Source organism: Oncorhynchus kisutch, linkage group LG25, assembly GCF_002021735.2.
Source record: "Oncorhynchus kisutch isolate 150728-3 linkage group LG25, Okis_V2, whole genome shotgun sequence".
Lineage (NCBI taxonomy): Eukaryota > Metazoa > Chordata > Actinopteri > Salmoniformes > Salmonidae > Oncorhynchus > Oncorhynchus kisutch.
The window spans coordinates 15,779,776-15,849,643 of NC_034198.2; the positions used below are offsets into that span (position 1 = coordinate 15,779,776).

General features: G+C 42.4%; 2 protein-coding genes, 1 long non-coding RNA gene and 1 pseudogene across 7 annotated transcripts in view; 2 read left to right on the top strand and 2 right to left on the bottom strand.

Moving 5' to 3' along the window:
* Window positions 1-13,313, top strand: part of LOC109869993 (BRD4-interacting chromatin-remodeling complex-associated protein-like) — a 20,243-nt gene extending 6,930 nt beyond the window's left edge. For all 4 annotated transcript variants that reach the window (XM_020460310.2, XM_031804936.1, XM_031804935.1 and 1 more), the window contains 5 exons: window positions 220-269; window positions 1,020-1,165; window positions 9,569-9,663; window positions 9,742-9,844; window positions 9,933-13,313. In XM_020460310.2, coding sequence (XP_020315899.1) covers window positions 220-269; window positions 1,020-1,165; window positions 9,569-9,663; window positions 9,742-9,844; window positions 9,933-10,396 — 858 coding nt within the window. In that variant the 3' untranslated portion in view covers window positions 10,397-13,313. The remainder of the gene's footprint in view (window positions 1-219; window positions 270-1,019; window positions 1,166-9,568; window positions 9,664-9,741; window positions 9,845-9,932) is intronic.
* Window positions 13,314-16,494: 3,181 nt separating this feature from the next.
* Window positions 16,495-17,307, bottom strand: LOC116357497 (uncharacterized). The gene is made up of 3 exons (XR_004205522.1): window positions 17,092-17,307; window positions 16,867-16,988; window positions 16,495-16,799 (listed from the first exon to the last, which is right to left on the bottom strand). It is a non-coding gene; the product is annotated as an uncharacterized LOC116357497 (long non-coding RNA).
* Window positions 17,308-27,891: 10,584 nt separating this feature from the next.
* LOC109870070 (guanine nucleotide-binding protein subunit alpha-13) lies at window positions 27,892-41,698 on the bottom strand. Of its 2 annotated transcripts, none has more exons than XM_020460391.2 (6): window positions 41,470-41,698; window positions 38,634-38,860; window positions 30,626-30,676; window positions 30,321-30,521; window positions 30,064-30,198; window positions 27,892-29,841 (listed from the first exon to the last, which is right to left on the bottom strand). In XM_020460391.2, the coding sequence occupies exons 1-6, from the start codon at window positions 41,513-41,515 to the stop codon at window positions 29,605-29,607; spliced, it is 897 nt and encodes a 298-aa protein (XP_020315980.1). In that variant the 5' UTR covers window positions 41,516-41,698; the 3' UTR covers window positions 27,892-29,604. The 2 variants fall into 2 exon arrangements, with proteins under 2 accessions (XP_020315980.1, XP_020315979.1); XM_020460390.2 differs by lacking the exon at window positions 41,470-41,698 and adding an exon at window positions 39,432-39,864.
* LOC109870069 (regulator of G-protein signaling 9-like) lies at window positions 40,576-55,163 on the top strand (annotated as a pseudogene).
* The last annotated feature ends 14,705 nt before the right edge of the window (window positions 55,164-69,868 follow it).

The window sequence follows — 69,868 nt, forward strand, 5'->3', positions numbered from 1 at the left end:
CATGCTAGTCGGGTAGGCACGCCCCCCGATTTATAATGTGAAGCGATGTGCTTGATATTAGGAAAGCTGAGAAATAAATATAGTAGGCCTAGCATATAGAAAGCGGATGGGATCCTCTTCTTTTTAATAGTGGCCTATAGAAATATTGCGAAACATGGGTTTACAGACCTGTGTGGTGGTGGTGGTGATGATGATGATATTGAAATATGTCTCTTGTAGGTCAGTGCTCAGAAGAGGCCGGCCCCTCAGCAGCTCACCAGAGGAGGAATGTAAGTAGTGTATGTGTATAGATGCCGTGTGTTTGTGCATGCAGTGCTCTTGTGAAAGTCTACACACTCCTTGCACAGTTTTCACATTTTGCTGCCTTAAAGGTCCAATGCATCCGTTTTTATCTCAATATCAAATCATTTCTGGGTAACAATTAAGTGCCTTACTGTGATTGTTTTCAATTAAAATGGTCAAAAAGAAACAAAATAGCAAGAATGGCTCTCTTGAGTGTTGAGTGTTCCTGAATTGTCCAGTCTCCACCCTGACTTAAATCTTCTTAAAATGAACTGAGGCAAGGTTTGAATATTGCTGTCCATCAATGATTCTCTACCAAATGTACTGAGCTTGAGCAATTTTGACAAAAACAATGGATGTACGTTGCCTTAAGAGTTGAGCAAGGTTGGTAGAATCTTATTCAAAATGATTCACAGCTGTAATGGCTGCCAAAGATGCTTCCACTAAGCATTAACTCTGGGGTATGAAGACATGCAATCAATACATCCTCATTTTCCATTTCATAGTCATTTGTAGAATTTTCTGTGATTTTTCTTTCACTTTGGATTGGTTTTCATTTAATTGTTTTTAGATAGAATTTTAAGGCAGCAAAATGTGAAGACTGCAAGGGGTGTGTAGACTTTAACTAGGGACTGGATATGTGCGTGTCAGTGGCGTACAGCAGTTTTGCTGGGCACCCCCTTGGGGGGCTGCTGGAGTATGTGTGTGTGATAAGTGTACTATGTGTGTCTCTCCAGGATGCTACAGCAGTTGAGGATGGATCATTCGGGGGTTCTGTCACCTGACATCGCCCGCTTCACCTCATTGGATGACGCACTGCACAGACTCCTCCCCTACCACGTGTTCCATGGAGCTCCGCCCAACAGGGAAGAGTTTTCCCAAGGTCAGCTGTTTGTTCACCCGCCCGGAGGTGCATATGCGACAGCCCTAAGTCAGACACTAACACAGAGCCCAAACCGGCTGCGCACGCACCATCGTGCATACATTTATTTTGTCCCCCCACATCAAAGTGATCACTACACCCAGGTTAAAATATCAAAACAAACTCTGAACTAATTACATTAATTTGGGTATAGGTCAAAAGGAGTAAACATTTATGGCAATTTAGCTATCTTTCTTGCACTTGGCTTGCTGTTGCTAGCTAATTTGTCCTGGGATATGAACATTGAGTTGTTATTTTACCTGAAATGCACAAGGTCCTCTACTCCGACAATTAATCCACAAATAAAACGGTCAACCGAATCGTTTCTAGTCATCTCTCCTCCTTCCAGGTTTTTTATTCTTTTAACTTATATGGTGATTGGCATCTAAACTTTCATAGTATTACCATGACGACCGACAACACAGTTCGTCTTTCAATCACCTATGTGGGTATAACCAATGAGATGGTACGTGGGTATCTGCTTCTATAAACTAATGAGGAGATGGGAGAGGCAGGACTTCTATTTTAGCCCTTGGCAACGCAGACCACGAGCAGTGTGGGTGCAATAATGGAATAATATAGATTTCTAAATTTATTTTACAACGCTCGCGCATGCGATGTGAGCGGTGTAGTCAGGGTATAATGTGGTTTTCCAACAGCAAGGCTCAAATCAACATGGCAGTGTTGCCATTGTTTATGAAATGTTTTCGTTAGAATGTCAAAATAATTATCTAACCCCCATATCACACAAACTGAAATCATAATATAATATTGTTTCCACATTGTATAATCGATTAGTGAGAGAGAGCCTCAAATATCACATTTATTTGAAATATCCGCTGTACACATAAATTCCGGCAAATTTGTTCCTGTTTCAGTCATGTATTTGTGTGGGTAAAACGTAAACACCCTAATGATTGGTTGACAATAGAGCCGCCCACAATGCATGCGATGGCTGCATGGCGCAGTTGGGGAAAAGCAACTGAAGAAACGTCATTTACTTTGATCACATGATTTTTGTAAAGTTCATGGAGTTGACATGTTGGTGTGACGCTGCCAGCCTACGGTTTGCAACTGCACATGGGAACAAAGATCGTACTTTTTGGAGAAATGTTCTCTGGTCTGATGAAACAAAAATAGAACTGTTTGGCCATAACGACCATCGTTATGTTTGTAGGAAAAAGGGGGAGGCTTGCAAGCCGAAGAACACCATCCCAACCTTGAAGCACGGGGGTGGCAGCATCATTTGTGGGGGTGCTTTGCTGCATCAGGGACTGGTGCACTTCAGAAAATAGATGGCATCATGAGCAAGGAAAATTATGTGGATATATTGAAGCAACATCTCAAGACATCTCAATGACAAGTTAAAGCTTGGTTGCAAATGGAGAATGACCCCAAGCATTCTTGCAAAGTTGTGGCAAAATTGCTTAAGGACAACAAAGTCAAGGTATTGGAGTGGCCATCACAAATCCCTGACCTCAATCCTATAGAACATTTGTGGGTAGAACTGAAAAAGTGTGTGCGAGCAAGGAGGCCTACAATCCTGACTCAGTTACTCCAGCTCTGTCTGGAGGAATGGGCCACAATTCACCCAACTTATTTTGGAAGCTTGTGGAAGGCTACACGAAACGTTTGATCAATTTAAAGGCAATGCTACCAAATACTAATTGAGTGTATGTAAACTTCTGACTCACTGGGAATGTGATGAAAGAAATAAAAGCTGAAATAAATCATTCTCTCTACTATTATTCTGACATTTCACATTCTTAAAATAAAGTGGTGATCCTAACGGACCTAAGACAGAATTTTTACGAGGATTAAATGTCAGGAATTGTGAAAAACTGAGTTTAAATGTATTTGGCTATGTAAACTTACGACTTCAACCGTGCGTGGCTCCTAGCCTCCCCTGCATACAGTAGATAGGCAACTTTCTTTACTAACACTAAAACAAAAACTGAAAATACAAAAAATGGAACTGTTTTTATAGAACTTAAGCAAAATAAAAACTAGTGTTTTTTATTTTTTATTACCTTTTATTTAACTAGGTTAAGAACAAATTCTTATTTTCAATGACGGCCTAGGAACAGTGGGTTAACTGCCTGTTCAGGGGCAGAACGACAGATTTGTACCTTGTCAGCTCGGGGGTTTGAACTTGCAACCTTCCGGTTACTAGTCCAACGCTCCAACCACTAGGATACCCTGCCGCCCCACAAGTGGATCTGCAAACTAACTGAAACTAAACTGAATTTCAAATAAATGGCAAACTAAAAGAAAAGAAAAACGCAAAACTATAATAACCTTGATTCCTAATGTGATGTGTGGACTTGATAATCATAATTTAGGCTAATAATATAACTCAATCACTGTTTGTAAAATGCATGAGCACGTAGTGATGTAGAGTAGGCCATGACAAAAAATAACATGTCATTAAAAATACAGGGAGTACCAGTACTGAGTCGATGTACAGGAGTACGAGGTAATTGAGGTCCAGTGCCTTGCGAAAGTATTCGGCCCCCTTGAACTTTGCGACCTTTTGCCACATTTCAGGCTTCAAACATAAAGATATAACTGTATTTTTTTGTGAAGAATCAACAACAAGTGGGACACAATCATGAAGTGGAACGACATTTATTGGATATTTCAAACTTTTTTTAACAAATCAAAAACTGAAAAATTGGGCGTGCAAAATTATTCAGCCCCTTTACTTTTAGTGCAGCAAACTCTCTCCAGAAGTTCAGTGAGGATCTCTGAATGATCCAATGTTGACCTAAATGACTACTGATGATAAATACAATCCACCTGTGTGTAATCAAGTCTCCGTATAAATGCACCTGCACTGTGATAGTCTCAGAGGTCCGTTAAAAGCGCAGAGAGCATCATGAAGAACAAGGAACACACCAGGCAGGTCCGAGATACTGTTGTGAAGAAGTTTAAAGCCGGATTTGGATACAAAAAGATTTCCCAAGCTTTAAACATCCCAAGGAGCACTGTGTAAGCGATAATATTGAAATGGAAGGAGTATCAGACCACTGCAAATCTACCAAGACCTGGCCGTCCCTCAACTTTCAGCTCATACAAGGAGAAGACTGATCAGAGATGCAGCCAAGAGGCCCATGATCACTCTGGATGAACTGCAGAGATCTACAGCTGAGGTGGGAGACTCTGTCCATAGGACAACAATCAGTCGTATATTGCACAAATCTGGCCTTTATGGAAGAGTGGCAAGAAGAAAGCCATTTCTTAAAGATATCCATAAAAAGTGTCATTTAAAGTTTGCCACAAGCCACCTGGGAGACACACCAAACATGTGGAAGAAGGTGCTCTGGTCAGATGAAACCAAAATTGAACTTTTTGGCAACAATGCAAAACGTTATGTTTGGCGTAAAAGCAACACAGCTCATCACCCTGAACACATCATCCCCACTGTCAAACATGGTGGTGGCAGCATCATGGTTTGGGCCTGCTTTTCTTCAGCAGGGACAGGGAAGATGGATAAAATTGATGGGAAGATGGATGGAGCCAAATACAGGACAATTCTGGAAGAAAACCTGATGGAGTCTGCAAAAGACCTGAGACTGGGACGGAGATTTGTCTTCCAACAAGACAATGATCCAAAACATAAAGCAAAATCTACAATGGAATGGTTCAAAAATAAACATATCCAGGTGTTAGAATGGCCAAGTCAAAGTCCAGACCTGAATCCATTCGAGAATCTGGGGAAAGAACTGAAAACTGCTGTTCACAAATGCTCTCCATCCAACCTCACTGAGCTCGAGCTGTTTTGCAAGTAGGAATGGGAAAACATTTCAGTCTCTCGATGTGCAAAACTGATAGACATACCCCAAGCGACTTACAGCTGTAATCGCAGCAAAAGGTGGCGCTACAAAGTATTAACTTAAAGGGGCTGAATAATTTTGCACGCCCAATTTTTCAGTTTTTGATTTGTTAAAAAAGTTTGAAATATCCAATAAATGTCGTTCCACTTCATGATTGTGTCCCACTTGTTGTTGATTCTTCACAAAAAAATACAGTTTTATATCTTTATGTTTGAAGCCTGAAATGTGGCAAAAGGTCGCAAAGTTCAAGGGGGCCGAATACTTTCGCAAGGGTAGTGGTAGTGGTAAAATGACTAGGCAAGTAGTAGCAGCATATGTGGTGAGTGAGTGTGTGGCATCAGTATGCATGTGTGCGCAGACGTATGTATGTGTTGTGGTGTCAGTGTAAGTACAGTCCAGTGTGTGTGCATAGAGACAGTGTAAGAGAGTTAGTGCAAAAAAAAGGTAAATGCAGGTTGTCTGGGTAGCCATTTGATGAGCTATTTACCAGTCTTGTTTAGCTGTCTTATGGCTTGGGGGTGGAAGCTGTTCAGGGTCCTGTTGGTTCCAGATTTTGTGCACTGTAACCGCTTGCCAACAATTTATGGCTTGAGGGGGTAACGTTGATCAATCTAATGTTCTAATACACTCGTTGATATTGAATAATAGAATATTAGTTTCTATGTTAAAAATGAGACATCTTTGGGTCCATTTGTTGAAATTGAATAATAGAAAATTGGTTGAAATTGTTTACATTTCTTATTTTTCTACCATGTAAAATGTTCTGATTGACCTTTTTTTTGACCTGAAAGTTGAAATATTATTGTGGCTTGAAAATTGGGGTTCATCACTGTGGTTCAAGTGGATGCTACCATTTCAGTGCAGGGGAGATTAGCCTCGTCTACACTGTAAAGTGGTAAATTAATGTGGTCCTTGGAGTCTCACACACACAGTGATTATTTATTTATTTATATATAGCTTATGCTCATTGATCATCGTTGATCTAATAAGCCTATTTAGATAAATTATTATTTCAATATATTCAAACAGCGCTTAAAATGAGCTCCTTTGCCTCTCCTCCCACAGACACGTTTGAGTAAAATCCCTGCTTCACTCCTCCCACATCTGTTGGATATAATGCAGATGGGCTATAGTCTAATTAACATTCACTTTCCCACTATAATATACTATTAGCCTACAGGTTAGGATAATGGGGTGCAAAATAGCGGTGTTGTAGTGAATTTGGAGGGCAGCTCAATATGGGACACATACACACGATCCCAATATACAGTAATTTGTTTCATTAGATGTGCTCATGTAGCCTACTAGCCTCCAGTCACTAGAAGGATAGTTGCCATAAAGGGGTAATACTACTGTTAAAGCTGTAATATGTAACTTTTTGGGCAACCTGACCAAATTGACATAGAAATGTGAGTTATAGATCTGTCATTTTCAATGAAAGCAAGTTTAAGAAGCAGCAGATTGGTTCTATGTGCACTATTTCTATGCTTCCAGTTATGTTTAGCTTTTGTGCATTTGACTTTTGGTTTTGAAGACCAGCTTAAAAGATCTGAAAATACAATATTTTTGGATATTTGGAAAGTTCACAGCGATTTAGATTGTGCAATGATTCTTTACACTATACATTGCTTAGTTTGCCTAAATTCAGTTTGTGACAAAACATCTTCACAGTCAGTTTTTTTGGTTGTCCGAGAATGTCATGGGTGTGCAAAGCTGTCATCAAGGCAAAGGGTGGCTATTTGAATATTTTGATTTAACACTTTTTTTTGTTACTACATGATTCCATATGTGTTATTTCATAGTTTTGATGTCTTCATTATTATTCTACAATGTAGAAAATAGTAAAAATAAAGAAACCCTTGAATGAGTAGGTGTTCTTAAACTTTTGACCTGTAGTATATATATTTGTATTGACTGTAAAAACACAAGCAAATTAGCTTCAAGTGATTTTAATCTCAGAAATCTGTTCCAAAGTATTGCCACACTTAGCAGAGAGAGAGAGAGAGAGACACAATGGACAGTTTTTTAAAAATTACACAACCCTGTTCACGAAAATGTTTAACTCCTACAGAGTGAGTCACGTGGGCGTGGCTTGCTATATAGAGCATTCAGTTATTATTCGATTGAACGTTTGAATGGGCAAAACGAGTGACTTAAGTGTGGTATGATCATTGGTGCCAGGCATGCCGGTTCCAGTATTTCTGAAACAGCCGGCCTCCTGGGCTTTTCACGTACGATAGTGTCTAGGGTCTACCGAGAATGGAGCGACAAAACACATCCAGTCAGCGGCAGTCCTGTGGGCAAGAACAGCTCGTTGATGAGAGGTCGAAAGACAAGGGCAAGAATTGTGCAAGCTAACAGGCGGGCCACGAACGCAGCACAACCGTGGTGTTCAGAACAGCATCTCAGAACGCACAACTTGTCGGTCCTTGTCACGGATGGGCTATTACAGCAGACGACCACACTGAGTTCCACTTCTATTAACTAAAAATAAGAAGAAGCACGTGATCACCAAAACTGGATAATTGTGGAGTGGAAAAATATCTCCTGGTCCGACAAATCCAGGTTCATGTTGCGTAATGCGGTCGACAGAGTCAGGATTTGGCGTAAGCAGCTGAGGCCATGGCCCCATCCTGCCTGGTGTCAACGGTACAGGCTGGTGGCGGTGGTGTAATGGTATGGGGAATGTTTTCCTGGCACACGTTAGGTCCCTTGATACTCGTTGAGCAATGGTTCCATTCCCTGAAGAATTTGGGCTGTTCTGGAAACAAAGGGGGTTCCGACTCGGTACTAGATGGGTTTACCTAATAAACTGGCCACTGAGTGTATGTGATCGTATTCAAATATGTAAGCAAGGTTTTAAATTATTATGTTTTAGTCAAATATTTGATCAGTTTTGGCCTCTTGTGGTCAATTTGCAGTCTACAAGAGAAAATCTTCCTGCGGCTGAATCTAGTTGATGATCCCTGAGAAAGGCTATATTGTTCATTAAATTAAGTTGCGATTTTAGCTAACTAAAAGACAGATCTTTTCACTGTCTTCTCTTTACAGCAGCATTTCCCAAACTTGGTCCTGGGAACCCCAAGGGGTGCACGTTTTGTTTTTTGCCCTAACACTACACAGCTGATTCAAATAATCAAAGCTTGATGTTTAGTTGATACTTTGAATCAGCTGTGTAGTGTTAGGGCAAAAAAACTAAACGTGCACCCATTGGGGTCCCGAGGACTGAGTTTGGGAAACTGCTTTACAGCAATAGTTTGGAAAGAAAATAGCTATGTTTTCCCGTAATTGTATTTTGAAATATTGCAATATGCCTGGCTGGGCCTCTCTACTTTTCACTGACAGTCGCAACTCAACAATCATCTATTTGGTATTTGCCGCGTGCGCTGCCCAAATTGCGGGCCCCTCCGCTGGAGGCAATGTGATTTTAAAAACAATCCACAGCTTGTTTTTTTCAAAGAAGCTCATAATCCTTTGTGGCCAAATTATGCATTCTGGTGCCGTAGCCTGTTTTTGATGTTTTAATTTATTTATGTAATATACTATTTAGGCTTTATAATTATGGCAATTGAATTCAATATACTTTAGGGAAAGCTTAGCCATATGCCTTTTGTTGCCCGAGAATACCAGAGGTGTCTTTAATGATTTGAAGCATTCATTCTATCTAGTTTACATTGTTAAAGTTTTTAATCTCTCATTCTCTTAAGCAGTTAAGATGTTTAAGGACCGGGGACAAAATGCAATTAAAAAAATAATAATTAACTAATTACATCAGTTTAACCGGTTTTAAGGAAATTAAAAGCTGTGAAAACAACCAAACATGTTTCTGATAAGATTTCAGTTCGTCTTGGATGCATATTTTATGTGGTTGAAATACTATCGGCTTTTATGACGCTGATAAAGATAGGGACCGTCTGTAAAGGTGCTATCTCTCATTCACATTCTCTCAAGAGGCTGAATGAAATAAATCATATTTCTCCACTCCTGTTCATGAGTCAAAATGTAGGTTTTGTATATGAATTGGTATAGTGTCTCACAATCATTACACAGAACGTAGCTGCCACTGCAATCATCCTCTTTTACCTCTTCACCAAATCTTCCCCATACATTAGGCTACCTACTGTTCTGACCCTCCTATTTATTTTCAACTCTCCATTTCGCAGCTTTTCTCTTATTGAATTCAACTCAGACTTTTTGTCTCAGTGGATCGACGCTAACTTTTTCTGCCCAAGTTCCCAAAACATTTGGCAATTGGTGTGTATTTGGTAATCTTACAGTTAGTCCCTAAATAAAAACCTCAATGTAGCCTATAGATATGAACTGCGCAATAATTATACATTTATGGATTTTTAATGCATTGTTTTCTCTTTATTCTTTATTTATTTCTCTTGACCCTAAACCCGTCCGCCCTGCGGACATAACCGCTGGGTCTGCAGGTTGTGTGTCAACCCATGCACCACTAGTGTGTGTGTGTGTGTGTGTGTGTGTGTGTGTGTCTGTGTAACCACTGTATTCTGTCTCTTAACAGTGGATGATGAGTTTGAGTCGATGGCGACTCAGGTATTGAAGAGGACCCAGGTCATGATCAACAAATACAGACGACTGCTGATGGTGGAGGCTGAGGTGAGTACGCACACACACAATTATTTAGAATCTTTGAAAAGTGTTGTGCTAACAGAAAGTCCCTTCCCCTCCCTGCAGCGCTCCAGTCCCTCCTCAGAGATGGTGATGATTGACAGGACCTTCAACCAAGAGGAGCGCCAGAACCTGACACAAGACAAACGTATGATACTGGTGGACCCAGGTGAGGAGGCGGGACTTGGCAGGGGTGTGGACCATTGAGGAAGTGTGGACCATTGTTTTTTCTCATCAGTGTCTCTCTCCCTCCATAGATGGCTTCTTGGAAGATTTCTGCTGTGGGGTGAAGACATCTCCCCTCTCTCTACCCTGCCTCCCCTTGGACCCTCTCTCCACCCCCTCGTCCAGCCACGCCGGTAGACAGACGGGGAGGGGGGCGACCACAGACCCCCCTTACAGGACAGACCCCCAGTCGGGCTATGGAGACCCGGGGGGAGGAGGGAGAGGAGGAATAGACTCTTTTAAGAGTATCATGGACCTGAGGAGGACTCAACATAGCAACTATGGAAACAAAGCTGCCTCTAGCAACCACAGCAACTATCACCATGGCAATGTGGCTGCTACTGCCACAGCGGCGATGTCGACAGAGCCGGTACAGACTCAGTTCCTGTCTCACCTGTCCTCCTCTCACCCCCAGGCCCCCCTGCCCCTCCCTCCCACCCTGCCTGACACAGACTCGGTTCTAGAGGCAGCTGTGAACAGCATTCTAGAATGTTAGACAGATAGATTTGACAGAAGGACGTGCCACCATTCCATCTCTCTCACCCCCCCCCCCCCCCATCCTTTGCCCCGCCGGATCATTCTTGGGGCTACATGTTTGTTATTGTTTATTTTCTTATTTTGCTCTCCCATTGTCAGTCCTTTTCAACCAGCTCTGAATTAGTTAGTCATAGAAATATAATCTATATTATTTTTCTATGGTTACAGTACCATGGTTACTGTAGGACAACCAGGGGTCATGACCTGTGTTACATCATGTCCTGTTGGGTGTGAGCCGGAAGAAGATATCAACCCCCTGAACCCCAACTTTAGCCACGTGCAATTATGCTGAAGTTTAGGGAGGAAGAATATGATGATGATGATGATGATTCTGTGCCTGAGAAATTCTATGTTGTACTTCAAATGTTTACATGAAGAAGCCTTGTAAGAAATGTCCTTTAATTTTTGCACCTGACATTACACACCTTCACACACTGAGTATACCAAACATTAGGAACACCCCCCCCCCCCCCCCCCATGATAACAGCCTCAATTCGTTGGGGAATGACTCTATAAGGTGTCGAAAGCGTTCCACAGGGATGCTGTCCCATGTTGACTCTAATGCTTCCCACAGTTGTGTCAAGTTGACTGGGATGACCTTTGGGTGGTGGAACATTCTTGATACACACAGGAAACTGTTGAGCGTGAAAAATCCAGCAGCGTTGCAGTTTTTGACAGAGACCGGTGTGCCTGGCACAATACAACCATACCTCGTTCAAAGGCACTTACATTTTTGGTCTTCTGAATGGCAAACATACACAGTCCATGTCTCAAGGCTTAAAAATACTTCTCCCCTTCATCTACACTGATTGAAGTGGATTTAACAAGTGACATAGTTAAGGGATCATAGCTTTCACCTGGATTCACCTGGTCAGTCTTATGGAATGGAAAGAGCAGGTGTTCATAATGTATTGTATACTCAGTGTATAATACCATAGTCATTTGATGGATTTGACAACTACCAGAAATATATTGTTATTTTCTGTTCTATGCTTCAGTTTTCATAGTCAAGCCAGAGAGACTCACTCACTCTGAGTGTCTAACTACTAAAGCAGCTTTTGGTTTTCTGTCAGTTTTTTAAAAATGTATCTTTGACATTTTTCTTATGTACCTTAAAGGTATGTGATGCCCCTCCGCGCGCGCACACACACACACACATTTTGTTCTTCTATCCTCGTGGGGACCTAAAATTAATTTCCATTCAAAATCCTATTTTACCTAACCTTAACCCCTAAACATTTGTTGTTCGGGTTCTGCGCATGTGACAAAGTTTGATTTGAACTCCTAACTCCTAAACCTAATTCTAACCATAACCCTAAACCTAACCCCTAAGCTTAAAATAGCCTTTGTCCTCATGTACCCACTATCCTTGTGGGGACTTTTGGGGGTTTTAGGTCCCCACAAGGATAGAAATTCCAACCCACACATCAAACACACACATTTTGTTCTATCTTCATGGGGACCTAAAATTAATTTCCATTCAAAATCCTATTTTACCTGACCTTAACCTGGAACCCAAACCCTAAACCTAATCCCTTACCCAAACCCTAATTGTAAGCATAACCCTAAACCTAACCTCTAAGCTTAAAATAGAATTTGTCCTCATGGGGATGTGGGAAATGTCCCCACGAGGGGAGAATTTTTCTTGTTTTACTATCCTTGTCCCCACAAGTATAGAAGAACCAAGACACACACACACACACACACGTGTATTGGTGTTGGGGGGAGCTAACTCCTCAGATTGAGGGAAAAATGTTACGACATGTTTATCTTTTTTTATTTAGATTAGATTTAGTTAATTTTTAAAAATGAAACATCACTATTATTTGTGTTAGTGATGTGTGTCCCAGCGACGTCAACACGCAACCATGGCAATGTCTTACTGTCATGTGATACAATGACCCTGGAAGGTCATGGATTGTATATGTATGTCCACTCTCTGTGAACGTGTGCTGGTGTGTTTGTATGTTGTGTGTTCACTCACCCCGGATGAATGTTACTCCTTCCCTAGCACACTTAGTTTCCCCTCCTCCACTCTATCCTTCTCTCCCTCCCCACAGTTAAGAGATGAGAGACAAGTGTATGGTAAACTCTGCTTTTAAACTGACTGAAGGAACAGACTGAAGGCCTTAGATAGAAAGTGTCTTCTGTCTGAGTGAGTAAGGGCTTGAATGGTCGTGTTCTCCTGCTCAAACGTCGCATACATCAACCAATGGTTGCGTGCCACGTCCTTGACTGTGCCGTGGCGTCGGGCACCAGATTGCTAGAACATATGTGGCACGCCTATCCTGTCCAGGTGTTGTAAGGTCTTCATGTGCCAGCAGTGTCTGAGCAGAGGAACACAACCACTGGGTGTGGCCTTCTCAGCCCTGGTCCTGAGAACCCCTGTGTCTGCTGGTCGACACTCAAATGACACACTATTCCCCATATATTTTTACCCAGAGCCTATGTAACTCACCCTATGTGACTCAAAAGTAGTGGACTATATGGGAAGTAATTTCACACAGGAGTGTCTTGAGGGGTTGAGGTACTAGGCTATGCCCTTTCTGCCAAGGAGAGCAATACATTTCTACTTTCTTGACCCGTCTTCACTGTTGACTTTCTTTTGGTCTGTCTCACTATCTACATGATTTGTATAGGGGCTTTTTTTGGTATAAAAAATAAAAACATGAAACACAAAATATTTATAATTTTTTGTAAGGAAAACCCCAGAGGAAAAACACGAGAAAAATGAAGTTCTTTTTTATTCTGTTGGCTTTGAAGTGTTCCAAGAGAAATTGTTACAAAATACTGTCAGTTGTTCATTTCTAGTTTGTGTGTTTACTACAACAGCAAAAATAGGTCAATAATAAATTCATTTTGAATACAATCATAAACTGGCTCAGCCTGATTGATTTAATACATTCGCCAACACATGTATTATTGGTAGTAGTTAGATATTCAGTTTGTTGTGGGGTCCAGTATGAAACTCATACTGCTGGTCATTATTTCACATTCAATTCATTCAAGGCTCCACAGACTTACAACATAGCATGTTGCTGGTAGAGCAAAATCATGAGCCATATACAAAAACAGTCCAAGAGTGACAGACAACAGGTGGACAGTCTTGGGAGCCCTTCACAGGTTCTGGTTTCACTTCGTTGCTGTTCACACTACAAGTAATATTAACTAGTCCTAGTAATACAAGTGCTGTTGAAGTATCCTTCCCTTTCATCACAACAGAAAAAATATTTAAAAATGCCACACATACAGTGGGGGAAAAAATTATTTAGTCAGACACCAATTGTGCAAGTTCTCCCACTTAAAAAGATGAGAGGGGCCTTCCTCATAGGTACACTTACACTATGACACAAAATGAGAAGAAAAAAAATCCAGAAAATCACATTGTAGGATTTTTTATGATTTTATTTGCAAATTTTGGTGGAAAATAAGTATTTGGTCACCTACAAACAAGCAAGACTTCTGGCTCTCACAGACCTGTAACTTCTTCTTTAAGAGGCTCTTCTGTCCTCCACTCGTTACCTGTATTAATGGCACCTGTTTGAACTTGTTATCAGTATAAAAGACACCTGTCCACAACCTTAAACAGTCACACCCCAAACTCCACTATGGCCAAGACCAAAGAGCTGTCAAAGGACACCAGAAACAAAATTGTAGACCTGCACCAGGCTGGGAAGACTGAATCTGCAATAGGTAAGCAGCTTGGTTTGAAGAAATCAACTGTTGGAGCAATTATTAGGAAATGGAAGACATACAAGACCACTGATAATCTCCCTCGATCTGGGGCTCTACGCAAGATCTCACCCCGTGGGGTCAAAATTATCACAAGAACGGTGAAATCCCAGAACCACACGGGGAGACCTAGTGAATGAAAGTAACAAAGCCTACCATCCGCAAGGGCATTGAAGATGAAACGTGGCTGGGTCTTTCAGCATGACAATGATCCCAAACACACCGCCCGGGCAACGAAGGAGTGGCTTCGTAAGAAGCATTTCAAGGTCCTGGAGTGGCCTAGCCAGTCTCAAGATCTCAACCCCATAGAAAATCTTTGGAGGGAGTCCATGTTGCCCAGCAACAGCCCCAAAACATCACTGCTCTAGAGGAGATCTGCATGGAGGAATGGGCCAAAATACCAGCAACAGTGTGTGAAAACCTTGTGAAGACTTACAGAAAACATTTGACCTCTGTCATTGCTAACAAAGGGTATATAACAGTATTGAGATAAACTTTTGTTATTGACCAAATACTTATTTTCCACCATAATTTGCAAATAAATTCATAAAAAATCCTACAATGTGATTTTCTGGATTTTTTTATAGTTGAAGTGTACCTATGATGAAAATTACAGGCCTCATCTTTTTAAGTGGGAGAACTTGCACAATTGGTGGCTGACAATACTTTTTTGCCCCACTGTAAATACTTCAGATATATACTGATACACTACGTGACCAAAAGAATGTGGACACCTGCTAGTCGAATATCTCATTCCAAAATCAGTGCCGTTATTATGAAGTTAGTCCCCCCCCCCTTTGCTGCTATTACAGTCTCCAGTCTTCTGGGAAGGCTTTCCACTAGACGTTGGAACATTGCTACGGGGACTAGCTTCCATTCAGCCACAACAGCATTAGTGAGGTTGGGCACTGATGTTGAGCGATTACGCCTGGCTCGCAGTCGTCGTTCCAATTCATCCCAAAGGTGTTCGATGGGGTTCCACACCGATCTCGAAAAACACTTTCTGTATGGACCTCGCTTTTGACACGGGCATAGTCATGCTGAACCAGGAAAGGGCCTTCCCCAAACTGTTGCCACAAAGTTGTAAGCACAGAATTGTCTAGAATGTGATTGTATGCCGTAGCATTAAGATTTTCCTTCACTGGAACTAAGGGGCCTAGCCGAACCATGAAAAACAGCCCCAGACCATTATTTCCCCTCCACCAAACTTTACAGTTTGCACTATGGTAGCACATTGAGGTAGTCACCTCATACAAGTACCTGGGAGTATGGCTAGACAGTACACTGTCCTCTCAATACATATCAAAGCTGCAGACTAAGGTTAAGTCTAGGCCTGGTTTCCTCTATCGTAATCGCTCCTCTTTCACTCTAGCTGCCAAACTAACCCTGATTCAGATGACCATCCTACCCATGCTAGATTACGGAGATGTAATTTATAGATCGGCAGGTAAGGGTGCTCCACCAATGCTCCTTATAGGACACATCACTGCACTCTGTACTCCTCTGTAAACTGGTCATCTCTGTATACCTGTTGCAAGACCCACTGGTTGATGCTTATTTATAAAACCCTCTTAGGCCTCACTCCACACTATCTGAGATATCTACTGGAGCCCTCATCCTCCACATACAACATCCGTTCTGCCAGTCACATTCTGTTAAAGGTCCCTGAAGCACACACATCCCTGGGTCGCTTGTATTTTCAGTTCGCTGCAGCGAGCGACTGGAACGAGCTGCAGCAAACACTCAAACTGGACAGTTATATCTCAATCTCTTCATTCAAAGACTCAATCATGGACACTTACTGACAGTTGTGGCTGCTTTGCGTGATGTATTCTTGTCTCTACTTTATTGTTCTTTGTGCTGTTGTCTGTACCCAATCATGTTTGTACCATGTTTTGTGCTGCTGCCATGTTGTGTTGCTACCATGCTGTGTTGTCATGTGTTGCTGCCTTGCTATGCTGTTGTCTTTAGGTCCCTCTTTATGTAGTGTTGTGTTGTCTCTCTTGTCGTGATGTGTGTTTTGTCCTATATTTTTTATTTTTTTCATCCCAACCCGTCCCGGCAGACGTTTGTTACACGCTCTGCACTTCAGCACTCGGAGGTCCCGTTCTGTGAGCTTGTGTGGCCTACCAGTTCGCGGCAGAGCCATTGTTGCTCCTAGACGTTTCCACTTCACAATAACAGCACTTACAGGGCAGAAATTTGACAAACAGACAAACTGGGAGCATCCTATGATGGTGCCAGGTTGACAGTCACTGAGCTCTTCAGTAAGGCCATTCTACTACCAATGTTTGTCTATGGAGATTGCATGGCTGTGTGCTCAGTTTTATAGACCTGTCAGCAACGGGTGTGGCTGAAATAGCCGAATCCACAAATTTGAATGGGTGTCCACATACCTTTGTATATATAGGCCTGGTATAGACTAGAAGACATGAAACTGAAATATGATTCTATGTAGAGAACTCGCCATAGCTTCAGATCTTCTAGCCTTTATTTCCAGGTAACACGAGACTACAGCTCTGCACATCTGGTCTCCACCACTAGGGGCTCCGTCCCTGAGTGACAGATGTTTCCCCTTAGTCTGACCCTTACCGCCAGGGCTCAGTGGTACTTCCTCCAGCGATCATGCTCTATAGAGGGAAAACGCAGTCATTAAAGAAAGATTTTCTGAGTTGACAAGCACATGGACACACTTACTGATGTGTGGGTAGCTGCAGGTGTAGCTGTGGATGCAGTATCCAGCGAGCAGCATGGCCACTCCTCCCAATCCACCTTTCCTCACGTCTATATACAGTACCTCCCGTAGTACCACTGCTATCCTAGAGAGAGATAGAAAATGACAGTTGGAAGAGAGAGATATCTTGGGATAATCGAAAAAGATACCGTGTGAGTGAGTGTTTGTGTGTGTGCGGGGTGTCCTACCTCTGTGCAGGGCCAGTATTCCCTGTATGGGGTTGACGGGAGCTCGGTTAGCGATCAAGCCAGGCAGTTCCTTCAGCCTCACCTCCCCTAGAGACAGTGCACCTGCAACTCATCATCTCTTCTACAGGGAGTAGGTGTGTCAAAGGTTAACGGTGTTAGCCAGTCTAAATAAAGTAGGACTAGACAAACACTACTGACCCATTATCCTCTGCTCAGTGCCGTACTTCCTGGTGTTGAGTGGCGCTCTCTCCCTCGTCACGCTCTGATTGGCTGTTGCTGCCTTCGCAACGATGAGAGGGAGAGAGGTGAAGGAAAGAAAAGAGGAGGGGCAGAAAGAGTAGGAGGGTGAGAGGGAGGGGGAGGGGAGAATGGGAGACAGGGAGTGAACCAAGTAGATGCATGAAGCATCAGCCCTTCCAGTCTTGGGCCAGTAAGAGAGCAGGGTGATGACGTTATCTTGAGTCCTATCCTCTGATAGGGCAGGAGCATCTCAAGCGTTGCGTCCATACCTACTACACCCCACTGGGGGGTTCCAAGGGGTATGAGTGAGGAGGGAGGAGGGGAGAGAGGGGCAGGATCAGAGTACAGGGATGGAGAGACAGAGGGAGGGAGAGAAATTAAAAGGCTGGGGTGGGGTGACCCCCTATTCAGGCCAAGGTGGGGTAATCCTGAAGAGGTGACGGAAGGGGCAGAGGGAACAGAGGTGATGGCTGCAAGGGAGGGGGGATGGCTGTGTTGTATGTTGCTGTTATCTCTTATCCTCTCGGTTAGTGTTGTTCCAGTTAGTGAGGTCTGAGGGTGGGTGATTGGACTGAGTTGACTGGGTGCTAACATGCCAACAGTTTCATGGTTACCACTGAGGGCAGGGTTTGTGGTTGAGGTTTGAACAAGGTCAACTGTGAAAAGTCATCTGGTCTTGTTGTATAGATGGATTTTGTTATGATCAGTGTTCGTGGTCTGAACACGATCCAGCACTGTTGAAACGTGGTTGACCGTGAGTGGTCCCTGTTGCTTGTCTTGCTGCGTAGACTGTTTTTATTGAGGTCAGAGGTTATGGTTGGGTTATGGTCCAATATGGTTGTCTTGCTGTACTGACGGTCAAGTTTGAGGTCAGCTGTGCTGGTGGTGTGGTCTTGGATGCGGGGTCTGGGCTGACCACTCCTCTCTACTGCTCCCAAACTCCACCTTCTGCCAGAAGCATCTTGCTTCTCTTTTTTCCCCTGCTAAAGGATCCTTGGATAGTGTGGCAGCAGCTCTGGCTGTCTGAGCGGATAGCTCAATTAGCTCTTTCAGTGACACCTTCTTAGAAGCAGCTTTGGCTTTAGTGCTGGCTGTGACTGTAGCAGTGGCTGGGGCTGCTTTGAGCTTGACTGGAGTAGCTGTTAATGTAATTTCATAATTCCAATATGTGTTCATTAATTGAATTCACTTAGTCTATTTAATCAGAATTTGTAAGATTCTTGTTTGCATAAAATAGACAGCGACCAGTCTTATCAAAATTAGATAATAGTATTTATTCTCGGAGCGCGCTGCCATGAAACCACGAACAACACTTTATCACAAAATATGACGTCATAGGTTATAAAATGTCCTTCCTCCTATCGACCAGGACCCAACAGGTTCAAAAGTTTATTCCCACCCCCTCGCTCGTTCACTCCAGACACACAGTTAAATCAAGATTAAACTTCTGAAGTCTTCATCCATCACCATTCAGCAGACAGTTCCAGATAATGGAAAACCCAGGAAAACACTCGCTGCCTTATCTAAACAACCCAGAGTCGGTTCAACCACAGGTTAACGATCCTTTCTGCCTACTTAAAACCCACAATCCATTTCCTCCCCAACCTAGCTGGAATGGTATTTATTAATCAGATATAATAAAACAGAGTAGAGTTTAATTCGTTATAGTTCTATTTAAAATGTAGATATTGTTTAGTCATTATTCATAAAATTCCTAACAGTAGCTTTGGGTTTAGTCTTGGCTGTGACTGTAGCAGGGTCTGGGCTGGGTCTGCGTTGAGCTTGGTTGTGGTTGTTGTAGCTTTAAGATTCGTGGGGGTCTGGGCTGGATATTTAACCCAACTCTCCTTGGAGACTATCAAAGTCTCAAGGAGCTTCTGCTTTTTCATACTCTTAGTTGATGTTGTTGATGGTGTGGAAGATGAAGATGGTGATGACAGTGTCTACTTACTCTTCTTAGTAGTTTGCAATGATGAGGAAGGTGATGTTGTTTTCTTAAATTTAGTTGTCTTTGCCGATGGTGGTGATGAAGGTGGTGAAAATGATGAAGATAATGTCTTACTCTTATTAGAAATTCTTGAAGGTGATGATGATGATGTCTTTTTGCGCTTCTTACATGTGATTAGATTAAGTAGGCAAGGGGGAGGGGGGGGGATATTTGTGTTTGTCATGGTGACTGGAGCCATCTTGCATTTGGGAAGGTGGCTGTTAAGTCTCGAGAAAAGTTTTCCCACAAAATGGACACGCCTCTACTGAGGAAGACATGACTGCAGGAACACAGAGGGGAGAACAGTATAAATTATGAAAATATACTGAACAAAAATATAAACGCAACATGCAAGAATTTCAGCGATTCTACTGAGTTATAGTTCATATTAGGAAATCAGTCAATACATGAATTAATTCACCCCTAATCTATGGATTTCACATGACTAGGCAGGGGCGCAGCCATGGGTGGGCCTGGGAGGGTCAGAATCAGAAGGAGGAGTCAGAAAGCAGAATCAGAAGGAGGCTTTCTCCACAAAAGGGCATTATTACAGACAGAAATACTCAGTTTCATCTGCTGTCCGGGTTGCTGGTGTCAGATAATCCCGCGGGTGTAGAAGCTGGATGTGGAGGACCTGGGCTGGCTTGGTTACACGTGGTATGCGGTTGTGAGGCCAGTCAGACGTACTGCCAAATTCTCTAAAACGACGTTGTGGTAGAGAAATTAACATTAAATTATCTGGCAGCAGCTCTGGTGGACATTCTTACAGTCAGCATGTCAACTGCACGCTCCCTCAAAACTTGAGACATCTGTGGCATTGTTTTGAGTGACAAAACTGCACATTTTAGAGTGGCCTTTTATTTTCCCCAGCATAAGGTCCACCTGTGTAATGATCATACTGTTTAATCAGCTTCTTGATATGATACACCTATCAGGTGGATGGATTATCTTGGCAAAGGAAACATGCTCACTAACAGGGATGTAACAAATGTGTACACAAAATGAGAGATTTTTTTTTTTTGTGCATATTTAAAAAATCTGGGATCTTTTATTTCAGCTCATGAAATATGGAACCAACACTACATGTTGCGTTTATATTTTTGTTCAGTATAGATTATATTAATTATTTTTTATTTTTAGATGTTTTATTTTTTACCTCTAATTACTAACTTTATTGTCAGAATAAAAAACTTTACATGATCTATACATTAGTTAAGCAATAAGGCTCCTCGGGGGTTTGTGATATATGGCCAATATACCGCGGCTAAGGGCTGTTTTTAGCACAACACAAGGCAGAGTGCCTGGACACAGCCATTAATAAGCGTGGCAAATTGGCCATATATCACAAACCCCAGAGGAGCCTTATTGGTATTAATAACTGGTTACCAAATGTTTGACCTTACTTTTGCTAAACTTTTATTTCACTCGTTACCAATACAGCAATTGGTTACAGTTATAAAGATAAAGACATCAGATATAATGTATCTAGTAGTAAGCAGTTATTTGACTGAAATAGACCTTTGCTGCCCCCTAGTGGAACCTACAGCTCCACTACAGTGCCTAGTGATCCTACACACCCTTTGGCCAGTTATCACATTTAGCGGTGCGTGGGTAAAATCACTGGGGAAGGCAAGCCAGGGAAAAGAATGCATTTTACAACCCATGTGTTGTGATAATTGCGTTGTTTGCTCTATAACCTGTTAGTTCATATGCCTTGACACTACAGGAGGTTGGTGGCACCTTAAATGGGGAGCACGGGCTCGTGGTAACGGCTGGAAAGGAGTTAGTGGAATGGTTTCCATGGGTTGATGCCATTCCATGAGTACTGTTCCAGACATTATTATGAGCAGTCCTCCCCTCACTAGCATTGACTCTGGTATGCAGTGCATTCGGAAAGTATTCAGACTCTTTGACTTTTTCCACATTTTGTTACATTACATACGTATTCTAAAATGGATTTAAGAAAAAAATCCCCATCAATCTACACACCATACCCCATATTAACAAAGCGAAAACAGAGTTTACGAAATTTTTGCAAATGTATATAATAATAAAAACAGAAACACGGTATTTATATAAATATTCAGACCCTTTGCTATGAGACGGAATTGAGCCCAGATGCATCCGGCTTCCATTGATCATCCTTGAGATGTTGCTACAGCTTGATTGGAGTCCACCTGTGGTAAATTCGATTGATTGGACATGATTTGGAAAGTATAAGGTCCCACTGTTGACAGTGCATGTCAGAGCAAAAACCAAGCCATGAGGTCGAATGGAATTGTGCGTAGAGCTCCAAGACAGGCTTGTTTCGAGGCACAGATCTGGGCAAGGTTACCCAAATAAATCACCACGACTCTTCCTAGAGCAGGCCACCCGGCCAAACTGAGCAATCGGGGGAGAAGGGCCTTGGTCAGGGAAGTGACCAAGAACCTGATAGTCACTCTGACAGAGCTTTAGAGTTCCTCTGTGGAGATGGGAGAACCTTCCAGAAGGACAACCATCTCTGCAGCACTCCACCAATCGGGCCTTTATGGTAGAGTGGCCAGACCAAAGTCACTCCTCAGTTAAAGGCACATGACAGCCTGCTTGGAGTTTGCCAAAAGGCACCTAAAGACTCTCAGACCACGAGAAACAACATTCTCTGGTCTGATGAAACCAAGAAACCAACCGCAAGCTCTGGACATTTACACCTGGATCTCACACCTGGATCTATCCGTGTGACTATTGGCTTATGTCGTTCCCGGAGCAAACATCAATTATTCCATCAGCCACTCCTAAGAGTTTCATCAGCCACTCCTGGGCTACAATCACCTATGATCCCCTCTAACACACGGAACCCCACTAATCTACCGACGGAAACTCACAAGGTGGCTAAAAACAGACCTCCGTCCTATGCTAGTTTGCTACCGATGGCCCGGCTAGCTGTCTGAATCACCGTGACCCAAACCAACCTCACTACTCACTGGACCCTTATGATCACTCGGCTAAGCATGCCTCTCCTTAATGTCAATATGCCTTGTCCATTGCTGTTCTGGTTAGTGTTTATTGGCTTATTTCACTGTAGAGCCTCTAGCCCTGCTCATTATACCTTATCCAACCTTTATGTTCCACCACCGACACATGCGATGACATCACCTGGTTTCAATGATGTTTCTAGAGACAATATCTCTCTCATCATCACTCAATACCTAGGTTTACCTCCACTGTATTCACATCCTACCATACCTTTGTCTGTACATTATACCTTGAAGCTATTTTATCGCCCCCAGAAACCTCATTTTACTCTCTGTTCCAGACGTTCTAGACGTCCAATTCTCATAGCTCATACCCTTATCCTACTCCTCCTCTGTTCCTCTGGTGATGTAGAAGTGAATCCAGGCCCTGCAGTGCCTAGCTCCACTCCTATTCCCCAGGCGCTCTTTTGATGACTTCTGTAACCGTAATTGCCTTGGTTTCATGCATGTTAACATTAGAAGCCTCCTCCCTAAGTTTGTTTTATTCACTGCTTTAGCACACTCTGCCAACCCGGATGTTCTAGCCGTGTCTGAATCCTGGCTTAGGAAGACCACCAAAAATTCTGAAATCTTCATCCCTAACTACAACATTTTCAGACAAGATAGAACGGCCAAAGGGGGCGGTGTTGCAATCTACTGCAGAGATAGCCTGCAGAGTTCTGTCCTACTATCCAGGTCTGTACCCAAACAATTTGAACTTCTACTTTTAGAAATCCACCTCTCTAAAAACAAGTCTCTCACCGTTGCCGCCTGCTATAGACCACCCTCTGCCCCCAGCTGTGCTCTGGACACCATATGTGAACTGATTGCCCCCCATCTATCATCAGAGCTCGTGCTGCTAGGCGACCTAAACTGGAACATGCTTAACATCTCAGCTTGATGCCCTCAATCTCACACAAATGATCAATGAACCTACCAGGTACCACCCCAAAGCCGTAAACACGGGCACCCCCCTAGATATCATCCTAACCAACTTGCCCTCTAAATACGCCTCTGCTGTTTTCAACCAAGATCTCAGCGATCACTGCCTCATTGCCTGCATCCGTAATGGGTCAACGGTCAAACAACCTTCACTCATCACTATCAAACGCTCCCTGAAACACTTAAGCAAGCAGGCCTTTCTAATCGACCTGGCCGGGGTATCCTGGAAGGATATTGACCCGTCAGTAGAGGATGCCTGGTTATTTAAAAAAAAATCCTTCCTCACCATCTTAAATAAGCATGCCCCATTCAAGAAATTTTGAACCAGGAACAGATATAGCCCTTGGTTCTCTCCAGACTTGACTGTCCTTAACCAACACAAAAACATCCTATGGCGTTCTGCATTAGCATCGAACAGCCCCCGTGATATACAACTTTTCAGGGAAGCTAGAAACCAATATACACAGGCAGTTAGAAAAGCCAAGGCTAGCTTTTTCAAACAAACATTTGCTTCCTGCAACACAAACTCAAAAAAGTTCTGGGACACTGTAAAGTCCACGGAGAATAAGAACACCTCCTCCCAGCTGCCCACTGCACTGAGGATAGGAAACACTGTCACCACCGATAAATCCACTATAATTGAGAATTTCAATAAGCATTTCCCTACGGCTGGCCATGCTTTCCATCTGGCCTACCCCGGTCAACAGCACTGCACCCCCCACAGCAACTCACCCAAGCCTTCCCCATTTCTCCTTCTCCCAAATCCAGTCAGCTGATGTTCTGAAATAGCGGCAAAATCTGGACCCCTACAAATCAGCTGGGCTAGACAATCTGGACCCTTTCTTTCTAAAATTATCTGCCGAAATTGTTGCAACCCCTATTACTAGCCTGTTCAACCTCTCTTTCGCGTCGTCTGGGATTCCCAAAGATTAGAAAGCAGCTGTGGTCATCCTCCTCTTCAAAGGGGGGGACACTCTTGACCCAAACTGCTACAGACCTATATCTATCCTAACCTGCCTTTCTAAGGTCTTCGAAAGCCAAGTCAACAAACAGATTACCGACCATTTCAAATCTCACCATACCTTTTCTGCTATGCAATCTGGTTTCAGAGCTGGTCATGGGTGCACCTCAGCCACGCTCAAGGTCCTAAACGATATCTTAACCTCCATCGATAAGAAACAATACTGTGCAGCCATATTCATTGACCTGGCCAAGGCTTTCGACTCTGTCAGTCACCACATCCTCATCAGCAGACTCGATAGCCTTGGTTTCTCAAATGATTGCCTCGCCTGGTTCACCAACTACTTCTCTGATAGAGTTCAGTGTGTCAAATCGGAGGGCCTGTTGTCCGGGCCTCTGGCAGTCTCTATGGGGGTGTCTCATGGTTCAATTCTTGGACAGACTCTCTTCTCTGTATACATCAATGATGTCGCTCTTGCTGCTGGTGAGTCTCTGATCCACCGCTACGCAGACGACACCATTCTGTATACTTCTGGCCTTCTTTGGACACTGTGTTAACAACCCTCCAGACGAGCTTCAATGCCATACAACTCTCCTTCCGTGGCCTCCAATTGCTCTTAAATACATGTAAAACTAAATGCATGCTCTTCAACCGATCGCTGCCTGCACCTACCCGCCCGTCCAACATCACTACTCTGGATGGTTCTGACTTAGAATATGTGGACAACTACAAATACCTAGGTGTGTGGTTAGACTGTAAACTCTCCTTCCAGACTCACGTCAAACATCTCCAATCCAAAGTTAAATCTAGAATTGGCTTCCTATTTCGCAACAAAGCATCCTTCACTCATGCTGCCAAACATACCCTTGTAAAACTGACCATCCTACCAATCCTCGACTTCGGCGATGTCATTTACAATATAGCCTTCAATACCCTACTCAATAAATTTGATGCAGTCTATCACAGTGCCATCCGTTTTGTCACCAACGCCCCATATACTACCCACCACTGCGACCTGTACGCTCGCGTTGGCTGGCCCTTGCTTCGTACTCGTCGCCAAATCCACTGGCTCCAGGTCATCTACAAGACCCTGCTAGGTAAATTCCCCCCTTATCTCAGCTCGCTGGTCACCATAGCATCACCCACCTGTAGCACGCGCTCCAGCAGGTATATCTCTCTGGTCACCCCCAAAACCAATTCTTCCTTTGGCTGCCTCTCCTTCCAGTTCTCTGCTGCCAGCGACTGGAACGAACTACAAAAATCTCTGAAACTGGAAACACTTATCTCCCTCACTAGCTTTAAGCACAAGCTGTCAGAGCAGCTCGCAGATTACTGCACCTGTACTTAGCCCATCTATAATTTAGCCCAAACAACTACCTCCCCCCTACTGTATTTATTTATCTCCTTTGCACCCCATTATTTTTATCTCTACCTTGCACATTCTTCTGCTGCAAATCTACCATTCCAGGGTTTTACTTGCTATATTGTATTTATTTCGACACCATGGCCTTTTTTTCCTTTACCTCCCTTATCTCACCTCATTTGCTCACATTGTATATAGACTTACTTTTCTACTGTATTATTGACTGTATGTTTGTTTTACTCCATGTGTAACTATTTGTTGTGTCGAACTGCTTTGCTTTATATCGGCAATTGCCTTGTATCGCAATTGTAAATGAGAACTTGTTCTCAACTTGAATACCTGGTTAAATAAAAATAAATAAATAAAAGATTGAACTCTTTGGCCTGAATGCCAAGCGTTACGTCTGGAGGAAACCTGGCACCTTCCCTACGGTGAAGCATGGTGGTGGCAGCAGTTTTTCAGCAATCTTGTTTCTCATGGTGTGCGAGTCTTTAGGTGCCTTGTACTGAGGAGTAGCTTCCATCTGGCCACTCTACCATAAAGGCCTGTTTGGTGGAGTGCTGCAGAGATGGTTGTCCTTCTGGAAGTTTCTCCCATCTCCACAGAGGAACTCTAAAGCTCCGTCAGTGACCATCAGGTTTTTGGTCACCTCCCTGACCAAGGCCCTTCTCCCCCAATTGCTAAGTTTGGCCGAGCAGCCAGCTCTAGTTAGTCTTGGTGGTTCCAAAGTTCTTCCATTTAAGAATGATGGAGGCCACTGTGTGTTTGGGGACCATCAATGCTGCAGAATGTATTTGGGTAACCTTGCCCAGATCTGTGCATCGACACAATCCTGTCTTGGAGCTCTACGGACAATTCCATTCGACCTCATGGCTTGCTTTTTGCTCTGACATACACTGTTAACAATGGGACCTTATATAGACAGGTGTGTGCCTTTCCAAATGATGTCCAATCATTTGAATTTACCACTGGTGGACTCCCAAGTTGTAGAAACATCTCAAGGATGATCAATGGAAACAGGATGCACCTGACCTCAATTTCATGTCTCATAGCAAAGGGCCTGAATACTTATGTAATTAAGGTATTTATTTTAGTTTTTTTATTCAAAAATTGCTTTGTCATTATTGTGTGTAGATTGCTGAGGATTTGTATTTATTTAATCTATTTTTGAATAAGGCTGTAATGTAACACAAGGTGGAAAAAGTAAAGGGATCTGAATACTTGCCGAAAGCACAGTACATTCAATCTCTTGTGAAGGAAATTTATGAAAGACAGAAAAACAAAAAAATATTTTTTTTCCTTTTTGGGGAAGCCTGGCTTCCCATGGCATCCATGAATACACGTCAATGCCTATGTATTTTCAAGTATAGTGGGGGCAGCATCATGTCATGGGTATGCTTGTCACCGGCAGATACTCAAGTTTGTCAGGATCAAAAGAAATATGAAAGGAACTAAGCCAAGGTAAAAAGTTAGAGGAAAACATGCCTCAGTCTTCTGAATAACTAATCCTGGGATAGTTGTATTTTTCAGCTGGACAATTACACAAATCGTAATGCCGAAGACACACCAGAATGGCTTTCTAAGAGGTGTTGAGTGTTCCTGAGGGGTCTAGTCTCAGTCCTGACATAAATCTGCTTAAATATTTTTTGAAAAGGTTTGAATAATGCTGTCCTTCAGTGACTTCCAACCAAATTTACTGAGCTTTAGCAATTTTGACAAAAACAATGGATATGTTGCTCTAAGAGTTGTGTCGAGTAGGTAGAATCTTATTTAAAATTATTTACAGCTGTAATTCCTATCAAAAGGTGCTTCCACCAAGCATTAACTCTGGGGTGTGAAGACAAAAATGAAGATCTCATCATCACATATTCATTTAGAAACACTTCTATACTTCATTCAGATTGGAAATGTAGAGCAGGTTGTGTAGAGCAGTAGGAAAACAATCGAACGTAATGCCTTTTTAGATTTCATTTTAAGGCAGCCTGGTCAGAGGATGGAACTCTTCAGTTCAACTGAACTTGAGAAACCTTAGTCTAATCAGGCCTTGGGGAGTTGAAGCATGCACACGGTGGAGGCTTCTGGTCCAGAACAAGAGAACCCCTACTTTATAGTCTATGGTGTGAATGAATGACAAGTCACACTTCGTTAAAGAAATATGGTTTTATTTTAACGGTTTAAGTGGCATTAAACAAGGAAGAACGCTGATTGTTAGAAAAAGGAAACATGTCCATAGTCTGTTCAATGACAAGGCAAAGTGTGAAACAGCAATCAGCGAATAATCTGCCCATTTTTTAAACAACCATTTACACATGAAAGTAAACCAAGTGTTTTATATTACAACTAAGGCATCAGATGTCAGTATGTACAAGGCCAGAGCCAGAGAGGGACAGTGGAAAGACAGACACGTCATCTCCGTAGCTAGAGGAAAACTATCACAGTTGATCCTTGTACACATACGGTGAAGGCACAGTGTGATTTAGCAGGAGAGAAACGTTACAACGCTGATCTGGAGTTAGCCTCAAGCTGTCATTCAGCACTATAAAGGTGGCAGATTTTACAGTGTCAGCATACCTATACACATTAGGACAGTATATACACACACACACACTATGGTCATCAACAACACAGGTTATAGTATAGACAGGAAAGAAACAAACATTTCAACTAGAATATAAATTGGAGTCAGTCTGTACAACTATAAACATCAAACAGATGGCCAGAGAGGCTGTCTAACGCAACACACATCCCTTTACAAGGGCACCAATGGGAGGGGAGGAGAGGGAGGCGTTATAGAACGTTCATATAGGAATTAACACGCATGTATGGCTCTACCTGAAGGTTATATAACATTTGCTCCCCAAATGAATGCAGCCCAGGGTCTGAGACACAGCCATCTGCTCTTCTGGGTTGTATTCATTAGGGCACACTGTGGCAAAACGTTTCAAAACATTGTGCCATAAAAAAAGAAAACAGCAGTTTCTTATTGGACAAGTTTAGATAGTACCTCCCCGTTGCAGCCCGTTTCTTCCAATTCGTGCCTAAAGAATACGTACAAGAACAGGTTCGCACAGAAGACATTTAACTAAGAATCTAAAGCTTTAACCTGGAGTATCCAATATAGACATGGGTTATTCAAATATTACCCTACGAGGTATGGAGTACTGCTGGTTCTGTTCTACCTGATAATTAATTGCACCCACATGATGTCCCAGGTCTAAACCAGTCCCTGATTAGAAGGGGAAAATTTTCAAAAGCAATGAAGGGCCAGATTTGAATTTGAGGGGTCTCGACAATAGACTACAGACACAATAATGACATTTATACAATGGTCTCCATACAACCCTGAGATAACAATATTAGCTAACAGTCACGCCTGCCTGCTGCAAGTGTGTGTGTCCTTACAGCAGAATTACAAGTTAACCATCAGGGAATAGGAAGGCAGACATTTAACTGTATACACACACACACACACTGGAATGTAGGTGATCAAGGACATGATTGATTAAATGATAGTTTACGCAAATACCTAAGGCTAGACAGGTATACACATAGCTCAGTACAGATGAACACATGCACGCACACACACAGTGATTAAGGGTTATTAAGATGTTGTATGAAGGCGTTATGGTTTCTCCATCAGTTAGTCACACAGATCAGTGGACAGGAGAGGGGCTATGACAGCACGGTAGGCATCAGCGTAGACATCAAACTGACCCAGGTACAGAGCTTAGTATCCAGCATTCAATCATGTCCCTAGCCAAACTGACTTCAGAGCAGTCTATAGACCATCCACTCACCACAGGGCAGTAAAAACCAAATAAAAACATCTAAACAGAAGTGGAACGTCAAGGTCCTCCCCAAGGCATGGGTGTCCTCAAACAAGTCCTCTTAAAGTCTGGTTTATTGCAGGTCCTCTTTTAAAAGGTGAGAGGTCCTCAATCAGGTCCTCTTTTAGGCAGGAGAATAAGTCCTCTCTGGGGCCATCTCGGAGGCTGGTTTTGCTCAGGTTCTCTCTGGAGGTCATAGTTCACTGGAGCATCAGCTGTTTGAGGTTGTCATGAAGGATAGTATCCTTGACATCTCGGAACACCAGGCGGATGTTCTCTGTGTTGATGGCCGTGGTGAAGTGGTGGTAGAGGGGCTTCTGTGTCAAGTCTCTTCTCTTCTCCCGGAAACAGTCCACTAGGAACTTCTGGACGTCCGGCAGGCTGTGGTCCGGCCCCGTGTACTCTGGGAAGTATTTACTTAGCGAAACATTCAAGACCTGCCGAGAACAAGGATCAGCCGAACATAACATGGAATGTCAGTACAATCAGAAGGTTGGTTTGGACTCAATCACAATACTTGACATCAATATTTTTCTCTCTGAAAAGCTAAGAGCCCATTTTCTTCAGTGAGGACTCATGCGAGCAGGGTCCAATCTACTCAAGGCATCACTATCTTAGGTAAACGAGTTTGTGATTACGGGGAATGTGACTGTACAGACCTTCTCCTCCAGCAGGTCAGTCTTGTTGAGGAAGAGGATGATGGAGACTGAGAGGAAGACTCGGTTGTTGACAATCGTCTCAAAGATGTTCAACGACTCTCTCAGCCGGTTGGTCTGCCTGTCCTCCATCAAGACCTAGAACACACAGGGGATAGAAAAATGAAATAAATAAATTAGGTAGTGTGTCAGTGAGAGAGAAACAGAGGGCGTGTGTGGTGAGCGTGTTCAGTGTGCGTGCATGTCCACTGTGTGTGTACCTGGTCATACTCTGAAGAAGACACTAGGAACAGTATGGAGGTGACAGAGTCAAAACACTCAAACCACCGACGTCTTTCCGAGCGCTGTCCTCCCACGTCCACCATCTTGAAGGGAATACTCTTGATCTCAAAGTCATACTCATGAATGCCCTTAGTGGGCTTACGGGCTAGCAGGACGTCATGCTGGGAAGGGATGTAGCTCTGGAGGAGAGAGAGGGATGAGTAGAAGACAGGAGAAGAGGATGGGGATGTTAAGGAGGCAGAGTGAATTATGGAGGGAAAGAGGGCGAGGGAGAGAAACTTACCGGCTCCCCGAGCTTCTCCACATTGTCCAAGAAATACTTAACCGACTCACCCTGAGAGAGGAGAGAAATGTGTTTTAGCGTCATTGTCAATCCTTCTAATACTCAGATTATGTACACACATCAGCCTAAAACTGCTGCATGTGAGTGAGTGAGTGTACTACAGTGGTAGGGCAACTAGATTCAGCCGCGGGCCGATTTGTGTCGGAGCGAATGGTCGGAACTCAATTATAATAATTGGAAAAACCACATTGACCACAAAGTCTAAATATTGATTACGTTTGAAAATAACAATGTCATACTTTGATTTCATTGAGCACGTTTACATGCATACTAATAATTCGATATTAAACTGATTATGGAAGTAGGCAGATTATGCAATAGTCACATAAAACACCTTACTCTGCTTATCTTGAATTGGCAAAAGGTAAAAAAAAAATCAAAGTAAACCTACACCAATTAAAACATGGTTTTCTGAGCAATCTTTCAAATTATTAGGGCATTAAAAACACCCTAAAACGGCGTTCCAGAAGTATATTTGATCTGCGCGTGCACTAGCACCAGCAGAGTGAGCCTCCCTCTTCAGCTCAAGTGTGTTCGGAACAACTGAATGTATGAGTCTTAGAAGTCGTTTTCACATACAAACGTTATACAGTGCATTGGGAAAGTATTCAGACCCTTTCACTTTTTCCACATTTTGTCACGTTACAGCCGTATTCTAAAATTGATTAAATCCCCCCCAATCAATCTACACACTATACCCCATAACTACAAAGCAAAAACAGGTCAAGAAATTTGAGCAAATATATAAACATTAAAACTGAAATCTCACATTTACATAAGTATTCAGACCTTTACGCAGTACTTTGTTGAAGCACCTTTGGCAGCGATTACAGCCTCAAGTCTTCTTGGGTATGACGCTACAAGCGTGGCACACCTGTATTTGGAGAGTTTCTCCCATTCTTCTCTGCAGATTTTCTCAAGCTGTGTCAGGTTGGATGGGGAGCGTCGCTGCACATAAATGTTCAGATCTCTCCAGAAATGTTAGATCAGGTTCAAGTCCAGGCCCTGGACCACTCAAGGACATTCAGGGACTTGTCCCAAAACCACTCCTGCATTGTCTTGGCTGTGTGCTTAGGGTCATTGTCCTGTTGGAAGGTGAACCTTTACCCCAGTCTGAGGTCCTGAACGCTCTGGAGCAGGTTGTCATCAGGGATCTCTCTGTATTTTGATCCATTCATCTTTCCCCTGATCCTGACACGGAAAACATCCCCATAGCATGATGCTGCCACCACCATGCTTTATCGTAGGGATGGTGCAAGGTTTCCTCCAGATGTAACGCTTGGCATTCAGGCCAAAGAGTTCAATCTTGGTTTCATCAGACCAGAGAATCTTGTTTCTCATGGTCTGAGAGTCTTTAGGTGCCTTTTGGCAAACTCCAAGCGGGCTGTCATGTGCCATTTACTGAAGAGTGGCTTCCGTCTGGCCACTTTACCATAAAGGCCTGATTGGTGGAGTGCTGCAGAGAAGGTTGGCTTCTGGAAGGTTCTCCCATCTCCACAGAGGAACTCTAGAGCTTTGTCAGAGTGACCATCGGGTTCTTGGTCACCCCCGATTGCGCAGTTTGGCCAGACGGCCAGCTCTAGGAAGAGTCTTGGTGGTTCCAAACTTCTTTCTTTTAAGAATGATGTTGGCCACGGTCTTCTTGAGGACCTTCTATGCTGCAGACATTTTTTGGTGCCCTTTCCCAGATCTGTGCCTCGACACAATCCTGTCTTGGAGCTCTACGGACAATTCCTTCAACCTCATGGCTTGGTTTTTGCTCTGACATGCACTGTCAACTGTGGGACAGTTCTGTGCCTTTCTAAATCATGTCCAATCAATTGAATTTCCCCAGGTGGACTCCAATCAAGTTGTAGAAACATCAAGAATGATGTAAACAGGACACAACTTAGCTCAATTTCGAGTCTCATAGCAAAGGATCTGAATACTTATGTGAATAAGGTATTGGGTTTTATACATTTGCACAAACTTCTAAAAACCTGTTTTGGCTTTGTCATTATGGGGTAGTGTGTGTAGATTGATGAGATTTTTTTATATTTTATTTATTTATTTTAGAATAAGGCTACAAAATGTGGAAAAGGTCAAGGGGTCTGAATACACTGTATGTACAAACTCAGAATCAAATATGCTCACATTAGGTCTATTTTTATTTGTGGGAAAACTTGGGAATAGATTTCCTCAATTAAACAAATCGGTAGCTGAATTCCTGGTAATTTTACAGTGTTTTTGGACCAAACCCCCACCCCCCCAAAAAACCAGGTTGGCCACATGATACCAACCCCTTGTAGTGGAATGGCCTCAAGTTGCCAACCCCTGTAGTGCATCCATGTGAAGTGAGCATTCGTGTGCCTGTATGTGTGTGTGATGTGTAACGGAGTGTGGGTGTGTTTTCCACCCTGTCCTCCTGGTCTGGTGTTGTTTCTCAGTAAGTGGGGCGTGCCCAAACACGAGCCTGCACAGCCAAGACTGGCTTACATTCCAGTCTGAGTGTGTGTGTTTGAGCATGTACTCACTCTACCCCTGAAAGCTACAGAAATGTAAATTTAAAAAACGATCTATTCTTGTGTCTTTGTGATGATTAGATCACAACTGTGTGTGTGTGTTTTACTGTACACATTCGATAATAACACTAAAGGCCTTTTACCTTTACAACTCACCTGGCCTGAAAAACCTGTCTGCGTCTGTCTGTGTGCGGTAGGCTAAGATTACAGAGTATGTAGAGTTGATCAAACCAGAGCTCAAGTGTCTGTCCATACAGGCAGAATTCTTTATTTTTTAAATTAAACTAGGCAAGTCAGTTGAGAACAAATTCTTATTTGCAATGACGGCCTACACTATACACACACACACTGATAAACATACACACAGGCGCTGTGCTACTGGAACCAGTATATCATTAGACAGATGGCCTCAGCTACAACCCAAAAGTGAAACCTAGGCACACGACTTGTTTTTTTCTGTAACAGATCCTGCCTCCCTTCTTACTGTAAACACACACCAGAATTCCCGTTAGGAAAATGTGGTGACAAACATTTGATCGGCAGCATTTTAATTTAATGGACATTTGAGAAATTTACCGGACCCATATGCATTGGGTGCGTAACCTGATTAGGGCACCCACCCACAGTACTCAGGGTGACAGAAATCACATTTAGATTATGGCTAGACCTATTCATCTTAACAGAACATGCAAGTCGAGGATGCAATGGCGTGTGTCCTTACCGAATTCCGATGCGTACTTTGAAGATGTTAGAAGTTATTTACTTTTCCTGTGCCAAGACAAGTAACAAACAGCAAAATCACTAGTCACTATGTCAATCTATTGCCCATAGCAGAAAATTTGACCTATTCCATTGGTCAGCTTGTCGTACTGTGCGAGAAAGAAATAGCCAATTCCAAACAGACTCTGGGATGATAGGTTGCATGAATTATGACTCTTTAAAAAAATAAAAAATAATGCAATGAATCTGATGTAATAGACCAGAAAGTTTTGCTTAAAATGTTGATAAACTATTATTTCTCCACATAAAGCGCAGCAATGTGCACAAGGCAGGGCACACTAGGCAACGCACCCTAGGCAAGGCACCCTAGGCAATACGCAACGTGCGAATGTTGGTTCCATAATGCAATTAGCAGGAAAACACTTGTCAAAAGCGCATTATTCATGTCAGCTGTATCCAAGGACAGTGATGAAAATCAGTTAGAAATTAAGATAGAGGTGAGATCTAAAGATGCAGAAATAAGCATGGATTGCGGCTTTGGCTACTGGACAATGAAAGAAAGTTTATTTGAAAACAAATGAGAGAAATAGGCTACTGGTTTCAATGGCATATGGAAGTCTTTATAAAATAATTGCCTCCATGTTTCTATGGTCGGGTTTGACTTTGAAGCAAGGTAAGACATGCCTCATAATATGACGTAAAACATTCAGGCTTCAAACAATTAAGTATACTGTATGTTTCCAAAATACATACTGCCTCCAGCTCATTGCAAAGTGGTGTGATGCACTGAAGCCTGCATACAGCCACTTGAATGGGAAGCAGGCTTTAATTACCAGTTGAAATGTTTTGTTGTTTTTAGCGCTTTTAAAATCGTGGCTATCAAAACTTAACACACAATTGCATTTAGAATTGTTACACAATGATTGGGGTTATAAAAATCACGTTTCACTCCAGCAGCAAACGAATGAGCTGTTTGAGAAGCTGTAGCAACAGCAGCAGGAGCTCTCACGCGGTCCTGACAGATTTCCGCTCATAACCTCGATATGCAGTGCACTACAAAAATTAACCTATAGACCGATAAGCATATGACCAGTCAAATGCATTTCCATCGACTGGTATTTCAATCAATGAATAGGTTAAAAAACATTATTTAGCAAAGGGATTTTTTTTTCTTTCCTGGACAATTGGCTGGCGGCAGTTTTATTGATCAGATTTCCATTTATTTAAAAAAATTGGCCAAAAGCCTGCTATTACCGGCTGACGTTAACCCTGACACACACCCACACACAGAGTTATAAACACAAATTGTTACATCTCAGACTGACTTCCCGGCTGTCGATGCACCCTTGTGTGATCGTAATGCCCCATAATTTTTGTAATCCATCAGAACATTTAGCTGTTGTTAAATGTTAAAATAGTAGGCTATTTCTTCACATTATGAGCACAGGAATGCGCAAAACGGCAGTAAACTATAAGCGTGAATGTTCCAAAATGCTATTAGCGGGAAAACATTACTCTCCAAATCTCCAAAGCGCACCGCAATTGCGAGATGAAAATATCCTTTCGAAATTTAGAAAAGGTCTAAAAATGCAACAACTAGCATGGGTTTAATATGACTAGGATTGTGTCTGTGGCTGTCATTGTGTCTGACAAATGAGGAAGTTTTTATAAAAGAATCCCCTTACACTCCGATGGTCGGAACACAGTAAGACATGCCTCATTGTCATAAAGTGTATCTCTTGTCGTGATGTGTGTTTTGTCCTTTTGGTAGGCCGTCATTGTAAATAAGAATTTGTTCTTAACCGACTTGCCTATTTAAATAAAAAGGTTAAATAAAAAAAAGTATTGACAGCTGTGCCCTATAGCAATAGAGTTGGGAAGAGATTTTCGATGTACCGATTCCATGGCATATGGTTTATGAACTGATACACAAAACGACACTGTATTCAAAACTTGAGTTTTTAAACTTTAAAATTATTATACAAAATTCTTGCAACGAATGTAGCTTGTTTTTGGTCACAGGAATGGCTGAAGAATTCCAACATTTAAGCCAACTCTGCTGGGCGATTAAAAAAGTGAGTCAAATTGATCAATAATATAATAACTCTTAGCAAAAATGTTTCTTTAATTGACAATCTTTAGAAACTATGTGAATAGAAAGGTTCAGAACTTTTGTGAAACATCACAGCACAGTTGAAATATATATATGGCAAACAAATCAAAACTGGATGATGTTCAGAAATAGATGGGAGGGGTTGAAAGTAGCTGGATGGGACTAAAAACAAATCAAAAATAACTATTGTAAAATTGATATACTATGAATAAGATGGAAGTAGAAGCCTAAGTGTTGTTTACTCCAATTAGGGGAGGGGTGGCCCTTAGCAAGATGGCGCCGACAGATAGGGAAGCTCTGCTTCTAGCTCCTAAGCAACCTTACAAGCATTTCGCTACACCCGCAATAACATCTGGTAAACGTGAATGTGACCAATAAAATTTGATTTGGTAGGGTTTGGGGAAAACAATATATAACCAGTCAAAAGTTGACACACCTACAGATTCAAGAACTTTTCTTTATTTTTACTATTATTCTACAATGTAGAATAATAGTGAAGACATCAAAAATATGAAATTACACATGGAATCACATAGTAACCAAAATATATTTTATATTTGAGATTCTTCAAAGTAGCCACCCTTTGCATTGATGACAGCTTGGCACACTTGGCATTCTCTCAATCAGCTTCCTGAGGTAGTCACCTGGAATGCATTTCAATTAACCGGTCTGCCTTGTTAAATGTGGAATTTCTTTCCTTTTTAACGCGTTTGAACCAATCCGTTGTGCCGTGATAAGGTAGGGGTGGTATACAGAAAATAGCCCTATTTGGTAAAAGACCAAGTCCATATTATGGCAAGAAGAGCTCAAATAAGCAAAGAGAAATGACAGTCCATTACTTTAAGACATGAAGGCCAGTCAATGAGGACAATTTCAAGAACTTTGAAAGTTTCTTCAAGTGCAGTCGCAAAAACCATCAAACGCTATGATGAAACTGACTCATGAGGACCGACACAGGAAAGGAAGACCCAGACTTATGGCGGCAGGTAGCTTAGTGGTTAGAGCATTGGGCCAGTAACCAAAAGATCGCTAGATCGAATCCCTGAGCTGACAAGGTAAACATCAGTCGTTCTGCCCCTGAACAAGACAGTTAACCCACTGTTCCCCGGTAGATCATCATTGTACATAAGAATTTGTTCTTAACTGACTTGCCTAGTTAAACAAAGGTAAAAAAAAGTTACCTCTGTTGCAGAGGATTTATTATTTATTAACTGCACCTCAGAAGCTGCCCAAATAAAAGCATCAGAGTTCAAGAAACAGACAGAACAGAACTGTTCAGAGGAGACTTCATGGTCAAATTGCTGCAAAGAAACCACTATTAAAGGACACCAATAATAATAAGAAACTTGTTTGGCCCAAGAAACACGAGCAATGGACATTAATGAGTCCAAATATGAGATTTTTGGTTCCAACCGCAGTGTCTTTGTGAGACACAGATTAGGTGAACGGATGATCTCTGCATGTGTGGTTCCCACCATGAAGCATGGAGGAGGTGGTGTGATGGTGCTTTGCTGGTAACACTGTCAGTGATTTATTTAGAATTCAGCAAGGCTACCACAGCATTCTGCAGTAATATGCCATCGCATCTGGTTTGCCCTTAGTGGGACTATCATTTGTTTTTCAACAAAACAATGACCCAAAACACACCTCCAGGCTGTGTAAGGGCTATTTGACCAAGGAGAGTGTTGATGGCCGTGCCCCTAAAAATCAAGAAATTTCAGGCCTGACACTGACATATAGCTCATTGGCATCCTGTAAAATCTGGCTGTCACTGCTGTATTTCTGCTATGTCACTTTTATGTCAGTGTTAGTGTTGAATGCAGCCGGTACAGGGCTTTGAGTGCCTGTAAGCAGATCAGCATTCCTGCACAAATCATACTCGATCTCACCAACAAACAGCTCACCAATACTCAAGTATTTTTCTATCTATAGCTTGTTCTCCATGTTATGGTGAGACAACCTGTGCTATATGGGATGCTAATTCGATTCGTTCCGACATTTCTTAATTTCTTTCTTTTTACTTTTTGGATTATGTGTGCATTGCTTGTATTGCTAGGTATTACTGCACTGTTGGAGCTAGAAACACAAGCATTTCACACCACCTGCGATAACGTCTGCAAATCTGTGTACGCAAACTTTGACTGAATGTTATCACCATTTATTTCCATGACCCCAAAAATTCTCATGGCTCTTCCTTGTTCCTCTGCAGCAGACAGAGTGAGCATTACATCGAACACAATAAAAAATTACAGTACCGATTCGCAATACACAGAATCATGATAAAACCTCAATACATATCGCAGCAGTACCTAAGTATCTTGATAATATTGTATCGTGAGGTCCCTAGCAATTCGCAGCCCTAGTGTGTGTGTTAGGAAAGACCAGGTGTCAATAGAGGAGAGCTGAGGTCGGCACAGCTAACAGACTGACGCACGTGCAGCTTGAGCATCCGACACACACACCAACCTCACACATGCAGAGAGAGCCATTGAGAGACAAAGGAGGAAGCAGCCACAAGTCTCTGGTCTCTACTCAGTTTCACATTCACTTCAGCCAGTCTGCAGAGGCCTGATGAGTCTGTGTGCATCTGTGCATGCGTGTGTAGTGTACTGACCAGCTGGAACTCCCTGCGTCTGTCGTAGGCGTGTTGTATGGCAACGTCAGCCCACAGGGCCTGGATGGAGGGCAGGTACTTGAGGAACACGCTCGTCTCCACCTGGCCGTGCACCATCATCGAAGATCTTGTGTCAAATGACATCACATTGTCTCCGTGCACCTGGTTGTCAGAGGAACCCCAGGGGATCTGAAGCTTCTCCCGTGCATCTACCAACACACGCACACCTGAAGGGGAGAGATAGGGTTTAGAGTTAAACACACACAGGGGTCTGTGGCCCACAACACTATCTGACAAGTATCAGAAAGCAACAAGGCTGATTTAAAAGAAGTCTTTATGTTTCGAGGATATAAACCACAGTTAGATAGTTTGGTCACTCTGGAGGCATGTTACACCACTGTTCAAACGAAACTGAAAAAACCCCTCAAAGAATAACGTTAGAGGAGTTGAATTTTAGAGCTGGCAGCAGGAAGTCATATTTTCTCAAGTATATCTGATTTAGTTAGCCAGTTATAAGAAACATTTCCATTTTTACATTAGAAACGGCGATACTCACACACTCTTCCATAGTCACCAACACGGGCGTTCCTCCACTAAACGGGGAATTTGTATTTCTGAAGCTAAACCCCATACAGTAACAGTTAGCTAGCTAATCTGCTTCGGAAAGCAGCTCCACTTATAAACATAATGGAAACTTTGCCAAAAAGTTTTCAACAGTCGGGCCCGAAAGACGAACGTTAAGGATGTTAATGTAGCTTTTTTTTTTTATAAAGTCCCGTAGACTTTCTCCCTAGTTACCTTTGATAACATTGCTGTAAATTATTGCCCGGAACTCTTCTCGAGCTTGCTGGTCGAAGTCCTGCCCGTGGATAATCCTCATCTGTTTGAGGAAAGTGGACTTGCCGCTCTCGCCCGCGCCCAGTAAAAGTATCTTCACTAGTCGTTTCACGTAGGTTTTGTCCCGGGAAATACTTTTGTCAATCGCCTTAGATTTCCTCAGCTGTTCCACCTCGGTGTTGGTAAGCAGGCAAGCGGGGAAGTAGTGATTTAGTACGGATCGGGTCGGCAGGAAGTCCGCCATGTTTCAACCAGCTTCATCGATACACGGGAGAGAGTTTGCGCGTTCATGTGAGGAGCGCGGGAACGCTACTGTCTACTCTACACCATAGCAATATAATGATTTCTATGTAAGTACACACTGGCTGCGTTTACACAGGCAGCTCAATTCTGATCTTTTACCCAATTGTTGTAGAAAGAGCTGATCTGATTTAACAAAATACCAATACGTGGAAAAATATCAGGGATGTATTTATTACGTAGATTCTGTTGCAAAGCGTTTAGTAACGGAAGCAAACGGAACGAAATGTGGAGGGATCTACTTGAAATTATTGAAAATGTTTCGATTAATGATTACACCGCTGTATTGGGCTGCCTGTGTTAATGTTCACACACACACACACACACACACACACAGGACCAAGCCTTTGGGCAAGCCCCTGTCTTTTATATAACCAAAAAGTGTGCTTTGGATGACAGTACAGTCTACAAATCTAGCATATAATGCCTTTCTTGCAAAGCAAAATTAATACATTAATTTCATCACTTAACCATGTGATTATTCTTTTCATTTTGCCCTGAAAAAACTTTTTTACATCCTCATTTAGACCACTTTTTTTTTTTTACCAAAGTTGACCAAATTAAACAAAATAGCTGTTCCTAAAATTATAACATTGAAATACCTTATTATTCACATCACATCAAAGCCCTAATTTAACATTTAACAGAACAATTCAACACTGTCAAATTACAATCATGACTTGATCATGAATCATTTAGGCTCTGAGGTGTATGATCCAATGTCCCCACCTGGTGGTCACACCACACAGTTGCATAAATGCAGAGCATATCGGTTACCTTACTTCATATAGCAGGCTATGGCAGACAGACAGGTGGTTCACTGGTGGGAATATAGAACCGTGCCCCGATTGGCTAATACGATCTCCCTCTCCATCCCTATCGATGCATGCTGGTCATTGTATTGATAACCTACTCGCGTATTCCTTCGCATCTAGCGTCTTCCCTTTGGCTGGAGAAATATTAGGCTACATTCATTCAGAGTGTAGCCGTTATCATAGTGAATAATAGGGGAGGAAGGCAGACAACATGACCATCAGAAACGTACGGGATCATGGACAGAGGTTCCGAACGAGGATGGCATGTCTCAAAAAGGTAGGTAGGTTAGCCCAATCAGAGATCGTTATGCTACAGGGCAGATGCAGACATCTAGGCTACAGTGTGTTGCTATATTTAGTCATCAAAATATATATCGACTATTCGTTCATCACACGCTGGGCAGTGGAGTCTGATGTTTTGTATTATTATCCGGGTTGTCGACCCAGTGCACCTATATGATAATAATACATAATGATTACAACAACAAAAAATCATTACATGCCATATTCTCCTACAGCCATTTTTTAAAACTCAGCTCTTATGGATTTGTTTGCCACATATCACAAAACATAATTCCCAGGAAAGCCTGTCTATATTTACAGTTAACCAGCTAGTCATGTTTAGTTGTTTCACAGGTGTCAATAAGAGTGTGAGAGAGCTAGCCTATGCCGTAAAATGAGATCACCTATCCTCAATGTGCGAAGTGTAAGTACATTACTTCCGTGAACAGCATTTCACAAACTTGTACTGTAGCTTTGGCTTTGATTGACACTGTGTTCTCTCTACCATTGTATTGCTACTCAGTGATGAGGTCACCGAGTATTGTGTGATTAGTATTAGCACCTCCAGCAGCCAGCAGATAATCCAACCCATTTGTACTAACCGTACTGGACAGGACAAACTCTTGTTGCATTCCCAGCCGGGACCATGCTTGTTGTGCCAGCTTCTGTTACCAACAGGCTACTAAAACTGGGTTCTCTGTGTAATTTAAAGGGGAACTGCACCCGCTGATTTGGCCTCGTTTTCTGGCTTGCTCCTCAAGAAATGCTGGCGGCCATGACATAAACCAAACATGAGTTGACTTGGGGATGTGGTATGATGTGAGTGTTTCTTGGGTGTGTCCTTGCAACCAGCAAATAAAATAAAATTGTATTAGACGCATACACATATTTAGTAGATGTTTTATTGCGGGTTTAGCGAAATGCTTGTGTTCCTAGCAGTGGAGTAATATCTACCAATACACAACAATACATAGAAATCTAAAAGTAAAAGAATGGAATTAAGAAATATAGATACAGTTGAAGTCGGAAGTTTACATACACTTAGGTTGGAGTCATTAAAACTCTGGTTCATCCTTGGGAGCAATTTCCAAACTCCTGAAGGTACCACGTTCATCTGTACAAACAATAGTACGCAAGTATAAACACCATGGGACTATTAGGGACTATTAAACACCATGGGACTATTAGGGACTATTAAACACCATGGGACTATTAGGGACTATTAAACACCATGGGACTATTAGGGACGATTAAACACCATGGTACTATTAGGGACTATTAAACACCATGGGACTATTAGGGACTATTAAACACCATGGGACTATTAGGGACTATTAAACACCATGGGACTATTAGGGACTATTAAACACCATGGGACTATTAGGGACTATTAAACACCATGGGACTATTAGGGACTATTAAACACCATGGGACTATTATTCTGACATTTCACAATCTTAAAATAAAGTGATGATCCTAAACGACCTAAGACTGGAAATTTTTACTAGAATTAAATGTCAGGAATTGTGAAAAACTGAGTTTAAATGGATTTGGCTTAGGTGTATGTTAACCTCCGACTTCAACTGTATGTTAGGTTGAGCAGTGTCGGAGTCCGGAGTACAATTAAGTGATAGTTCCCGAGAAGCCGGTGTTTGGAGGATATATCGGCACGGGTGTTTGGCACGAGACGAAGTTGAAGGCCGGCAAAACTTTTTTGGTTACTACCTGATTCCATATGTGTTATATCATAGTTTTGATGTCTTCACAATTTTTTTACAATGTAGAAAATACTAAAATAAAGAAAAACCCTTGAATGAGTAGGTGTGTCCAAACTTTTGACTGATACTGAATATATGTATGTATGTATGTATGTATGTATGTATGTATGTATGTATGTATGTATGTATGTATGTATGTATGTATGTATGTATGTATGTATGTATGTATGTATGTATGTATGTATGTATGTGTGTGTGTGTGTGTGTGTATGTATGTATGTATGTATGTATGTATGTATGTATGTATGTATGTATGTATGTATGTATGTATGTATGTATGTATGTATGTATGTATGTATGTATGTATGTATGTATGTATGTATGTATGTATGCATATATGTGATGGGATATACAGCCATTATGGACAGTATGTGGATAGAATATATTGTATATCTGAAGAATACTTAGGATATAATAGTATATGTGCAGCAATAGTTGAATAGGATGGCCTTGACTAGAATACAGTATACATATGAACTGGGTAAAACAATATGTAAACTATATTGAAGTGACCAGTGTTCCATGTCTATGTACATAGGGCAGCAGCCTCTAAGGTGAAGGGTTGAATCGCTGGGTGGTAGCCGGCTAGTGACAATGACTAAGTTCAGGGCAGGGTACTGGGGGTAGGCTGGCTAGTGATGGCTATTTAATAGTTTGATGGCCTTGTGAGAGAAGCTGTTTTTCTGTCTTGGTCCCAGCTTTGATGCACCTGTACTGACCTCGCCTTCTAGATGATAGCGGGGTGAACAGGCCGTGGCTCGGGTGGCTGAGGTCCTTAATGATCTTCTTGGCCTTTCTGTGACACCGGGTGCTGTAGATGTCCTGGAGGGCAGGCAGTGTGCCCCAGGGGATGTGTTGGGCGGACCATACCACCCTATGGAGAGCCCTGCGGTGCAGTTGCCGTACCAGGTCGGTGATACAGCCCGACAGGATGCTCCAAATGGTGCATCTGTAAAAGTTTGTAAGGGTCTTTATTTCTTCACCTTCCTGAGGTTGAAGAGGCACGGATGGAAGCATGCTCCCTCTGCTGTCAACTGAAGTCCATGATCAGCTCCTTCGTTTTGTTGACGTTGAGGTAGAGGTTATTTTCCTGGCACCACTCCACCAGGGCCCTCACCTCTGTCTTGTTGTTGTTGGTAATCCGGCCTACCATTGTTGTATCGTCTGCAAACCTGATGATTGAGTTGGAGGTGTGTGTGGCCACATGGTCATGGGTGAACAGGGAGTACAGGAGGGGGCTGAGCACGCACCCTTGTGGGGTCCCTGTGTTGAGGATTACCGTAGTGGAGGTGTTGTTGCCTACCTTGACCACCTGGGATGACCCGTCAGGAAGTCCAGGACCCAGTTACACAACACAGGGCGTGGTTCAGACCCAGGGCCCCAAGTTAATGATGATTTTGGAGGGTACTATGGCGTTGAAGGCTGAGCTGTAGTCAATGAACAGCATTCTTACATAGGTATTCCTCTTGTCCAGATGGGATAGGGCAGTGTACAATGCAACGGCGATCTGTGGATCTATTGTGGCGGTATGCAAACTCCACTTTGTCTCTGTACTGACATTTTGCCTGCCTTATGGAGTGAATAACTGGATTGTTTGTATTCGACCATATTCCAAGTCACCATGCCATGGTAAAATGCAGTGGTTCACTCTTTCAGTTTTGCGTGAATCCTGCCATCTATCCACGGTTTTTGGTTTGGATAGGTTTTAATCGTCACAGTGGGAACAACATCCCCTATATACTTCCTGATGAACTCAGTCACTGTGTCAGTGTATAAGTCAATGTTATTCTCAGAGGCAACCCGGAACATATCCCTGTCCGCCTGATCAAAACGATCTTGACGCATGGATTCCGATTGGTCAGACCAGCGTTGAATAGACCTTAGCATGGGTACATCTTGGTTGAGTTTCTGCCTATGGGAAGGGAGGAGCAGAATGGAGTCATGATCTGATTTGCCAAAGGGAGGGCCTTGTAGCCAGGATATGCGGTTTCCAGTTTGTACAAGGTCCATTGTAGTTCCTTTTAAGAGACACACCCACCTGTCAGAACCTTTCCCACAACTGTTTCCCTACTCAATCACTACAAACAAACCCCCTGATTAATACAATTAGCGGGGTGGTTAAACTGTGTATTGTTCTGTATTTTGATGTAAGTGGTACAGAATCTGATTCCGCTGACATGTGCTCCCTCCATCAATATTACTGGAAGCCATCATAAGGTGTATCATCCAGTGCGTGAAGCCCTGACCTGCCTTCCTTTTGGGCAATTATGTGTGAAACACATCTCACTGTCCAAGAAATGCCCCAGACATGATGAAAACGAGACTGGATTCCCCCAGGGTGAAATGTCCCTTTAATAGTAATAGTTCTATTTAAAAGTAATAGGATTCTATAGATGTAATTCTATGCATATGGATCTGACCTGTCTCATTATCATAGTATCCTGTTGACTTCCTGTCCTATTGTCATGGTAACCTGTTTTCTCGACAACCCGTTGTCTCAGTGACCCGCCTCTGTAGTGGTGAATGTCTGTTGTCTTTATGAACTGTTTTCCTGCTGTCTGCAAGGTGGAGTCTGTGATGCTGGAGATGCAGGATCCAAAGACTGGAGTCAAGTCACAACCCCAGAGACTGGTTATCACTACTATACCTCACGCTATCACAGGTAAACACACACAAAGAAGCAAACAGAAAAATACTCTCAGATAGTGGCTGCCAAAGGTTAGGTAACACCTACAGACCCCGGGACCTTTTTTCCCAAGTCTTGAGCTCAAGATTATATCGCCTTGACAACCTCTGGTCGAGAAGGAGAGAGGGGGGGGACATAGGGAGACAGGGAGGTAGTGAGAGTAGGAGGAAGAGCAGTAAGGAGAGAAAGATGAGAGAGAGATGGCTAAAGAACCTACTGTATACCTACTGAGTTTTAATTATACAACTTCAGCTTTGTCCGTTTCTTATAAAATCATCCTTGATTACAGACACTGTAACAGCATGTCGTCTGGGATTGGTAAAACATAGAATAGCGTAGCATAGATTATACAACGGGTGGGCCGGGACTATCTCTTGGAAGAATTAAAATAATGTTTTTAATGAAAATGCTGTATGTCAATCATTATTTGAATATGTTGGTAACCTGTTGTATAAAAGTGATAATGGCCACACAGCCGGTGTTTGAAGGATATATTGGCACAGTTTGCCAGTGCTCGACTTCGTCTTGGGCCTAACACGCATGCCAATATATCCTCCAAAAAGTGGCTTCGAGGGCATTCTCACTTTAATTAAATAGCTTACTGGAATAATTTCCAGTATCCCTATAGAGAAATTTAATAACATTTAATAAAATAATAGCCGTCTCCTCCTCTCCTCTCCTCTCATATTCACTGTCACAGCAGTTGTTTCTCTGAGGCAGGCGACCGGCATTTATATATCACCCCTCTCTCCTCTCCACTGCCTCTTTTGATTTCAGAGTTACTGTAACGATGTGCACTGAGAGTCGGGAAGCAAGTTCAGGGAGGGAATACATTTAATAAATGAAACAAACACGTAACACCGACAGCGCACTGACATGAAACAAATACAGATACAATGACAACTGGGGAAGCAGACTGGTGACCTCGAGGCCGGAGAGTTAGCACACGTGACAGTTAAATCAATGAGTCTTGATGTCATACATGTGATATAACATCACAATAGCTGTTTGTTGTCACCTTTTCCAGGTGAGGACATTGTGGCATGGCTAACAAACTGCTACAGTATAGAGGCAGAAGGTAAAAGAGCTTTCTTCTCAGACGCACACACACGCTTCACACACACACACACACACACACACACACACACACACACACACACACACACACACACACACACACACACACACACACACACACACACACACACACACACACACACACACACACACACACACACACACACACAGACACACACACACACACACACACAGAGCTGTCTAGTATTATGGTTCCTGAACACCCACCCCTTTTCTCTTTTTCTCTCCCTTTCTCTTCTTCTTCCCCCTCTCTCTGTCTGTGTAGAGGCGTGGGCTCTGGGCACCATGTTAGTGGCATTTGGGTACATCTACAAAACAGAGTTAAAGTTTTCGGACAAATAAGTTTAAGTCAAAAAAATTACAAAATAAAATAAAAATCATGTTTATTTCTCAGCAATATACCTGGCTAAGAGAAACATCCGCAAGAAAGGAATACTGGCGCTGTATGAACAGGTGAGAGACATTCACACGTGCATGCAGGCACACACATCTATCTAATGTAGAAGTAGTAACACACTACTCTGTTGTCTTCAGGTGCAGTATAACAGTCTTCACAAGTGGATGAATCATAAGTGGGACTTCATTGTGATGCAGGCTAAAGAACAGTACAGGTTAGTCTGGCAGAAATAGACTACACTGTCATACATTCATCCACAGACGGACTGTGTAACGGTACTTGGAAAATGTGACTGTTTTGTGTGTGTCTGTGTGCAGGGCGGGGAAGGAGAGGAAAAAGCCGGATCGCGTGGTGTTTGACTGCCAGGAGAGAGCCTACTGGGTGGTACACAGACCTCCGGTGAGAGACACACACTAGTGATGTGTGTGTTGACTCATAACCCAATGCCTCCGCGTTTATATCTGCAGGTTTAGGGTCATGAAATATTGTGTGGATTAAGTGCGGGAGGGTGGCGGGCAGGTTGAATAAAGAGAAAACAATGCTTTAAAATGTGATAAATATATAATTATTTTGCAAATAATATCTATAGGCTACATTGAGGTTTTTCTTTAATGATTTTTTTTATCTGACGTTAGTGTGAAAGCCTAAGCTTTAGGTCCTAACTGTAGTGCACCAAATACACGCCAATTTCCGAATGCTTTTGGGATCTTGGGCAGAATAAGTTAACGTTGATCCACTGAGGCAAAAAGTACAATATCGGAGTTGAATTAAATAAGAAAAATGCTTTGAAATGGAGAGCTGAAAATAAAGAGAAGGGAGGGCCAGTACAGTAGCCTAATGTTTACGAAAGATGTTATGTGTGATGATTGTGAGGTGCTGTACAAATTTGACAGTCACAAGACGGGGCACGTCAAGGGAAATGTGGTGTTCAGATGGGTTAAATGGAATAGTAACTGAAATCTGGACGCTGACTGTAGTTCTATAACCTCTAATGTAATATTAACTACTGCAGAATTAAGCATTTCTTGCAGTAAAATGATACACCAAATGTACATTTTTGACTCGGGAACAGGAGTGGAGAAATAGGATTTCTTTCTTTCAGCATCTTGAGAGAATGTGAGTGCGCGATAGGGACCGTCTGTAAAGGCGCTATCTTTATCAGCGTCATAAAGGCCGATAGTATTTCAACCACATAAAATATGCATCCAAGCCGAAGTCGTTTTAATTCCCTTAAAACCAGTAAAACTGATGTTGTTTGGTCCCCAAAAAATGGTTGAGTTATTGCATTTTCTCCCGGGTCCCTTAACATCTTTGCTATGCAAGAGAAGCAGAGATGAAAGAGAGAACTTTAAAGATCGATTTGAAGTATTAACTCTATCGATGTATGCCATTTTCTGATGAGCAAGGGATATTTAGTCTTCTAGGGCAACAAGTAATGACAGAAGAAATGCTGCATGTGTTTAATTACACACAAGGTCACTAGGGGGCGATAAAACTTGAACCTGCGTTCCATGTAGACAGATATATTATCAGAAACACTATTCCTGTACTGTGACTGCTGACAGGTGAATATATCTCCAGGTGAGATGATGTGTTTCTCTGCAGGGAGGAGCTCTGGCCTTTCACGACTGGATAGACAGGCTACTAACGAAGCATCATGGGTAGAGAGTGATGCATCCTGGGTAGTCTCATGGGGCGGGGGGGGGGGGGGGGGGGGGGGGGGCTAGCTTATTCCTCTGTCTGATATCAATCACAAACCAAAACATGAAAATATCGAATCATACCTTGCACATTACTTAATGTTTTGTCTGTCTGTCTGTAGCCAGGGACCGTCAGTGCAATGGACTACGGACTTGAACGCATGGTAGACCCCAACACAGAGGAGGTAACAGGTTAGTCCCGCTGTTTGTGTGTGTATGCGTGTATGGATTAGCCTGCTCATGTGGGGGTATATTGTAGCCACAGTATCATTGTCTGTGTGACCTAGCAAGGACAAGGTGGTATTCAATCTGCTTATATTTGATAAGAAGATTTCTACCTTGGTAATCTGACACTAAATACAGGTACATACCCCTCTTCCTGCCCCCCCCCCCCTTTCCCATTACTGTAGTCTCTGTTAACCAATCACATCACACCTGTTCCCTCTGTTAGCCAATCACATCACAGATTTAGTTTTATTTCTGTTTGAATTCATCAATATTATTTCCCCCCCTCTCTTTTTCTGTCTGTAGGTTTTCTTCAATGCCTCTCTTACAGTCGTAACTTTGAAGAATACTTCTACACAGACAGACGCGCACAATAAATGCAAAGTTTACTGCAGCTGTCCATTCTGCTGTTATACATTACCAAATCATTGTTTTATTTCCCAGAAACAAACTTCAGACTTCATCAGAAGAATTGTGAGGAACAACTTTTAACATCCTAAAATAATTAGCATATAACATTTACCCTAAATGTACATATGAACAGTTCCTCCTTCCTTTTGGCTGTGTTGATGAATATTCCTTTTCCCCTGTTTCCTGTAGATGATTTTTACGCAGCAGTCCATCATGAGGCCGAGGGTCAAGTCATCTGTGTCTATCGGAGCGTATGTCACTATAGTTTAGATGTCACCACGTTTGACAATCCATCACACCTAGGGTTAAAAGCTGAAATCCTATACGATCACCATGCGATTAAGATCACCATGCGATTAATGGTGATCAACTAGGTGCTAAAAAGCATAATTCTCCATTCTCTCCAACATAGCAGTAGTTTTTTGTGTTTGTTTTCTCTTTTCTCCAGTCTTGTGAAGTACTCTGTCACCTATAATAAGCACGACCCTTTCCTAGCCCCCTGTCTCCCTAGCAACCCCTGGGTAACTGATGATGTCACCTACTGGTTTCTCAACATGGCGAAGTGAGTCTGATCCCTAACTGTCCAGCTTACTATCCCTGTCCTACCTGTCGTTGTAGAATGTATTATTTGAACTGATGTCAAAACGTGGACGTTCATATGTGTGTGTGTGTGTCAGTGTGGGAATTCCTACTAAGATGCGTGTGGAGAGGTGGACCTTCAGTTTTGGGGAGCTGCTCTCTGACCCTCGAGGCAGAGATGACTTCAGACTCTTCCTCAAGAAGGAGTTCAGTGGTACGTTGCTACAGCGTTACGGCAACATTGGGAAAACATTGCAACAATGGTGTTATGATATTATGTCTTCGTCCATTTCTTGAAAAATGTAATCTTATCCCAACGAGACTAACATGCTTAAATAAAAAAACTATGAAAAATGTTTTACATGATTTTAGGCAGGCATGTACCTGTCCCATTTGACACCCAACAGTCTGGGTCTTTTCAAGGTGCCTCTGCTGGTTCTTTTAGGGGATTGACATAATACAACTAAAGTTTGACTGGCTGGTTGATTAATTAGTTAATGGATTGATTTATTGACAGGTGAGAACCTGGCGTTCTGGGAGGCATGTGAGGATCTGAAGTGGGGAACAGCCGCTACCATGAATGACAAGGCCCAGCAGGTCTACAAGTAAAGAGAACCATAACCCCACACGCTGAGCTGTTACCACCTCTGTGTTTGGGTCTACCATATGTTGTCCATTGCACTGACGGTCCCTGGCTACGGACAGACAAAACATTAAGTCATGTGCACGGTATGATTTGATATGATTTGAGGTCATGTTGTTTTGGTTTGTGATTGGTATAAGACAGGAATAAGCTAGTCCCCCAACCCCACTGCCCCCCATGAGACTACCCAGGATGCATCACTCTCTACCCATGATGCTTCGTTAGTAGCCTGTCTGTCCAGTCGGAGTGAAAGGCCAGAGCTCCTCCCTGCAGAGAAACACATCATCTCACCTGGAGATATATTCACCTGTCAGCAGTCACAGTACAGGAATAGTGTTTCTGATAATATATCTGTCTATGTGCAACGCAAGTTCAAGTACAAGTTTTATCGCCCCATAGGTTTAGTTTGCAGACAGGATGAACATACAACACAGCAGTGTTGTAGTACTCGTGACTGGTCTTGAGTCAGGTCTCGAGACCACATATTGAGTGTCTCGGTCTTGTCTCCGTGTCGGATACTTTTGGACTCGGTCTTGAGTCGGTCTCGGACAGTGAGCACTCGTAATTTCTTCCCGAGACCAGCCGAGACCAGCGGAGTAAAACTTATCAGCTTCCATTCAGTCAGCGCATAAAACCACTTCGCCAGGCCAAATATACAGAATATACTCCTTTTTTGAGACATTAATACATTATCTGAACAGTCTTTAAATCTATTATAGACATGTTTGCTCTGTGGTGAACCTATAGACCTTCAGTGTGTGACAGGTTAGTACAGTGGTGAACCTATAGGTCTTCAGTGTGTGACAGGTTAGGACAGTGGTGAACTTATAGGTCTTCAGTGTGTGACAGGTTAGTACAGTGGTGAACTTATAGGTCTTCAGTGTGTGACAGGTTAGTACAGTGGTGAACCTATAGGCCTTCAGTGTGTGACAGGTTAGTACAGTGGTGAACCTATAGGCCTTCAGTGTGACAGGTTAGTACAGTGGTGAACTTATAGGTCTTCAGTGTGTGACAGGTTAGTACAGTGGTGAACCTATAGGTCTTCAGTGTGTGACAGGTTAGGACAGTGGTGAACTTATAGGTCTTCAGTGTGTGACAGGTTAGTACAGTGGTGAACTTGTAGGTCTTCAGTGTGTGACAGGTTAGTACAGCGGTGAACCTACAGGCCTTCAGTGTGTGACAGGTTAGAACAGTGGTGAACCTATAGACCTTCAGTGTGTGAACCTATAGGCCTTCAGTGTGTGACAGGTTAGTACAGTGGTGAACCTATAGGCCTTCAGTGTGTGACAGGTTAGTACAGTGGTGAACCTATAGGTCTTCAGTGGTGAACCTATAGACCTTCAGTGTGTGACAGGTTAGAAACAGTGGTGAACCTATAGGACTTCAGTGTGTGACAGGTTAGTACAGTGGTGAACCTATAGACCTTCAGTGTGTGACAGGTTAGTACAGTGGTGAACCTATAGACCTTCAGTGTGTGACAGGTTAGTACAGTGGTGAACCGTAATACCAGCACACACACACACATTAACCATGTCTCTGGTTAGGACTTTCCTGACGCGTGGTGGATCAACATTGATGGGAAGACCATGGAGGTGACTGTTAAAGGGTTGAAACACCCTCACAGATACGTACTGGATGCAGCTCAGACACACATCTTCATGCTAATGAAGAAGGTCAGTTTCACCACACTAATACTACAGGCCCTCTGTCTGCTGTAACTGGAAAATCATACACAAAATGGCTGCCATGATGTAACATGGCTGCAATGATGTGACTTATTTTGGAGTAAAACTTTCAATTCTTGTACAGAAGGTATCTAAGTGTGTGTGTGTGTGTGTGTGTGTGTGTGTATGTGTGTGTGTGTGTGTGTGTGTGTGTGTGTGTGTGTGTGTGTTATAGGACTCTTTTGGGCGGTACCTGAAGTCTCCAGTGTTTAAGGACACTCAGAAGAGGGCCATCTGTCCTGACCAACACATGTTCAGGTCAGTGCTATGTGTGAGTGAGAGAGTGTGATCAGTACAGTGGAACATATTGTCTGCACTGGTGTGACTACTGTAAAACTTCAGTTAAACGCAGAGTTTCAAATAGCCGCCTGTTTCAAATTAACGCTGGGTCTAAATGAATTGTTTGGGGTTTCCATTAATTACCATGAATTGTTTATGAGGCTTAATGTTTCATTTGTTACATTAAATAATTCAGTAATGACAATTATGTAAACATCTGTTTTTATTGCCAGTAAGAAAATACTAGCCATTGGCTGCTAACAGCTGAGATCTGCTTGCTAACTGGAAAGCACAAAAACAGTCAACAACTTCTGGATTCCTTACCCCAGATATTGGCCGATCACCCTCTAGTGGTGAAAAGTAATAACTGTCGAAAATGCGCAGTCAAAGATGAGAATAATTATTCTGTCAAGGAAAAGTTATTATTTTTTATTTGAGGCATACTAAGACAAACAAAATATGACACAGTGTGTAAACGATAATACATTAGTGCAGGAAATGAAAAAATGTATTGAAATGCTGAAATTAAACAATTAAATATGCAAATGAGCAAAAACTGTGTGCATTAAGGAAATAGATGCCTGGCTCAAATTGAAGCCTGCCTCGAGGCACGTATTACAAATAAACTCACAGGCTATTAACTAAAGTTTTACGGTATCTCCCCCAACACCTCTTTCCCCTCTCTCTCTAAGAGATAATTAGTGTGTAATTGTAAGGACATATATAACTCTCTCTCCCCCTCCTCAACACCCCCCCCCCCCCCATCCCTTTTCCAGTGTGCCCCAGTTGGAGGCCAATGCGAGGAAGCGTCGACCCAGCATCAGTCCCATCATCATCCGCCAGCTGGAGCAGGAGGAGAGAGCCAGGATGGCCACCAGTGGCCCTGTGGACATCACACAGGTCATGAGCAAACTCAGCAACAAGGGCAAGGAGGTGCCCCCGTCCAAGAAATAGACCATAGACACACTCACATGCATAGACATGAATACACACACTTATATAAGCACAAACACAAGCACACACACACACACAGAATACACACCAGCTGAAAGCTAAGCAATGTAGTTGCTACCTTTTACATATAGTTCGGAGTACAGCAAAGTTGACAAATAGTGAGCATTTGAAATAAAATGGACTATTTTGAATTTATATCAACTGTATGCTGCCATGGCCAGTGTAGCATACATACATCAGACAAAACAGCTGGAAGAGCAGTTATGTCTATCAGTCTGACTGTCATTAGAACGCAATACTACCACAGACACAAAGGTTTAAAACCATTGAATGTTTCAAGTTATTAAGTGTTTTAGTCTTGATGGTATGCCTCACTCACTGAGCAGTATCACCTGTCTCACCTGTATCTCATACAGTGTCGTTCCACCAATAGAGTGCCTTTTATGTCCCTCATACATTATGTGTGTACATTTTGATAAAACATTCCATTTAACAGTTGGATCACATACATCTACGTTCTAACTTGCACGACATTACCTAAAGTGGCCTGAATCGCAGTCTGCGCTCCAATTCATCCCAAAGGTGTTCGATGGGGTTGAGGTCAGGGCTCTGTGCAGGCCAGTCAAGTTCTTCCACACCGATCTCAACAAACCATTTCTGCTTGGACCTCACTTTGTGCACTGGGGCATTGTCATGCTGGAACAGGAAAGGACCTTCCCCAAACTGTTGCCACAAAGTTGGAAGCACAGAATCATCTAGAATGTCATTGTATGCTGTAGAATTACGATTTATCTTCACTGCAACTATGGGGCCTAGCGTGAACCATGAAAAACAGCCCCAGACCATTATTCCTCATCCACCAAACTGTACAGGTGATGGTGATCTTAGGCTTGTGTGCGGCTGCTCGGCCATAAACCCATTTCCCGACAAACAGTTGCTGACGTTGCTTCCAGAGGCAGTTTGGAAATCGATAGTGAGTGATTATTTTTACACGCCACGTACCTCCGCACTCGGCAGTCCCATTCTATGAGCTTGTGTGACCTACCACATTGCGACTTAGCCGTTGTTGCTCCTAGATGTTTCCACGTCACAATAACTGCACTTACAGTTGACCTGGGCAGCTCTAGCAGGGCAGAAATTTGACCAACTGACTTGTTGGAAAGGTGGCATCCTATGACGGTGCCACTTTGAAAGTCACTGAGCTCTTCAGTAAGTCAATGTTTGTCTATGGAGATTGCATGGCGGTGTGCTCGGTTTTGTACACCTGTCAGCAACGGCTGTGGCTGAAATAGCCGAATCCACAAATTTGAAGAGCTGTCCATACTTTTGTAAATATAGCAGTGTTGTGTTCGAGACCACTTAAAGCGAGAACGATTCAAGACCAAGACTGGATGGGCGGTGAGACCGAGTCAAGACCGAGACCAGAAAAATGCGAATCCAATTCAAGACCATGATTGTAATTTTGTCAAATCACCACCATAATAAGAGTGATTTGATAATGAGTTAAAAATGGCTGCATAGGACCTTTAAGCTTGTATTTAATTGCTCCTCACCACAACAAACTTCTGATTACTTTCAGTTACACACTGTCACAAGGGGAGCTATGGATGATTTAAGATGAAATCGACAAACCTGTCAGTCAACCTTGTCAATTTTCACTTTTATAGTCATTTTTATTAATTTGACCTCTTGAGATGGGGAAACAATTACACTACCCTAAAGGTGCCCTATTTGTGGAATGACACATACTGTATGTTGTATGTCATTATTGTAACTTACATTTCTGCACCATCCATCCAATAAAGAGTCTATGTCCAGCACATGTCTGTCTGTCATCTCATCTTCACTGTGTCATCCAGTCACTGTGCCCATCTCTGTCAATTAGTCCATAATGCCATAACAGAACTCACAGATAACTCCCAGTATTTTCTGTCCGAGGGCCAGACCAGTCCATGCTGCCTTCATTTATACGAGTGTTCAGTCTTTACCCATCATTTTTACCACTCCATCCATGTGTGTGGTGTATTAGTATGACCTCTCAGTGATCTTGACCCTATGTCTGAACTCTGACCTTTAACCCCTACATCTGTGTCACTTCACGGCACCCATACCCCACCTGGCGGTCTACTCTGGCCCCCCTTCTTCCTCCACCTCACCCCCTTTCCCTCTCTGCCTCCCCAACAACCCCGCCTGCTCTTCACCCATCAGCGTAACCATAGATAGCACCCCCGCTTCAGAACGTAGGTGGGAGGGAAGGGGGGGAGGTGTGGTGGAGGCGGGAGAGGCCGACATTGAGAGCCGGGGGACTGCTGTCTCTTCTCGTTCACGTATGGCTCTCTCATTGGGCCGTCTGTTGAGAGGGGGTTGTACTCCCTCCACAGTATTCCCCAGCATTATGCCAAAATATCCTGCCGCCGTCGGGACAAGCAGCCGCGTTCAGCCTATCAACATGGAGCAGCCCAGCCAAGCCCCGCCAAGGCGCATTGCCAAGTGAGTCACAGAAGAGTAAGCTCCCACACACCTTTATAGATCCTCATCCCTTCAGTCCCTCATCCCTCTTTCCTCTCCACTTTCCTTCAGTTTTTTCCAGATCAAGGTGGACATCCCTCCAGAGTGTCGTATCTACCCCCGTTGACTCCGAGGATGAGGTGGAGAGAAGGGGGCATTGAGAGGGGGAGGGCAGGTGAAGGAGATCATCTGTCCCTGGGAAAGTCTAACACCTTATGATGGGGCCGGGTAACGCACACACACACATTAACGTGCATGCGCACACACACACACACACATTAACGTGCATGCGCATTAACGTGCATGCGCACACACACACACACACACACACACATTAACGTGCATGCGCACACACACACACACACACACACATTAACGTGCATGCGCACACACACACGCACACACATTAACGTGCATGCGCACACACACACGCACACACACACACATTAACGTGCATGCGCACACACACACATTAACGTGCATGCGCACACACACACGCACACACACACACACATTAACGTGCATGCGCACACACACACACATTAACGTGCATGCGCACACACACACACACACACATTAACGTGCATGCGCACACACACACGCACACACACACACACATTAACGTGCATGCGCACACACACACACATTAAGGTGCATGCGCACACACACACACATTAACGTGCATGCGCACACACACACACACATTAACGTGCATGCGCACACACACACATTAACGTGCATGCACACACACACACGCACACACACACACACATTAACGTGCATGCGCACACACACACACACACATTAACGTGCATGCGCACACACACACATTAACGTGCATGCGCACACACACACACATTAACGTGCATGCGCACACACACACACACACACACACACACACATTAACGTGCATGCGCACACACACACTTACATTAATGCCGACATTTCCAAAGTATAATCCGTTACAGTTACTAGTTACCTGTCCAAAATCAGTAACGTAGGATTTGGATTACTCAAACTCAGTAATGTAATCTGATTACGTAGTTATTTTGGGAATACTTTCCATTTCAGAAGCGTTAGAAGACGTGTGTCATCATAGTGGTCTCTGACTTGTCGGACTCGCTCAGGTGGAACAATCTGAAAGTAGAAAAGTTGTTCAATGCTGAATAGAATATCACTGAGAAAACAGAAAGGTGTCAGAATGTCTTTTTATTTAAAAAGTTATCCAACAAGTAATCATCTAGTCTGTAATCTGATTACAATATTTTAGCTGGAAACATAACTGATTAAAGTTATTTTTTTTGTAAACAGGTTACTCCCCAACCCTGTTAATGTACACAGATACACTCTCTCTCACACACACACATACATACATACATACATACTGTGGCGTACAGCAGGTCAGCCACCAGGGGAGACTCGTCGAGGCCTGGTAACAGATGGAGTATACATCACGAGGCGGGGGCTCCATCTGCTGGACGTGCCAGGTCTCGACGGGCTCTCCGGACAGGACTAATTGGGGCTGATTGGGAGCTGGTGAGTAATCAAGGGCGGATTGCTCACCAGCTGTGCGAGGCCCATAAAGCTGCCAGAAGGGCAGCACACATGGAGAGGACTAGGGGAAGTGAGGTGACTTCCATGTGGTTGGATACGGTTACCCGAAGGAAGTTGAGTTTGTGTGCCCGACAGGATGACTCGGAGCCCAGGAGACGGTATCCCGGAGAGGGTCTCATGAGGGAGACCTTTTCTTTTTTGATTTATTATTTAATAAACACCCTTGAAACTGAGCTAATCATACTCTGTCTGTGTCTGATCTATGTAAACATCTTGACCAAACCCCCTGGTCTGTCACAATACATACATACATACATACATCCACCCACACACGGACACACCTGAATCCTTACCATTAATCCTTACTTTAACCAAACTGATCACTCTCTCGCACCTCTGCGATGAGTCATTCAATTCATACATCAAGAGTGGCTCAGCTCTGGACATTCATACAGTGCCTTCAGAAAGTATTCAGACCCCTTGACTTATTCCACATTTGGTTGTGTCACAGCCTGAATTCAATATGGATTAAATATGTTTTTTTACCTCATCCATCTACACACAATAATCTATAATGACAAAAGTGAAAACATGTTTTTAGAAATGTTTGCAAATGTATTTAAAGTGAAATACAGAAATATCACATTTACATAAGTATTCCACACCTCTGAGTCAATACTTTGTAGAAGCACCTTTGGCAGCGATTACAGCTGTGCATCTTTCTGAGTACGTTTCTAAGTGCTTTCCACACCTGAATTGTGCAACACTTGCCCATTTTAAAGATCTTCAAGCTCTGTCAAATTGGTTGTTGATCATTGCTAGACAATAATTTTCAGGTCTTGCCACAGATTTTCAAGTAGGAAAAAAATGAACTCGGCCGCTCAGGAACATTCACTGTATTCTTGGTAAGCAAATCCAATGTAGATTAGCAGTGCTTCATTTTTAGACAAATCACACCGGAACATGATCCTGCACCTTTCCATTTTGGGCTGTTTTATTCCAGAACCTATTTGACCGGTTTTGTGCCGAAAATCTCCCCCCTGCCAGAATTCTCTGCCCCCCCCCCCCCTTCTAATTTCCTTAATTTTGTGGCTAGAGTTAAATACTTTCTGTGACACACATCAGTCAAATACTTTCTATAGAACAAACTTCACGTTTGGATAGGCAACTGAAATTAATAATTCATATATGTGTGTTATATTAAACATCGAGGAGGGAGTAAAATGTTGGCAAGAAACATTTCAGAACAGTTATGGCTGAATTATTATCCTTACACTTTCAAAAATACTAGTCGAATAAGACATGGGAGGGATGACGAATTTTGGCAAAGAGATTTATTTATAGACTAATACAAAATTCAGTAGCGGATTTAGGTACGGGCGACATCTCACCGGGTGCCGGCGGGCGCGGCAATGAAGAACGTGAAGGGGGGGGGGGGATTCTGGCAGAGGGGAGATTTTCGGCACAAGAACGGATTCGGTACCTCTGGTGGCATGAAAAATTATTTTTACTTTTTGCAATGTACAAAATTTTACAAAAGCGATCAAAGTTCATTCAAGTTGCCTATTCGTTCATTCTCCTGCCCACACAAAACAACTACGTGAAAAAGTCGAAGAGTTGATTTGGGTTGGGCTGGTCAACACGTGGCCGTGGCTTTGTGAGAAGAGCCAGTAGCTATCGCTCACATAACTAGAATGAGATTCACTTTCTATGATCTCTCTCCCTCTCTGCTCTGATAGACATGACCCTGCAACTCTCACGGGCCTATTGATATAATAAATATGAATTCGGAGGGCAGTTAAAAAAAACAAACATTTTATTTCACCTTTATTTAACCAGGTAAGCTAGTTGAGAACAAGTTCTCATTTGCAACTGCGACCTGGCCAAGATAAAGCATAGCAGTTCAACACATACAAAAACACAGAGTTACACCTGGAATGAACAAAACATACAGTCAATAATACAGTAGGGGAAAAAAGTCTATATACAGTGAGTGCAAATTAGGTCAAATAAGGGAGTTAAGGCAATAAATAGGCCATGGTGGCGAAGTAATTACAATATGGCAATTAAACACTGGAATGGTAGATGTGCAAAATATGGATGTGCAAGTAGAGATACTGTGGTGCAAAAGGAGAAAAATAAATACATACAGTATGGGGATGAGGTAGATAGATGGGCTGTATACAGATGGGCTATGAACAGGAGCAGTGATCTGTGAGCTGCTCTGACAGCTGGTTCTTAAAGCTAGTGAGGGAGATGGGAATCTCCAGCTTCTGTGATTTTTGCCGTTTGTTCCAGTCAGTGGCAGCAGAGACCTGGAAGGAAAGGCGAGCAAAGGAGGAATTGGCTTTGGGGGTGACTAGTGAGATATACCTCCTGGAGCGCGTGCTACGAGTGGGTGCTGCTATGTTGACCAGGGAGCTGAGATAGGGCGGGGATTTACCTAGCAGAGACTTGTAGATAACCTGTAGCCAGTGGGTTTGGCGACGAGTATGAAGCGAGGGCCAGCCAATGAGAGTGTATAGGTCGCAGTGGTGAGTAGTATATGGGGCTTTGGTGGCAAAACGGATGGCACTGTGATAGACTACATCCAGTTTGCTGAGTAGAGTGTTGGAGGCTATTTTATAGATGACATCGCCGAAGTCAAGGATCGGTAGGATGGTCAGTTTTACGAGGGTATGTTTGGCAGCATGAGTGAAGGAAGCTTTGTTGCCAAATAGGAAGCCGATTCTAGATTTAATTTTTGATTGGAGATGCTTAATGTGAGTCTGGAAGGAGAGTTTACAGTCTAGCCAGACACCTAGGTATTTGTAGTTATCCACGTATTCTAAGTCAGAGCCGTCCAGAGTAGTGATGCTGGATGGGCGGGCAGGTGCGGGCAATGATCGGTTGAATAGCATGCATTTAGTTTTATTTGCATTTAAGAGCAGTTGGAGGCCACGGAAGGAGAGTTGTAATGGCATTGAAGCTCGTCTGGAGGTTAGTTAACACAGTGTCCAAAGAAGGGCCAGAAGTATACAGAATGGTGTTGTCTGCGTAGAGGTGAATCAGAGAATCACCAACAGCAAGAGCGACATCATTGATGTATACAGAGAAGAGAGTCGGCCGGAGAATTGAACCCTATGGCACCATAGAGACCATAGAGACTGCCAGAGTTCCGGACAACAGGCCCTCCGATTTGACACACTGAGCTCTATCAGAGAAGTAGTTGGTGAACAAGGCCAGCCAGTGGTTCGGTGTGGTGCATACATTGGATTTATCGAACATATGCGTCAAACTGTATGAGTGGACGGCTTGACAGAAATGGTAGCAGAAGGTGAATGTTGAACTTTTGTTGAAAACATATCCATATGATGCTGCGTACTATTTGCGCAATAACATTGTCGGTGTGTTTAAAGCATTACTGAAAAAACTGCATGCAGACCAAACAGGGCTTTCGCAATATTTAAAATACAAATCGAGGGAAAACACAGTCTACCAAAATATTTGATCAACTTCCAAATATTGTTTTACAAAGTAAAAAGTAAAACGAGAGAGACATAGGCTTTTGGCACGAGCGCATAGGCCATCACCAGCAAGTGAGCTGTGCATCATTGGGTGAGTCCGTGAAACTGGAAAGCATTTTTAGGACTATCATTTCCTGCTCATATTGTAGCCTATGATATGTCTCCACCAGTGCCAATTTTAGCATGTAATCTTGGTGGGGATATTTTTTTAAAGTGGGATGCATGCCAGCAAAGCCACTACACAACACTAAACAATACATTAATTGCACTATAATGGTGAGAAACGGTGACCACAAACGGCCTACATAAAGCTGGCCCAACAGCAGTCCCAACATCTTACCACTGCTACACCTGGCTGCCAGTGGAGCCTTATCTGGCAGCAAAACAGTTCATTCAGCCTCATTTACTGCCTTTAAGGATGGACATTTGTTATTGTATCAATATTTGCGCATAAAGGCATTTCCAACTTCATTTCTCACGTCATTTATTTTACAGATAAAAAAGATCCCACCATATCTAACAAACACATTGTCTGTGGACATTAATAAAATTGTACTGACATTTCCTGTTTTCATCAGTGCGGTCTTGACTTTTTCATGGTTCAGGTCATTTATCCGCATGAAATGGAAACCTGGTTAATGTATGGCATTATACTGTATCTGTCTTCTCGGCAGTGATTATGCTCAAACACCACTGGTGTTTGGCTGAAAGGATATTCAGAGACTTTTCCCGAAGACACTCCTGCATTGTCTTGGCTTTGTGCTTAGGGTCGTTGTCCTGTTGGAAGGTGAACCTTCACCCAGTCTGAGGTCCTTATCTCTCCGGAGCAGATTTTCATCAAGGATCTCTCAATACTTTGCTCCATTCATCTTTCCCTCGATCCTGACTAGTCTCCCAGTCTCTGCCGCTGAAAAACATCCCCACAGCATGATGCGGCCACCATCATGCTTCGCTTTAGGGATGGAGCCAGGTTTCCTCCAGATGTGACACTAGAGCTCTAGGAAGAGTGTTGGTGGTTCCAAACTTCTTTCATTTAAGGATGATGAAGGCCACTGTATTCTTGGGGACCTTCAATGCTGCAGACATTTTTTAGTACCTTCCCAATATCTGTGCCTCGACACAATCGTGTCTTGGAGCTCTACGGACAATTCTTTCGACCTCATGGCTTGATTTTTGCTCTGACATGCACTGTGAACTGTGGAGCCTTATTTAGACAGGCGTGTGCCTTCTCAAATCATGTCCAATCAATTGAATTTACCACAGGTGGACTCCAAGTTATAGAAACGTCTCTATGATGATCAATTGAAATAGGATGCACCTGAGCTCAATTTCACATTTCATAGCAAAGGGTCTGAATACTTAAGTAAATAAGCAATTTTTTAAATATATTTTTTTAATACATTTGCAAACATTTTGAAAAACCTATTTTTCGCTTAGTCATTTTGGTGTATTGTGTGTAGATTGATGAGAATTAATATGAATACATTTTAGAATAAGGCTGTAACGTAAGAAAATGTGGAAAAAGTAAAGGCGTCTGAATACTTTCCGAATGCCCTGTATATGTATGTGTGTGTGCAGGTGTGTGTGTCAAGATCCTAATCCCAGTCACAGGTCACCTGGAATCATGGTGAGTCTCTAGGGGCGACAGGGACATATAATCATTGATTTACAAGATGAAACAGAGAGAAGAGGAGAGAGCTAGAAAGCACTGGAGTACGTGCCTGTTATTCTGTCATAGTAACAGAGACTATGACCTTGACATGGGGTGGCAGGTAGCCTAGTGGTTAGAGCATTGGGCCAGCAACCGACTAGGTTGTTAGATCGAATCCCCAAGCTGGCAAGGTAACGATCTGTCGTTCTGCCACTGAAAAAGACAGTTAACCAGCTGTTCCTAGGCTCTCATTATAAATAAGAATTAGTTCTTAACTGACTTGCCTAGTTAAATAAAAATAAAACCTCAACAGTTCCTTTCAGGTAATCTTACTCTTTTCCTCTGGATAGTTGACCTCTTCTTCCCTTTTTCTATTCGAAGATCTCACAGTCCCCTCCCCCTGGGTCAAACACTTGGATTCAGGAGGCAGGCAAAGCAAGGATTTACTTCCAGCTTTATTCAACGTTACAGAAAGCCAGACATTTAATAAACTGTTATCACATGTGCACCTATTCCTTTTTTTATTTAACTAGGCAAGTCAGTTAAGAACAAATTCTTATTTTCAATGATGGCCTAGGTTATCTGCCTTTTCCAGGGCAGAACGACAGATTTGTACCTTGTCAGCTCAGGGATTTGAACTCTAACCACTAGGCTACCCTGCCGTTTTCTTCGGCTCAGTGGTGGAAAAAGAACCCAATTGTCATACACTCTTAGAAAAAAAGGTTCCAAAATAGTTAATGGGCTGTCCCCCTGGGAGAACCCTTTTTGGTTCCTGGCAGAACCCTTTGTAGAAAGGGCTCTAAATTGAGGTTCTACCTGGAACCAAAAAGGGGTTTTCAAATGGTTCTCCTATTGGGACAGCCGAAGAACCCTTTTAGGTTCTAGATAGCACCTTTTATTTCTAAGAGTGCACTTGAGTAAAAGTAAAGATACCTCAATAGAAAATGACTGGAATGAAAGTCACCCAGTAAATTCCTATATGAGAAAAAGTCTAAAAGTATTTGTTTTTAAATATACTTAATAATCAAAAGTAAAAGTATAAACAATTTCAAATTCCTTATATTAAGCAAACCAGATGGCACCATTTTCTTGTTTTTATTTAATTTACGGATAGCCAGGGGCACACTTCAACACTCAGACAAAAATGTACAAATGAAGCATATGGGTTTAGTGAGTTCGCCAGATCAGAGGCAGTAGGGATGACCGGGGATGTTTTCTTGATAGGCGTGGGAATTGAACTATTTTCCTGTCCTGCTAAGTGTCACATAAAATTTGAGATAAAAGTACATTATTAGTTAAAAGTACATTATTTTCTTAAGGAATGTAGTGACAAAGTAAAAATGGTCAAAATATAAATAGTAGAGAACAGTTACCACAAAAAACGACATAAGTAGTACTTTAAATATTTTTATCCTCTTAGAATTACCCATCCTGGATCCGGGAGAATTGTCATCAAACTACACTAATTAGCATAGAGCAAACGGTCAAAAAATATTACTAGAAAATATTCATATTCATGAAATCACAAGTGAAATATAGTGAAACACAGCTTAGCCTTTTGTTAATCACCCTGTCTTCTCAGATTTTGAAATGATGCTTTACAGCCAAAGCAAGACAAGCGTTTGTGTAAGTTTATCGATAGCCTAGCATAGCATTATGTCCAACTAGCAGCAGGAAGCTTGGTCACGAAAATCAGAAAAGCAATCAAATTAAAGTTTACCTTTGATGAGCTTCAGATGTTTTCACTCACGAGACACCCAGTTAGACAGCAAATGTTCCTTTTGTTCCATAAAGACTATTTTTATAGCCGAAATACCTCCGTTTCTTGTCCACGTTTTGTTGAGAAATCCACCGGAAATTGCGGTCACGACAATGCTGAAAAAACCTCCAAATTAGATCCATAATATCGACAGAAACATGGCAAACGTTTTTTATAATCATTCCTCAAGGTGTTTTTCAAATATCTATTCGATAATATATCAAACGGGACAATTGGCTTTTCAGTAGGAGCGAGAGGAACAATGGCCGCCTTTGTCTATTACGCACAAATCACTCTGAGATCCACCACCTAACCACTGACGCAATGTTGTCGTTCACGCTAATTTTTCAAAATAAAAGCCTGAAACTATGTCTAGTGGCTGTAGACACATTAGGGAAGCCATAGAAAAAGGAATCTGGTTGATATCCCTTTCAATGGGCAATAGGGATGCATAGGAACACAGGGGTTTCAAAATAAGAGTCACTTCCTGATTGGATTTTTCTCAGGCTTATGCCTACAATATCAGTTTTGTTATACTCACAGACAATATTTTTATAGTTTTGGAAACTTTAGAGTGTTTTCTATCCTAAGCTGTCAATTATATGCATATTCTAGCATCTGGTCCTGAGAAATAGGCGGTTTACTTTGGGAACGTTATTTTTCCAAAAATGAAAATAGTGCCCCCTAGTTTCAAGAGGTTTTAAGTACTTTACACAACTGCTTTAGCTTTGTTCACAAACCATAAGCAGAACGTACAACCAAAGACAATCTTTCATCTGTGGCATGACTGTTAGCAAACAAGCTAAGCCGGAAAAAGCACATTTTGTTGTGACTGGATGCCATAGTGTAAATTTAACATCACTCTACTTTCTGAAGAATGAAGACATCAGACAGCAGTGGCTGCTTTTCATCTTTTCGGGTGGACAGGCTGCACTGAAAATTATTATTATGTAATGCGTGTGCAGTGCACATTTAGAGCGAAGTTGCTTTATCAATTGGGGAGAACATTCGACTGGTTTTGCCAGGAAGCTAATCCTGAAAACGGATGCTGTACCATCATTGACAGTGGATCAGTGGATCTTGCAAGTGCTGACCATAATGTAAGTATCAGAGTTTGATGAGTCTGGTAGACAATATTTTGGGGGAATCGGGGGGCTAACGTTAGATACTGCAACTGTGGCTGTGGCTGCTTTGACTTGTGAATCATATATTTTCTGTATAATTTGTTTTCTTCCATCCCTAAGCCCCCTACATTGGTGTGGAAGAACTTGACTGCACAGAGCCCTGACTTCAACCCTATTGAACATCTTTGGGATGAATTGGAATGCCGACTGCAGTCGCCCAATATCAGTGCCCGCCCTCACTAATGCTCTTGTGGCTGAAAGGAAGCAAGTCCCCGCAGCAATGTTAAAACATCTAGTGGAAAGCCTTCTCAGAAGAGTGTAGGCAATTATAGCAGCAAAGGGGGGACCAACTCCATTAATGCCCATGATTTTGGTATGAGATGTTCGACGAGCAGATGTCCACATACTTTTGGTCAGGTTGTGTATCTGGTTTTAAATGTACAGTGGTGCAAGAATTATTAAATTTTCATACTTGAGTAAAATTAAAAAGTTAAAGTAAATGCTATACATCAAATTCATTATATTAAGCAAACCAGACAGCACAATTTTAATATATTTTATATTTATTTTATTTTACGGGCAGCCAAGGACACACTCCCACACTCAGACATAATTTAGAAAACACTGTATATGTGTTTAGTGAGTCTTCCTGATCAGAGGCAGTAGGGATGACAACGCGTTATATTGATAGGTGTGAGAATTGGACCATATTGCCTGAGCATTCGAAATGTAACAAGTACTTTTGGGTGTCAGGGAATGTACAATGGAGTAAAAAGTACATATTTTCTATTGGAATGTGGTGGAGTAAAAGTAAAAGTTGTCAAAAATAAAATACAGATACCCAAGAACACTACTTAAGTTGTACTACTTTCCATCTCTTTTTGTTTTCCCACTATCATCAAGCTATAATGACAGATGTTTTTGAAAATTCAACATCTACTCTGTCTGCACAGCTTCCCAGGCAACCACCACAGAAGGAATTCTGTGAAACAAAATCAACTTATCAAAATTACAAATACAAACATTGAAAAGTTTCACAAAAAGGTGCACGACAAAATATTGCATATTTCAAACGGAGTACTTCAAAAACACCAGAAAACACATTGTAGAATGAGTAGATCACAACATCAACGAATTGATAGCATCATAACTATCAATAAATAAACAACAAATAAAAGGAAATTCAATTCAGTACATTTTTTACTTTCCAAAACATTACAGGCTCCTGCATATCCTCTTCAATGAGGTCGCCCTTGATCCAACGCTGTATGTGGGAAAGATGTGCGAGCTGTCCAGCCCGGAACCCCCTTTTTCCCAGTGTGAGAGGCCTGACAAGGAGGAGGCCATAGCTGGATTTGTCTCCCACTTAAATCTTGGGGGTGACTGAAGCCAAGTGGGTAACTGAAGCCTGCTTGATTGAAGGAATGCTTGATTGAAGGAGGGTACATGGGTCCCCCTCCTCTCCCACTCCCCCCCCCCCCCCCCCATCAATCACTGTAGTTGGTTGCATTTCCTAAAGCCTAAGTAATTCACTTTTGCATGATATGATATCACATTTTGTTACTTTGTATAGTTTTTTTTCTTCAAGAATTCAGAAGGGAGATGAGTGTTCCAAATTGTACGAATCAATGGGGTCCTGCACACTGTATTAGGCTTATGGCTCTAATATATATATCTTTTTTTTATGTCTAATGATATCTCACCATTATTTCTCACCTTTATTTCTCACCTTTATTTCTCATGAGTGTTCATGTTGATCAACATTTTGGCTATGCTGGCCTAATCAAAATCAGAATCAATACATACAATTCTGAACATATTGTAATTTATAACGCTGAGGCAGAGGTACCAATAAATTGTCCAGTACAGGGCGGCAGGGTAGCCTAGTGGTTAGAGCGTTGGACTAGTAACCGAAAGGTTGCAAGTTTGAATCCCTGAGCTAACAAGGTACAAATCTGTCGTTCTGCCCCCTGAACAGGCAGTTAACCCACTGTTCCTAGGCCGTCATTGAAAATAAGAATTTGTTCTTAACTGACTTGCCTGGTTAAATAAAATAAAAAACACTGATTGTATGCAGTTTTCATGTCTAAGGTGACTCTGACTTTAGGTGACTCTAAGGTGACTCTGACTCTGAATTATTTTGAAGAAGTATACCAGTGAACTGTATTCTGTAACTAGTTACAAAATAACATAAATGCTATTCTGTATTGCTGCTGTTTGTATGATATCCAACAATCCACGAGTTAAAAGCACTTACATGGAACGTTATTCCCTGTTTATGCCCTTTTCTCTCTGTGCGTATTCTGACCTTGAATTAAAACATGAGAATTAGCATGCTATTCTTCCGCCATTCGTTCGGATTGGAAATCAAAGAAATGAATGTGTGGCGAGGCGTCTACAGATACGCTGTATTCTGACCTTGATTTAATTCCCTAATAATTCCACCACCGTTACGCGCAAGGAAACCATGAATAAGGTTGAGTAAACCTGCGGGTTCCAAGTGGAAAAAGCATCTACTTTATTTTCTCCGATAGAAAAACAGCATTCTCCATGCACTGTCTTTTATAAATGGATAAGAGCTATTGATAAGAGCTAGGACAATTAGTAATTCGCTTGGACAAGGGGATTGTAAATACACATAGCAATTGTTTTAGCTGATTTTTTTCTTATGCTCCCTTGAGACTAATGTGAAACCAGTCATATGGAAGCAAACTGAATATCATATCAACATGACATGTATTGAGGCCCCTTTTCCACAGTGAAAAAGGCTATAAATAGCTGTGCCGTTATTCCGAATTATTATTGTGAGCCCTCATAATTTGCGTGGATGAAATTTGGACACCTAAACTATAGGCTTCTGTAGGGCTGATCCTGCCGAGTTTATATTTTCGCTTTCGAATGTTTTAATTATAGCCTATGCCTGGGATTTTTTACGTTTTATTTAATAATTTCTATCATGTTAAATATGAATAGCCATCATTGGGAGCCACCATCAGTAATACCCACATACATTTATAACTGTCACTTCAGTGTTTGCTTCTTTCAATTTGTAGCTTCCATTTTGCATCATTCCATTCCATTCGTTTGACCTTTCTTTCCTCTGTCACGTACGGGTAAATTGTTCCTGAGGTCGCTTGCATTAGGCGATCATATTAGGCTAACGTTGTGGAATCATTTGGGACGTGTAGCCTATTTGTATCATTGTGGAATTCAGGCCACTCGTAGCAAGTCTGGCGCACGGTTCACGATGACTGGACCGTTGTCATACAGTTCCATGATTAGTGAGAATTACGGTAGATTAATAGGACTACTGTATATTTCATGGATTTCACTTGAATATGAAAATGTTCAGGATGAATCAAACCACTGTATTTTTATTCCTCAATATATTTACTGCGTAAATGCTTTTTAATGATTCATAATACTTTCCTAACCCTAAATTCTTCCTAAATAATCTACAAGATGAAACTGTTTTTAATCTACCAGTTGGTGCTGAAACAGAGATGCATAGATGCCATTCTTTCATTGATCCCTCATTTCTGAAACCGTTCTCTCAATGTAGTCTAGTCTGTTGACAAAATTAACCGTACACCGTATGAAAACTCCGGAGAAAATCTGTTAGCCAGGAAGTAGGAGGTTTTCAGCGGTTTAATTATATTTATTCAGTGCGTGCAGGGGAACCACACCAGCAAAGCCCGTTGTGCAACTTTACAAGGTAAGTATGAATATCAACTACTGAGTAGTGCGTAGGAAAGGAGTGCGTAAAAAGGGTCATTTTTGGAATGGACCCTAAGAAAGACGTAAAAAGGGTCATTTTTGGAATGGGCCCTAAGAAAGAGGTAAAAAGTCGGAATCGGCCCTGTGAGAGAATTAAGCTGAGAAAATGGGTTGATGCATACTATTTAGGCTCGGTATGACATCTGGCTCATTGTTTACCTTGTTACATGGCAACAACCCCAATTGCGTTTCAAAGTGCTGTCGGTCAAGGTGAACTCATGAATATAAACTCCTCGCCCACTCAGCCTGTTCTTTCAGGCTCCTGATAGTTTGAGATGAGATTCTCAATTCTGAGCATGTAATAGTGTATAAATATTATGGGTGATGTTTTGGTCATTCAATGTCTCTTTTTACTTGGGAAATCGGATGAATGTGCGGGACCTTTAAGGTAAGGGTTAAGTTTTGGGATAGGGTTACATCAGAAATAACTCAACGGTTAAGTTTAAGCATTCGTTCTTAAAGCTTAAGGTAAAAGTTAAGGCTCGGGTTAAAATGAAATAAAACAAGTGCCTAGCACTGGGATTGAACATGCAACTCTTGGAGCTGGATCTCGCAGCTTACACTCATCCACCAACCCTTTCCACAATGCCCTAAGTCTACTTGATGGTAATAGTGCTCAACGTTGCCCCTAGTGGCTGGTTTTGAAGG

Excerpts from the sequence above, each read along its gene's own strand:
- LOC109870070 (XM_020460390.2), bottom strand. The coding sequence starts at position 39,714 with ATGGCGGACTTCCTGCCGACCCGATCCGTACTAAATCACTACTTCCCC. Across the intron at positions 30,677-38,633 it reads GACGCAGGGAGTTCCAGCTG|GGTGAGTCGGTTAAGTATTT; the intron begins GTCAGTACACTA and ends CTCCTCTCTCAG. Across the intron at positions 30,522-30,625 it reads TGGAGAAGCTCGGGGAGCCG|AGCTACATCCCTTCCCAGCA; the intron begins GTAAGTTTCTCT and ends TCTCTCCTCCAG.